Source organism: Mercurialis annua, linkage group LG5, assembly GCF_937616625.2.
Source record: "Mercurialis annua linkage group LG5, ddMerAnnu1.2, whole genome shotgun sequence".
NCBI lineage: Eukaryota > Viridiplantae > Streptophyta > Magnoliopsida > Malpighiales > Euphorbiaceae > Mercurialis > Mercurialis annua.
In genome coordinates, this window is record NC_065574.1 from 51,355,736 (window position 1) to 51,427,824 (window position 72,089).

The 72,089-nt window shown below is 31.9% G+C and overlaps 2 protein-coding genes and 3 long non-coding RNA genes across 5 annotated transcripts; 4 read left to right on the plus strand and 1 right to left on the minus strand.

Moving 5' to 3' along the window:
* The first annotated feature begins 15,021 nt into the window (after positions 1-15,021).
* Positions 15,022-18,957, plus strand: LOC130015460 (uncharacterized). The gene is made up of 3 exons (XR_008790659.1): positions 15,022-15,279; positions 17,060-17,159; positions 18,740-18,957. It is a non-coding gene; the product is annotated as an uncharacterized LOC130015460 (long non-coding RNA).
* A 3,188-nt stretch (positions 18,958-22,145) lies between these two features.
* On the plus strand, positions 22,146-26,086 carry LOC130015471 (uncharacterized). The gene is made up of 3 exons (XR_008790687.1): positions 22,146-22,404; positions 24,185-24,284; positions 25,869-26,086. It is a non-coding gene; the product is annotated as an uncharacterized LOC130015471 (long non-coding RNA).
* Positions 26,087-48,196: 22,110 nt separating this feature from the next.
* On the plus strand, positions 48,197-50,485 carry LOC126680950 (DELLA protein GAI-like). Its single transcript, XM_050376266.2, has one exon. The coding sequence runs from the start codon at positions 48,337-48,339 to the stop codon at positions 50,179-50,181; it is 1,845 nt and encodes a 614-aa protein (XP_050232223.1). The 5' UTR covers positions 48,197-48,336; the 3' UTR covers positions 50,182-50,485.
* Positions 50,486-60,748: 10,263 nt separating this feature from the next.
* LOC126682032 (uncharacterized) lies at positions 60,749-61,645 on the plus strand. The gene is made up of 2 exons (XM_050377589.2): positions 60,749-61,451; positions 61,545-61,645. The coding sequence occupies exons 1-2, from the start codon at positions 60,765-60,767 to the stop codon at positions 61,587-61,589; spliced, it is 732 nt and encodes a 243-aa protein (XP_050233546.1). The 5' UTR covers positions 60,749-60,764; the 3' UTR covers positions 61,590-61,645.
* A 3,897-nt stretch (positions 61,646-65,542) lies between these two features.
* Positions 65,543-67,807, minus strand: LOC126680726 (uncharacterized). Its single transcript, XR_007641273.2, has 3 exons — positions 67,669-67,807; positions 66,524-66,611; positions 65,543-65,799 (listed from the first exon to the last, which is right to left on the minus strand). It is a non-coding gene; the product is annotated as an uncharacterized LOC126680726 (long non-coding RNA).
* Positions 67,808-72,089: the final 4,282 nt, after the last annotated feature.

The following is a 72,089-nucleotide window of genomic DNA, read 5'->3' on the forward strand; positions in this document are numbered from 1 at the left end:
TGTTCATGGGGAAGGTAAAGGAAAACTTATACGCCGATGCGGACGAGGAAAAGGTCTGATGATTCGAGAGGCACTACCGCCTCGACAATCATCATCAGGTAACATTTAGATATGTGTCTTATGTTTAAGTTAAGTACGTTTATGTGTTTTAGTATGAGATACTAAAACTTGGAAACATAAAGTACAGATAGAGAATATCCTTAAACAAGAACACACATAACTAATGAATAATAACTGTTAATAAACAAGCTGATAATGAATAATAACATAAAATGTTGAATAAAGAATGATAAATCCTAATGTGAGGATTAGGAAACCTTGAAATGATACAGAGAAGTAGTTTGAAAAGAAACTTGTTAAAGTTTTGTTTAACAGTTGAACGTATAATTGTGCTCAGATGCATTAAAGATGCATGTTGCGAAAACCACTATAGAAGAAGCATACCTGAATTTTATATATATGATATATATTACATAAAATGATTTTGATTAGGGCATGCATCATATATATTGATATATCAGTATATCAATGAAAAGTGAATTGAGATAGCAACTCTTTGGGGATGAGAGATGTCATCACCCTGAAGCACAATTGTATGAAAAATGTTTTGAACCGTGAATTTGAGAATTCACAATTTGTTTGAAAAGTGAGATTTAAAAAGGCCTGCAGGCATGACAAATTGTAATTGTCTCAGATGAGATAAATTATATTTGTCTATCAAATTGATTTGAAATTGTTGAGCGTCAGTGTATGCGAGACAAAACTGTATTTGTTCAAACGAAAACTCTGTGATAGTGACAAGGTAGATGGGAAAAAGGGATAAAAGAATAACGGTTTTTATTATAAGAATAAATAATAAAGACCTAAATTCTAGTGTTTCATACCGAGAAATTAGAGATTAATGAAAGTACGGGAAGAGTAGAGTGAGTGAGAATTTATATTCTTACTCAGGAATAGACTGATATAAGTCCAGTAATGAACTTTTATAGTAAGTAAAAGTTCGAGAGTAGACGATAGAAATTGTCGCGATTAAGATAAGAGAGAGTAGGATCTAATTAAACACGACTCGGTTAGTTTGACTTGAAGTAACTATATGTGAACAAAGTCATACGCATGTGTTTAATTAAACGGATTGGAGATTAGTCTTACAGACAGAGCAGATGTCAGTAATGGACATATCTCTTGAATCCATACGAGTGGTAGATAAACCATAATTCATAAGTCTGAGAGGAGTAAACCTCAGCACTTAAACTATAAACAACAACGGAACATCTAAGAGAAAGATTATGAAAGGAAGTATGAGTATTCTCAGAACCAAGTAGATACACTACTAGTTCTGATATAAGCGAAGAGGATTAATGAATATGTTAACGACTGACGGAGTTGGTTAAGTCGTGTTAACAGATATTCATTAAAAAAATGATTAACAAATCTTAAAACGAATAAATAATATACTTAAAAAGTATATCAAACCTTGAACCAACATTAGATAAAAAAAAATGAAATCAAGGTGTAATGGAAATGGAGACAGTGAATTGGACGAGTGAGTTTCAGATGTAGTTTGGAAACTAGTAGGGCATAGTAAAACCCTAATAACTTATGATTGAACCGTTAGATCGGTTTGATATTGGGATATGATGGTCCCATGACGGTTATCTAAGTTTTAACCGTTGCGATCGTCGAACGGAGAGGTAGACGATGCACGGTGATGAAGATATTGTCGTGGAACTTGCGTGAAATTTTGGCGGTAAGCCAAAAGTGCAAGTGACAACGATAAGAAGTATAAACTTTAATTAACTTGGAATTATCAACATAAGCTCCATATATGTATATAAATGAGTTTGAAAACTGTAATGAGACAGTAATTTCAAAAGATGAAAATTCCAAGAACCGAGCCTTATGACTGTGAGGTCTAGGCTGGCTGGTAACGGAATATACATGTAGTGTACATGTATTTTGAATGTCAGGCCAGAAATATGTATAGTATGGCCGACTAAAAGTAGAAAAATGTTAATAAACATTTTGTTTTCAAAGTGAAATGTTTGAAAACGGAGCTAAAGTTGATAGTTAGTTAATTAAATGCGATAGTAACAGCTATAGTACAGTTATAATAACTGTTAGCTGTGAACAAGGAGAATACGAAAACTAGTAACAGGGGTATAGTTTTGCGGTCACGATGAAGTAAGTTGGACGGTGTTGTATGGTGAGATAATTAAGTTATAACTTACACCTACACCTAGATAACCACATCATTAGTGTAAGAGGAACCCAGTAATTCAATCTGTAACAGGTAGTTACTATAGATTGATAAAGAGTTAGAACACATTCTATACAAGATATAGAATTCATAAGGAAGTGTAAAGGATGTTAAGATTGAGTAGTCTGTTAGTGAACTAGAAGTTCAAACAGATGAAGAGGGTAAGGTTAAAGATTAAAATACTTAACCAACATTACCCTAAAGTGATTAAAAGATATGAAAAATTTATAATAAGATTAAAAATCTTAGTTATAAGAGGTACAATCAATAATAAAAATGAACTAGAGAGTTCAAGAGAGTAAAAAGGAAAAGTGAATTCAAAAGGTGATATCATAAGACTTAATAATAAGTTGATATCCCAGAAGTGAGTTTAAAGTTTGTACTGTCTGTAAAGAAGTACAACGAATAGGAAAGGTAATAAGATGTATTAAAAAAATACAAGCTTGGCTAATAGCCAACTTCAAGGACGATTTCGGAAACCGAAAAGAGGTCGGATTAAGTTCGACTCTTCACAGAAGTTGTAGATTGGATGTCAAAATATGGGAATTTGAAATAATATTTAGAAAAAGACTGGTTTAAATGCTTGGTTCATTGGCTTCAATAACAGCCATGACATCAGTTTTGCAGTCTTTCAAAATTAGCTCAAAGAGACAACTTTGAGGTCAATTTCCGATTCCTTCGAGAAAGAATCTCAACTCGAAGTCTAAACGGAAGTTGTAGAACTCATTTACGACTATAAGAATACCAAATTTATTTGGTAAACGGACGCTTCATGATAAGCGATCCGGGTAGCCAAAGTAGGCCCAAAAAGAAGTAACATAAGGAAATAACTCGAGATTAATGAATACCAAGATTTCTGATAACAGAAGTCGAGGATTTAGGCTGAGAACCTATAAATGAAAATCTAGAGAGGTGATATAATTGTGATTGAGAGATATAAGACGCAGTTAGAGGAGAACTGCAAGAGGCTAATGTAAGCTTTCGTATACTAGTAAAGAAACGTATACTGTCTATTAGAACAAGTAAATACGAGATGAAAAGTTAAAATACAAGAAGATAGTGCACTGCTGTGCAATTGTGTCATAGACGACATCAATTATGCAATAGACAACGGCGGTAATGTTTATGCTATGAAAGCATAGAGCATGATTTAGAAAAAGTATTTTTGGCTGTATAAGTAAAAGAAAAAGTGTATGTAAATTCGAGAACGAATTTATATAAGGGGGAGAGAATGTAATACCCCGTATTTTATAAGCCACGTGTAAAGCTTTTAATAGCCGGGAATACGTAAATTAAATTTAAGCGTAAATTTAATTTATAAGTATCCCTAAAAGTATATCGTAATAATAAGAGTTTAAAATTCAAATCGAGGATTTAAATTTTAATAAAGGGATATAAACTGGATTAATAGAACATAAAATACGACTGGAGTCGTAAGATAAAAATATATTGATAATTAATATATCAATATACCACTCTAATTGGAGAGTTTAATATTTCAGAATAAACCCCGAAATTAAAATGTTGAAATTCGGAGGTTTTGACGTGTAATTAACGAATATAAGTTAAGATATATATAAATATATATTATATATACATTAAAGAAAAGAAAAAAAAAATAAAGAGATAAGAAGATGAGAGCGGTGAGAAGTGGAGTGCAAGGTTAGGAAAAAGGGTAACTTTAATCCCTAAACTTTTATTTCAATTAGTTTTAATTATAAACTAATTAAGTATTATTCGTTAGTCCAAATTAAAATAAAATAATTTATAAGTCCCGAGCGAATAATTTTGGTATCATTATTCGCGAAATAATTTGACGAAGCTATCGTCAAAGTTTCATAGAATTTGGACGTAGAAAGTTTAATTAAGTGGGACTGATTTGGACCTAATAAATCTTCAGAGATTTATTAAGAATAAAATATAAGTCGGATGAGAATAAAAATTATATTTTTATTCTTATTAGATTTTATTAGATTTTTCGATAAAATTTTACGAAATTTAGAACTCGTTTCCGTTTAAACTACAGACGACTAATTAAGAATTTGAGTTGAAGTGATAAATTAACCAAATCTTATATATATAACATTTCAAAAGAAATGTTAGTAGCAGGATTTCATTCTTTCATTTTGAAAGAATAGGCAGAGCTGCTTGTGCTCTCCAGAGAAGCGCGAGAGTTAGGGTTTCGGGCCGTTCGTCCGTTTCTCGATTCTAACTCCGTTTCTTCGACGATTACTCAAGTAATCGAGGTATTAATCTAGTATTAAACGTTTATTTTAATATATTTCGATATATTTCGAATATATATTCGTTTATAAACGGTTACCGTATCGAATCGAACGTATACCTATTATTTTTACGTTCTGAATGCGAATATGGATATATTGGATTGTGTATACGTGTTAGGAGCGGAAAAATGAGGATGAATCACGTCGGAATGCCCCGGGAATTGAGTTTCCCCGGGGCTGTGCACGTTGGTGCACGGACGTGCACATATGGTGCACGAACGTGCACCAATCTGGAGGTGCACGAACGTGCACCAAGGTGCACGAACGTGCACCATCCAGGGTGCACGACCGTGCACAATGGTGCACGATCGTGCACTAGCAAGGGGTGCACGAACATGCACCCAAGGTGCACGGACGTGCACCAGGCCGACGCCGAAGGGGGGGAATTCTTTTGGGGCCTTTTGCCCTATCCGTTTGACGTAATTTCGTCGAACTAAAACGTTTAAAAACGATAACTTCTTTTGAAAGAAAGTGAAAAGAGTTTTTAAACCTAAGCTAAAGACTTTTAAAATATGATTTTAAAAGTAAAGTTAAACGTTTAAAAAGGACTTTAAAAGAGTTAAAGTCGACGTTTAACCGGTTTAAAAGATTTAGCAAACGATGTTGCTAAATAATTAGTAGTCGACTGTGAATGGCTTTGGCAATCAAGTCGATGCTAGTAAATGATTTTAATTAGGTATTGTTATACCTAAAATGACTTCTAGAGTGAAGTCTAAACGTTTTCTCGAGGTGAAAACGGTTTATATGGTTTTTAAAAATAAAGAGACCATAAGTGTTATATGTTTGTGTGATTTGTCTGGACCTAGGTTTCAGGACCTAGATGTTTATACCAGAAATAGATATTGATGTGTTGTCTTGTGTGTTTTGTATGTTTGATCCGACTAGCTGTCCAGCAGTCAGACCAGGACTCAGGGGAGTCTGTCACACCTACGACGGTGCTAAGTAGTAACTTAGCAGAACTGTGAGTTTACGTGTTTACTTTTGAATATCAGTATTCAACTGTTTTAAATCCATAATCGCAATAGTATAAACTAGCCAAGAGAGGTCCATTGGAACGAGCTACCTATTGGGCGGCAATAGGGTTGCGTGATCACCAACACTGATTTTTAGATGTACTTCTGTCGAGGTATAGAGGTATGCATGTCGTGTAAGTCATTGGGAAAGTAGATGCCCTGACTTCACGGGTAAACCCTGAGACGGCAGTAATACAGTTACGGTCGCGGAATAAGCCGCGAAGGCAGTTTCTGATTACGGTCCAGGTACCAGAGATACAGAATTGGACGGCAGTGATTCAGTTCACGGTCTTTATTCTGTTGTCCATAAGCTCGTAAGATGAGTGTGTCTGTTAGGACAATTGTGGACTAGGGTTTCATATGGATCGACATATTGGTAATATTTTTATATATAACTATTTTATATATATTATGCGATTTTGGTATTTATCTGTAAACTGTTTACTCACTCAGAAATATTTATATTTCTGACCCCGTTGTTGTTTCCCAATATTTCAGGAAACGAGATTTGAGGTCAGTCGAGCTTCCACATCCCTTCTTCAGGAAAGCTCTTCCTTGGTAATGTACATAGGATTTTGTACTCTTAGTATGCTGCAATAGTATAAGTGTAATGTGCTAGCAGCCGTGCCACTAGTCCTTTGTTTAGTTACTCTGATAGGATCTAGTGCACGCGTGTATACCTTCTAGGTGGCTGCTTAGTGGCATATTGTATCTAGTTACCGAGTCGGCCTCGTGTGTTTTTGTGAGGGTCAAAAACAGTATGATTTATATACGCCGGCTATGTGTAACCGGTCCGCTGTGTATTTTAATGTGTTTAATACCACCGTTGCGAGACGCAGAGGTGTCCGCATTATTTTATTAAATATATTAACGGTGGCGTGTGGTTTGGAACGGGGCTGCCAATGTGTTAAGGCAAGCGAAAGATAAGTCCCTGGTTTCCAGTAATCACCACGCCAGGTTTTCAGAAGGAAGCGAGGGTTGAGATAACGAGGTTATCCAACCAGTACTTCTGAAAATCAGATTTCACCTATATGTGTGTTTTCAGAAATGTGTTTTGTTAAAAGAGAAAAGTTTTAACGGTATTTTCTGAAAACGGATCGTACGCGAGGTGCGATCTTTTAATAATATTTGCGAAAAATTTCTAGAGGTTCTAGGCTTGCTACGGGTTTCGGAACAACCATTCCCATTCCCTAGCGCCGGTCGTGACTTGGATTAGGGTGGAATTCGGGTCGTGACATAAGGGGTCTGATGAGTTACCTTATCAGCTTCCTTTATGCTCTCTGATAGTAAGTCATCCTCTAAAAATTAGATTATATCTTTCATCCAGTAGCCGAATGGCAGTGTGAGGAAGATGGTTTATAGGTCCTCCATGTTGTAACAACTTTGTATTGAGAAAGAAATGTGGAGAAATGCTTCTCCAACTTTCGCTGCTTTGGCTAGTATGTCGGCTTTATTGTTCCCAGTTTTGGGTATTCGTTCTAGCTCCAATTTGCCTCCATTCTCTTCTATCCGGGATAAGAAGTACTTTCCATGTCCACGTATTTTCTCATTTCCACATCGCAAGCTTCAAAGATGCTTAGCATCTTGTTGACTACTAATTCAGAATCTCTTCTGATCGGTAAGTATTTTTCTTTTGGTACACTTGTCATCGGTCAATAAAGCTTTGTATTCTGTTGCATTGTTTGAAGCTTTAAAGTAAAGCTTGACCGAGCTTTAAGTGTGATTTCCTATGAATCTAGCATTATAATTCCAGCTCATGACCCTCCTAGGACGAATTATTTTAAGGAGGGGAGAATGTAATAACCCGGAATTTTGAATTATTAAATTAAGATATATGTCGTAATTTGGACGATCGGGATTATAAGAAGTGATATTTAAATTCAAATGGAGAATTTAAATACGTAGGGAAGCCCATAAAAATATTGGAATCATAAGAAATTATTTTGAAATTTTTTGGATAAGTATAATTATATGACAATTTTGGAATGACGAATTTCCAAAATTCATATCTTCCTATTCCGACATCAGAATTCGATGATCTATATGTCAAATCGAAGCTATCGACGTCCTCTTCAATTTTATAATCAGGACTAAGGAAACGTATTATTTAAGTTCAAATTGAGAATTTAAATAATCGAGGAAGCTTATTAATATATTTGGAGTCCAAGGAATAAATTTGAGAATTTTTGGACGAAAAAGTATATTTTAGCCGGACTGCAATTGGACTGCAGAATTAATAAAGAAAATTTATTATAAAATAAAATAGACATCCCGAGATGATAATTTGGAGGTTAATATTCATGAAATACTATTCGGAAATTAATGAGAAAGTTTAATTTCGAATATTGCAAAAGTTACTTTTATTTACGAAATTGCCACAAGGGCAAACTTGTAATTTTGCCTAGACTAATAAATATCCTAAGTCTTCTTCCCCACTTCATTTCCAGCAAATTTCTTTTACCTCCATTGTTGAATGCTCTCAACTCACCATTTACCCTTAGCTATATTATTCATTTGTTATTTCTCAATATTTCCTTAACGAAAAACGTTGGAAATCACCCGCTAATTACAAATCTACAATTGCATGTAGGATCAAGGTATAATCGCTAGCTCAAAACTTTGTGTTTATTTTCTGATGTTTAATAAGCTTATATTATGTGTTTTAGTTGTTGAAATTTGTGGTTTAATTGTGTTTAATTCGGTTTTTGTGTATAGTTTTGATATATTCGGTTTGAATTAATTTTTATATATGGGAAATTAAATTAATTTTAATTTATGGGCTGATGTTAAATACTATTTTTATATATGTTTAAAAATGTGATATTCATGGATTAAAAGTGTTAAAAATAGTGGGTAATTAGTTTAAAGAGATGGGTTTCGGTTTTGAATTAATTTTTCCGTGAAATTAAATTATTATTTTTAATTTCTGGGCTGATCTACTTCATGAGGTTAAAATATGCTTTAAAGTGTGATTTTTGTGAATTAAAAATGTTAAACATTTCGGGTATTAATTTAATGGTTTGGAGTTCGATTTTTAATAGTTTTAAAGGCTTAAAAATCGCTTAAAAATGATAAATAAATGGATTTTAAATTTCTGGAAATAAATTGGTTTATGTTTGAGTTAGATGTTGGGTTGATGGTGAATAAATGTTTAATGGTGAATTTTTAATGGTTTGTTAATCGGGTTTAATTTTTATAATAGTTTAATCGGTAAAAAAATGTTTAAAAAGGGTATTTTTGTCATTTTAATTTCTGGAACGAAATTATTCATGAAAAATGTATGAAATATATATGTTGATTATTTATGGAATTTAATTGATTTAGTTGAGGTGTTTTGACGGATTAATAATCGGTTTTGATTATTAATTGTTTATACGGTTTTAAATTGTTAAAATTGTTAAAATTATGAAAAATAATTTATTTTAATTTTGGGGCTGCTGTTTTAGTATGATAATTAAAATAAATATGTTTTGGTTAATTTGATTGGATTATCCATAATTGATGAATACTTAAGAAATTAAAAGTTTCGATTTTAATCTAAATTGTGTTGCATGTCTATGAATTAAATGTGAGATCATAAAATTGAGTTGATGAGTAAGCTTAGACTATTTAAAGGATTGATTGATGTGATTTTCAATTGATTTGGACTTGATTGTCAAAATTTAAAGTTTTAGGTTTAAAATGTATTTTTTTTAAAAAAAAATAAAGGACCAATCAGTATTTTAACCATATTTCCAGATTATTGATGTGTATAATCTGATGTGAAATGATTTTGAGAATTTTAAAGAATCTTGATGATTTTTGAAAGAATTGGATATGTTTGCCGAAAACTAGAGTTTTTGAGTTAAATCGTATTTTTCCAAAGTTGAAAGGCTACATGGTATGTTAGCCAAAGTTTCCAGATTATATTTGTTAATAATCTGAGGTAAAATGATTTTGGATATTTTAAGTAATTTTGTCGATATTAAAATCGATTGAATTACGAAAGGACCTAAATGGTCAATTTTGAAAAGTTTGAGGGTATTTTGGTATTTTAACCAAAAGTGGAATTTAAGATAATACGGGGATGTTTTAATAAATTTAAATAATTAACCTTGAAGTGGAAAGTATTATTGATATAAGGAAATATATTTTATATAATAAAGTATATTTATGAAAAATGAAATATTTAAATGAATATTTCTGAATAATGGTTTTATGTGTAAAAAGAGATAAGTAAAGAAAAAATTACATGAATAAAATAAGTTATGAACTTATTAAATAAGAAATTATTTGGGGATTAGAATTAATTAATTAAATTAAATTAATATTGTATAGAGTTAATTCTAGAGTTAGGATTTTATTAATTAAGAGAATTAATATTTTGATCCTAACTAGATTCGACAAGTTGTCGAGCTATCGAGTCGGAGGACCAAGGGAATTAACGGAGTTGTTTAAAGGAGCATTGACGGAGTAATACCGTAGTTAAACGGTTTCTGTGAGTACATGTTTTTACATTTCGGTATTCGTAAAGTCTCATATTTTAACATACTGTGTGATATATGTGTTGCGGTGTTATATGTTTACATGCCTTGTATCGATGTATGTTTTATGTATATACTATATGTATATATTATTTTGATATAGAAAGGTACACACATAGTTTTGAAAATTATTATGCAATTGTTTATGCTCGAATGTGTGTGTGTGTGTGTTACATCGGTTGGCTGTGCTATCGATGTCAGGATTGTGTGTGTGTGTTACATCGGTTGGCTGTGCTATCGATGTCAGGATTGTGTGTGTGTGTGTGTTACATCGGTTGGCTGTGCTATCGATGTCAGGATTGTGTGTGTGTGTTACATCGGTTGGCTGTGCTATCGATGTCAGGATTGTGTGTGTGTGTTACATCGGTTGGTTGTGCTATCGATGTCAGGAATGTGTGTGTGTGTTACATCGGTTGGCTGTGCTATCGATGTCAGGATTGTGTGTGTGTGTTACATCGGTTGGCTGTGCTATCGATGTCAGGAATGTGTGTGTGTGTTACATCGGTTGGCTGTGCTATCGATGTCAGGATTGTGTGTGTGTGTTACATCGGTTGGCTGTGCTATCGATGTCAGGATTGTGTGTGTGTGTGTGTTACATCGGTTGGCTGTGCTATCGATGTCAGGATTGTGTGTGTGTGTTACATCGGTTGGCTGTGCTATCGATGTCAGGATTGTGTGTGTGTGTTACATCGGTTGGCTGTGCTATCGATGTCAGGAATGTGTGTGTGTGTTACATCGGTTGGCTGTGCTATCGATGTCAGGATTGTGTGTGTGTTACATCGGTTGGCTGTGCTATCGATGTCAGGAATGTGTGTGTGTGTTACATCGGTTGGCTGTGCTATCGATGTCAGGATTGTGTGTGTGTGTTACATCGGTTGGCTGTGCTATCGATGTCAGGATTGTGTGTGTGTGTTCATTAGATCGGTTGGCTGTGCTATCGGTCTCAGGTGAATATGGTTGATCGGTTGGCTGTGCTATCGGTCCCATAATATTTTGTGTGTGTGTGTGTGTGTATTAGATCGGTTGGCTGTGCTATCGGTCTCAGGTGAATATGGTTGATCGGTTGGCTGTGCTATCGGTCCCATAATATTGTGTGTGTGTGTGTGTATTAGATCGGTTGGCTGTGCTATCGGTCTCAGGTGAATAAGGTTGATCGGTTGGCTGTGCTATCGGTCCCTTAAGATTTATGTATGTTGTGGATATGGTTGATCGGTTGGCTGTGCTATCGGTCCCATAAGATTATGCATGTATGATGTGTTGATAAGTTTCGCCATCAATGTAGATGGACGAATTTAAGAAATGTGGTTTAATTTAAAGGTCAACGTATATGGTTGACATTCTTTGATATTGAAGTCTTGATTGAAATATGTTATGTGTGAGCTCAGGCTTCAATTGTTTTAAAGATGTTTTCAAAGGATTTCGAAAATACATAAAGTTATTTTAAATATAAAACGGTTTTTAACTTTATGAAATATTTATTTGTAACGGCATGAACTCACCAGTATATCTGACCCACGTTGTGGAATTATTTTTCAGGAAAGCTGGTCCGATTTTGATGAAGGCTTCCGAACGTTTATTTCTCGGAAGTCTACTTTGATAAAAGACTGTAAAGAAGGTTTTAAGTTCTAGTTGTCCGCAGTAGACTAGTATAGTCTTATTGTATTTAAATGTTTTAAAGCACATTTGAAACTCTGATGTTTTATCTCATCAGTTATTTAATAAATGTGTCATACTTCTCTTTTAAAAGCGAAAAATTTATAGTGTTTTTCAGGCTTGCTACGGGTTTCGGAGCAACCACTCCCATTCCCTAGCGCCGGTCTCGACTCGAGATTTCGGGTCGTGACAAAGGTGGTATCAGAGCAGTTGGTCCAGTTACCTCTGCTAATATGGGAATTGAGTGCAGTTGGTTAGAGATACCACTGCTAGTCTGTGTAGATGTTGTGTTACCTAGGAGCAATATACAATGTCACTAGGCTAAGTTAGGAATTACTGCGGATTATAGGATTTCCAGTCATGTCTTTTAAACGTTTTCATCGGTTTTTCAAATGTTTTTCAAAACGTCCTGTCCTATGTGTGGTGTCAGGATATGTGTTAGATATGTGTGTTAGCACAATATATGTTTATGGTTACTCGAGTAAGCATTACGCTTTCGAGTATATAGTCTGCGAGGAGTTGTATACTCTCGAGACTCATATTATCTATGAAATGTGTGTTTATTATGAGTATGATTGATTAATTGATGTGGTATGTTTATAGCGTAATCACTGAAAGGAGTGATATGCTTTCGAATGTGATAAAGTCTGCGTAGAGAGATATACTCACGAGACTTGCGTTATGTGCTTTAGCCGAGAATTTCTAAATGAGTTGATTATCATTAGGATATGGCTTATATGTATGATATATGTTGACATGTGTGTTGAGAATTGTTTACTTGAATGATTATATGTTTTGAGTATTGTTTAGTCTACGTAGAGTAGTATACTCTCAAGACTTATGGAATGTGTTATGATTGAGTAAATCATGAATGAATTGGGTTTTTTTTTGAACCTAATTTTTATGTATTGGTGATGGCTATGATTTGATTATGTGCATGTTATGTGATTGATTGTTATGTGCATGCAATGGAATAGTGTGTATGAAACGTATAGAACACGTGAAATATAGCCATATATGACATAGACGAATGAAAATTTTATTAGAGCTTAATTCGTAAAGTAAGAATGAGACGCGACTACGTATACGATAAAGACTTTGCGAACATGATACGTATATCATGTTATTAAGAACGCGTTTAGATTTCTTTGTGCTTTAGAATGGCTGAGCAAAGAAATATGCGAGTGCGTGCAAGCGCACGGCGATTAAACGAGACTTTAGGAAAAGCCTTAGATAATGAACGTGTACCAGTTCAACCGGCGGATAGAGGCCGTGGACAAGGTAGAGGTCGAGAAGGACCTGTAACATATCAAGCTGGGAATGTGCAGGCACCAGGAATGCCGCAACAACCCAATGTTGATATACATCAGTTAGTAACAGAAGTTACGGATTGGTGGAGTTGTGTGTTAATAATAGGACAGTAGATGCAACACCAGCATGAGAAGAGAGAAATTTTGATAGAGATCTGGTGTTAGCATACGTAAAACTGAACCCAAAGGATTTTGATGGATCAAGTGATGCGTTAGACTTTTTGGAAGAAGTCGAGCAAAATGCTCATAGACTTCAAGCTAACGAAAGACAGACAATGTTGTTAATGGAGATGTCGATGAAAGGTCCAGCCAAGGATTGGTTTCGACAAGTAATTGGACCAATAATGGGTCATATAACATGGGCAGAGTTTGTGACCAGATATAAGGATTTCTTCTTACCGTTTGCGGTAATCGAAGGTAACCGGGACAAACTGTTATCGTTAACTCGAGGTAACAGATCTGTTCAGGAATATGTTACCGAGTTTAATCGATTGAGCAGATTTGCTCCAGACTTGATGACAGATCGAGTCGGAGTAAACCCCATGTTTGTGAAGGGATTATGACCTCAGTTTATAGGACTGTTGAGTCAGAGAGACAGGAGTTTTGTGCAAGTTGTCGACGGTGTAAGACAACTGGAAAGCGCATTAATCCAATTTGGTAAAATTCCTAACCCCTCACAACTGAACGAAGTCAGAGATGAATGTTTTGGCTATGGAAACCAAACTTCAAGGCAAATAAGAGAAGAGAAGATAAAAATCTTTTGGAATAAGTGATTTCGCAGAGCCCTATGTCTATAGAAACTTACGATGGCGCCATTTTTATAAAAACAAATGTGTTTAATGAAAAAGGAATGTTTTATAAACACATGATTGTGCCCGGAGACGATTTATGCCGGCATTGCATTGGCACGAATAGAATTGCATCACTACATTCATATTATGTTCACTATTAGGACATGCATCATGTACATTTTGTATGTTGAAAAAAAAAAGAGTAATGTCATTGCAACTCTTGGTGATGAGAGAAGTCATCACACCGGTGCACAATTATGGCATGATTTTATAAGTGGAAAAACAAAGTGATTTTAAATAGATAAGTTTCTAACGTAAGTACGCTGAGACATTGGCTCTGTAATGTAAAGAAAGGAATAAGACAAGGAAAATATACCTTGTAAGGCCTAAATAAGGAGATATGTTTATAGAGTAATGAACAACATGGTTTGAAATATTCTGAGACTTAAATGGAAAAGTCTCCAAAGAAGTATTGATGATGTAGAAAAGAAAATGTTGGAGTGTAAGTGATATTATAATTCGAGGACGAATTATTTTAAGGAGGGGAGAATGTAATAACCCGGAATTTTGAATTATTAAATTAAGATATATGTCGTAATTTGGACGATCGGGATTATAAGAAGTGATATTTAAATTCAAATGGAGAATTTAAATACGTAGGGAAGCCCATAAAAATATTGGAATCATAAGAAATTATTTTGAAATTTTTTGGATAAGTATAATAATATGACAATTTTGGAATGACGAATTTCCAAAATTCATATCTTCCTATTCCGACATCAGAATTCGATGATCTATATGTCAAATCGAAGCTATCGACGTCCTCTTCAATTTTATGAATTTTATTTCATAAAATTTGAATGAAAAACAGTGCAGAAATTTAAAGAACAATGCAGCTCAAATCGAACCGCTGGGTTCGTCAGGATTTAAGTAATCAGGACTAAGGAAACGTATTATTTAAGTTCAAATTGAGAATTTAAATAATCGAGGAAGCTTATTAATATATTTGGAGTCCAAGGAATAAATTTGAGAATTTTTGGACGAAAAAGTATATTTTAGCCGGACTGCAATTGGACTGCAGAATTAATAAAGAAAATTTATTATAAAATAAAATAGACATCCCGAGATGATAATTTGGAGGTTAATATTCATGAAATACTATTCGGAAATTAATGAGAAAGTTTAATTTCGAATATTGCAAAAGTTACTTTTATTTACGAAATTGCCACAAGGGCAAACTTGTAATTTTGCCTAGACTAATAAATATCCTAAGTCTTCTTCCCCACTTCATTTCCAGCAAATTTCTTTTACCTCCATTGTTGAATGCTCTCAACTCACCATTTACCCTTAGCTATATTATTCATTTGTTATTTCTCAATAATTCCTTAACGAAAAACGTTGGAAATCACCCGCTAATTACTAATCTACAATTGCATGTAGGATCAAGGTATAATCGCTAGCTCAAAACTTTGTGTTTATTTTCTGATGTTTAATAAGCTTATATTATGTGTTTTAGTTGTTGAAATTTGTGGTTTAATTGTGTTTAATTCGGTTTTTGTGTATAGTTTTGATATATTCGGTTTGAATTAATTTTTATATATGGGAAATTAAATTAATTTTAATTTATGGGCTGATGTTAAATACTATTTTTATATATGTTTAAAAATGTGATATTCATGGATTAAAAGTGTTAAAAATCGTGGGTAATTAGTTTAAAGAGATGGGTTTCGGTTTTGAATTAATTTTTCCGTGAAATTAAATTATTATTTTTAATTTCTGGGCTGATCTACTTCATGAGGTTAAAATATGCTTTAAAGTGTGATTTTTGTGGATTAAAAATGTTAAACATTTCGGGTATTAATTTAATGGTTTGGAGTTCGATTTTTAATAGTTTTAAAGGCTTAAAAATCGCTTAAAAATGATAAATAAATGGATTTTAAATTTCTGGAAATAAATTGGTTTATGTTTGAGTTAGATGTTGGGTTGATGGTGAATAAATGTTTAATGGTGAATTTTTAATGGTTTGTTAATCGGGTTTAATTTTTATAATAGTTTAATCGGTAAAAAAATGTTTAAAAAGGGTATTTTTGTCATTTTAATTTCTGGACAGAAATTATTCATGAAAAATTTATGAAATATATATGTTGATTATTTATGGAATTTAATTGATTTAGTTGAGGTGTTTTGACGGATTAATAATCGGTTTTGATTATTAATTGTTTATACGGTTTTAAATTGTTAAAATTGTTAAAATTATGAAAAATAATTTATTTTAATTTTGGGGCTGCTGTTTTAGTATGATAATTAAAATAAATATGTTTTGGTTAATTTGATTGGATTATCCATAATTGATGAATACTTAAGAAATTAAAAGTTTCGATTTTAATCTAAATTGTGTTGCATGTCTATGAATTAAATGTGAGATCATAAAATTGAGTTGATGAGTAAGCTTAGACTATTTAAAGGATTGATTGATGTGATTTTCAATTGATTTGGACTTGATTGTCAAAATTTAAAGTTTTAGGTTTAAAATGTATTTTTTTTTAAAAAAAATAAAGGACCAATCAGTATTTTAACCATATTTCCAGATTATTGATGTGTATAATCTGATGTGAAATGATTTTGAGAATTTTAAAGAATCTTGATGATTTTTGAAAGAATTGGATATGTTTGCCGAAAACTAGAGTTTTTGAGTTAAATCGTATTTTTCCAAAGTTGAAAGGCTACATGGTATGTTAGCCAAAGTTTCCAGATTATATTTGTTAATAATCTGAGGTAAAATGATTTTGGATATTTTAAGTAATTTTGTCGATATTAAAATCGATTGAATTACGAAAGGACCTAAATGGTCAATTTTGAAAAGTTTGAGGGTATTTTGGTATTTTAACCAAAAGTGGAATTTAAGATAATACGGGGATGTTTTAATAAATTTAAATAATTAACCTTGAAGTGGAAAGTATTATTGATATAAGGAAATATATTTTATATAATAAAGTATATTTATGAAAAATGAAATATTTAAATGAATATTTCTGAATAATGGTTTTATGTGTAAAAAGAGATAAGTAAAGAAAAAATTACATGAATAAAATAAGTTACGAACTTATTAAATAAGAAATTATTTGGGGATTAGAATTAATTAATTAAATTAAATTAATATTGTATAGAGTTAATTCTAGAGTTAGGATTTTATTAATTAAGAGAATTAATATTTTGATCCTAACTAGATTCGACAAGTTGTCGAGCTATCGAGTCGGAGGACCAAGGGAATTAACGGAGTTGTTTAAAGGAGCATTGACGGAGTAATACCGTAGTTAAACGGTTTCTGTGAGTACATGTTTTTACATTTCGGTATTCGTAAAGTCTCATATTTTAACATACTGTGTGATATATGTGTTGCGGTGTTATATGTTTACATGCCTTGTATCGATGTATGTTTTATGTATATACTATATCTATATATTATTTTGATATAGAAAGGTACACACATAGTTTTGAAAATTATTATGCAATTGTTTATGCTCGAATGTGTGTGTGTGTGTTACATCGGTTGGCTGTGCTATCGATGTCAGGATTGTGTGTGTGTGTTACATCGGTTGGCTGTGCTATCGATGTCAGGATTGTGTGTGTGTGTGTGTTACATCGGTTGGCTGTGCTATCGATGTCAGGATTGTGTGTGTGTTACATCGGTTGGCTGTGCTATCGATGTCAGGATTGTGTGTGTGTGTTACATCGGTTGGCTGTGCTATCGATGTCAGGAATGTGTGTGTGTGTTACATCGGTTGGCTGTGCTATCGATGTCAGGATTGTGTGTGTGTGTTACATCGGTTGGCTGTGCTATCGATGTCAGGAATGTGTGTGTGTGTTACATCGGTTGGCTGTGCTATCGATGTCAGGATTGTGTGTGTGTGTTACATCGGTTGGCTGTGCTATCGATGTCAGGATTGTGTGTGTGTGTGTGTTACATCGGTTGGCTGTGCTATCGATGTCAGGATTGTGTGTGTGTGTTACATCGGTTGGCTGTGCTATCGATGTCAGGATTGTGTGTGTGTGTTACATCGGTTGGCTGTGCTATCGATGTCAGGAATGTGTGTGTGTGTTACATCGGTTGGCTGTGCTATCGATGTCAGGATTGTGTGTGTGTGTTACATCGGTTGGCTGTGCTATCGATGTCAGGAATGTGTGTGTGTGTTACATCGGTTGGCTGTGCTATCGATGTCAGGATTGTGTGTGTGTGTTACATCGGTTGTCTGTGCTATCGATGTCAGGATTGTGTGTGTGTGTATGTATTAGATCGGTTGGCTGTGCTATCGGTCTCAGGTGAATATGGTTGATCGGTTGGCTGTGCTATCGGTCCCATAATATTTTGTGTGTGTGTGTGTGTATTAGATCGGTTGGCTGTGCTATCGGTCTCAGGTGAATATGGTTGATCGGTTGGCTGTGCTATCGGTCCCATAATATTGTGTGTGTGTGTGTGTATTAGATCGGTTGGCTGTGCTATCGGTCTCAGGTGAATAAGGTTGATCGGTTGGCTGTGCTATCGGTCCCTTATGATTTATGTATGTTGTGGATATGGTTGATCGGTTGGCTGTGCTATCGGTCCCATAAGATTATGCATGTATGATGTGTTGATAAGTTTCGCCATCAATGTAGATGGACGAATTTAAGAAATGTGGTTTAATTTAAAGGTCAACGTATATGGTTGACATTCTTTGATATTGAAGTCTTGATTGAAATATGTTATGTGTGAGCTCAGGCTTCAATTGTTTTAAAGATGTTTTCAAAGGATTTCGAAAATACATAAAGTTATTTTAAATATAAAACGGTTTTTAACTTTATGAAATATTTATTTGTAACGGCATGAACTCACCAGTATATCTGACCCACGTTGTGGAATTATTTTTCAGGAAAGCTGGTCCGATTTTGATGAAGGCTTCCGAACGTTTATTTCTCGGAAGTCTACTTTGATAAAAGACTGTAAAGAAGGTTTTAAGTTCTAGTTGTCCGCAGTAGACTAGTATAGTCTTATTGTATTTAAATGTTTTAAAGCACATTTAAAACTCTGATGTTTTATCTCATCAGTTATTTAATAAATGTGTCATACGTCTCTTTTAAAAGCGAAAAATTTATAGTGTTTTTCAGGCTTGCTACGGGTTTCGGAGCAACCACTCCCATTCCCTAGCGCCGGTCTCGACTCGAGATTTCGGGTCGTGACAAAGGTGGTATCAGAGCAGTTGGTCCAGTTACCTCTGCTAATATGGGAATTGAGTGCAGTTGGTTAGAGATACCACTGCTAGTCTGTGTAGATGTTGTGTTACCTAGGAGCAATATACAATGTCACTAGGCTAAGTTAGGAATTACTGCGGATTATAGGATTTCCAGTCATGTCTTTTAAACGTTTTCATCGGTTTTTCAAATGTTTTTCAAAACGTCCTGTCCTATGTGTGGTGTCAGGATATGTGTTAGATATGTGTGTTAGCACAATATATGTTTATGGTTACTCGAGTAAGCATTACGCTTTCGAGTATATAGTCTGCGAGGAGTTGTATACTCTCGAGACTCATATTATCTATGAAATGTGTGTTTATTATGAGTATGATTGATTAATTGATGTGGTATGTTTATAGCGTAATCACTGAAAGGAGTGATATGCTTTCGAATGTGATAAAGTCTGCGTAGAGAGATATACTCACGAGACTTGCGTTATGTGCTTTAGCCGAGAATTTCTAAATGAGTTGATTATCATTAGGATATGGCTTATATGTATGATATATGTTGACATGTGTGTTGAGAATTGTTTACTTGAATGATTATATGTTTTGAGTATTGTTTAGTCTACGTAGAGTAGTATACTCTCGAGACTTATGGAATGTGTTATGATTGAGTAAATCATGAATGAATTGGGTTTTTTTTTGAACCTAATTTTTATGTATTAGTGATGGCTATGATTTGATTATGTGCATGTTATGTGATTGATTGTTATGTGCATGCAATGGAATAGTGTGTATGAAACGTATAGAACACGTGAAATATAGCCATATATGACATAGACGAATGAAAATTTTATTAGAGCTTAATTCGTAAAGTAAGAATGAGACGCGACTACGTATACGATAAAGACTTTGCGAACATGATACGTATATCATGTTATTAAGAACGCGTTTAGATTTCTTTGTGCTTTAGAATGGCTGAGCAAAGAAATATGCGAGTGCGTGCAAGCGCACGGCGATTAAACGAGACTTTAGGAAAAGCCTTAGATAATGAACGTGTACCAGTTCAACCGGCGGATAGAGGCCGTGGACAAGGTAGAGGTCGAGAAGGACCTGTAATATATCAAGCTGGGAATGTGCAGGCACCAGGAATGCCGCAACAACCCAATGTTGATATACATCAGTTAGTAACAGAAGTTACGGATTGGTGGAGTTGTGTGTTAATAATAGGACAGTAGATGCAACACCAGCATGAGAAGAGAGAAATTTTGATAGAGATCTGGTGTTAGCATACGTAAAACTGAACCCAAAGGATTTTGATGGATCAAGTGATGCGTTAGACTTTTTGGAAGAAGTCGAGCAAAATGCTCATAGACTTCAAGCTAACGAAAGACAGACAATGTTGTTAATGGAGATGTCGATGAAAGGTCCAGCCAAGGATTGGTTTCGACAAGTAATTGGACCAATAATGGGTCATATAACATGGGCAGAGTTTGTGACCAGATATAAGGATTTCTTCTTACCGTTTGCGGTAATCGAAGGTAACCGGGACAAACTGTTATCGTTAACTCGAGGTAACAGATCTGTTCAGGAATATGTTACCGAGTTTAATCGATTGAGCAGATTTGCTCCAGACTTGATGACAGATCGAGTCGGAGTAAACCCCATGTTTGTGAAGGGATTATGACCTCAGTTTATAGGACTGTTGAGTCAGAGAGACAGGAGTTTTGTGCAAGTTGTCGACGGTGTAAGACAACTGGAAAGCGCATTAATCCAATTTGGTAAAATTCCTAACCCCTCACAACTGAACGAAGTCAGAGATGAATGTTTTGGCTATGGAAACCAAACTTCAAGGCAAATAAGAGAAGAGACGATAAAAATCTTTTGGAATAAGTGATTTCGCAGAGCCCTATGTCTATAGAAACTTACGATGGCGCCATTTTTATAAAAACAAATGTGTTTAATGAAAAAGGAATGTTTTATAAACACATGATTGTGCCCGGAGACGATTTATGCCGGCATTGCATTGGCACGAATAGAATTGCATCACTACATTCATATTATGTTCACTATTAGGACATGCATCATGTACATTTTGTATGTTGAAAAAAAAAAGAGTAATGTCATTGCAACTCTTGGTGATGAGAGAAGTCATCACACCGGTGCACAATTATGGCATGATTTTATAAGTGGAAAAACAAAGTGATTTTAAATAGATAAGTTTCTAACGTAAGTACGCTGAGACATTGGCTCTGTAATGTAAAGAAAGGAATAAGACAAGGAAAATATACCTTGTAAGGCCTAAATAAGGAGATATGTTTATAGAGTAATGAACAACATGGTTTGAAATATTCTGAGACTTAAATGGAAAAGTCTCCAAAGAAGTATTGATGATGTAGAAAAGAAAATGTTGGAGTGTAAGTGATATTATAATTCGAGGACGAATTATTTTAAGGAGGGGAGAATGTAATAACCCGGAATTTTGAATTATTAAATTAAGATATATGTCGTAATTTGGACGATCGGGATTATAAGAAGTGATATTTAAATTCAAATGGAGAATTTAAATACGTAGGGAAGCCCATAAAAATATTGGAATCATAAGAAATTATTTTGAAATTTTTTGGATAAGTATAATAATATGACAATTTTGGAATGACGAATTTCCAAAATTCATATCTTCCTATTCCGACATCAGAATTCGATGATCTATATGTCAAATCGAAGCTATCGACGTCCTCTTCAATTTTATGAATTTTATTTCATAAAATTTGAATGAAAAACAGTGCAGAAATTTAAAGAACAATGCAGCTCAAATCGAACCGCTGGGTTCGTCAGGATTTAAGTAATCAGGACTAAGAAAACGTATTATTTAAGTTCAAATTGAGAATTTAAATAATCGAGGAAGCTTATTAATATATTTGGAGTCCAAGGAATAAATTTGAGAATTTTTGGACGAAAAAGTATATTTTAGCCGGACTGCAATTGGACTGCAGAATTAATAAAGAAAATTTATTATAAAATAAAATAGACATCCCGAGATGATAATTTGGAGGTTAATATTCATGAAATACTATTCGGAAATTAATGAGAAAGTTTAATTTCGAATATTGCAAAAGTTACTTTTATTTACGAAATTGCCACAAGGGCAAACTTGTAATTTTGCCTAGACTAATAAATATCCTAAGTCTTCTTCCCCACTTCATTTCCAGCAAATTTCTTTTACCTCCATTGTTGAATGCTCTCAACTCACCATTTACCCTTAGCTATATTATTCATTTGTTATTTCTCAATAATTCCTTAACGAAAAACGTTGGAAATCACCCGCTAATTACTAATCTACAATTGCATGTAGGATCAAGGTATAATCGCTAGCTCAAAACTTTGTGTTTATTTTCTGATGTTTAATAAGCTTATATTATGTGTTTTAGTTGTTGAAATTTGTGGTTTAATTGTGTTTAATTCGGTTTTTGTGTATAGTTTTGATATATTCGGTTTGAATTAATTTTTATATATGGGAAATTAAATTAATTTTAATTTATGGGCTGATGTTAAATACTATTTTTATATATGTTTAAAAATGTGATATTCATGGATTAAAAGTGTTAAAAATCGTGGGTAATTAGTTTAAAGAGATGGGTTTCGGTTTTGAATTAATTTTTCCGTGAAATTAAATTATTATTTTTAATTTCTGGGCTGATCTACTTCATGAGGTTAAAATATGCTTTAAAGTGTGATTTTTGTGGATTAAAAATGTTAAACATTTCGGGTATTAATTTAATGGTTTGGAGTTCGATTTTTAATAGTTTTAAAGGCTTAAAAATCGCTTAAAAATGATAAATAAATGGATTTTAAATTTCTGGAAATAAATTGGTTTATGTTTAAGTTAGATGTTGGGTTGATGGTGAATAAATGTTTAATGGTGAATTTTTAATGGTTTGTTAATCGGGTTTAATTTTTATAATAGTTTAATCGGTAAAAAAATGTTTAAAAAGGGTATTTTTGTCATTTTAATTTCTGGACAGAAATTATTCATGAAAAATGTATGAAATATATATGTTGATTATTTATGGAATTTAATTGATTTAGTTGAGGTGTTTTGACGGATTAATAATCGGTTTTGATTATTAATTGTTTATACGGTTTTAAATTGTTAAAATTGTTAAAATTATGAAAAATAATTTATTTTAATTTTGGGGCTGCTGTTTTAGTATGATAATTAAAATAAATATGTTTTGGTTAATTTGATTGGATTATCCATAATTGATGAATACTTAAGAAATTAAAAGTTTCGATTTTAATCTAAATTGTGTTGCATGTCTATGAATTAAATGTGAGATCATAAAATTGAGTTGATGAGTAAGCTTAGACTATTTAAAGGATTGATTGATGTGATTTTCAATTGATTTGGACTTGATTGTCAAAATTTAAAGTTTTAGGTTTAAAATGTATTTTTTTTTAAAAAAAATAAAGGACCAATCAGTATTTTAACCATATTTCCAGATTATTGATGTGTATAATCTGATGTGAAATGATTTTGAGAATTTTAAAGAATCTTGATGATTTTTGAAAGAATTGGATATGTTTGCCGAAAACTAGAGTTTTTGAGTTAAATCGTATTTTTCCAAAGTTGAAAGGCTACATGGTATGTTAGCCAAAGTTTCCAGATTATATTTGTTAATAATCTGAGGTAAAATGATTTTGGATATTTTAAGTAATTTTGTCGATATTAAAATCGATTGAATTACGAAAGGACCTAAATAGTCAATTTTGAAAAGTTTGAGGGTATTTTGGTATTTTAACCAAAAGTGGAATTTAAGATAATACGGGGATGTTTTAATAAATTTAAATAATTAACCTTGAAGTGGAAAGTATTATTGATATAAGGAAATATATTTTATATAATAAAGTATATTTATGAAAAATGAAATATTTAAATGAATATTTCTGAATAATGGTTTTATGTGTAAAAAGAGATAAGTAAAGAAAAAATTACATGAATAAAATAAGTTATGAACTTATTAAATAAGAAATTATTTGGGGATTAGAATTAATTAATTAAATTAAATTAATATTGTATAGAGTTAATTCTAGAGTTAGGATTTTATTAATTAAGAGAATTAATATTTTGATCCTAACTAGATTCGACAAGTTGTCGAGCTATCGAGTCGGAGGACCAAGGGAATTAACGGAGTTGTTTAAAGGAGCATTGACGGAGTAATACCGTAGTTAAACGGTTTCTGTGAGTACATGTTTTTACATTTCGGTATTCGTAAAGTCTCATATTTTAACATACTGTGTGATATATGTGTTGCGGTGTTATATGTTCACATGCCTTGTATCGATGTATGTTTTATGTATATACTATATCTATATATTATTTTGATATAGAAAGGTACACACATAGTTTTGAAAATTATTATGCAATTGTTTATGCTCGAATGTGTGTGTGTGTGTGTTACATCGGTTGGCTGTGCTATCGATGTCAGGATTGTGTGTGTGTGTTACATCGGTTGGCTGTGCTATCGATGTCAGGATTGTGTGTGTGTGTGTGTTACATCGGTTGGCTGTGCTATCGATGTCAGGATTGTGTGTGTGTGTTACATCGGTTGGCTGTGCTATCGATGTCAGGATTGTGTGTGTGTGTTACATCGGTTGGCTGTGCTATCGATGTCAAGAATGTGTGTGTGTGTTACATCGGTTGGCTGTGCTATCGATGTCAGGATTGTGTGTGTGTGTTACATCGGTTGGCTGTGCTATCGATGTCAGGAATGTGTGTGTGTGTTACATCGGTTGGCTGTGCTATCGATGTCAGGATTGTGTGTGTGTGTTACATCGGTTGGCTGTGCTATCGATGTCAGGATTGTGTGTGTGTGTGTGTGTGTTACATCGGTTGGCTGTGCTATCGATGTCAGGATTGTGTGTGTGTGTTACATCGGTTGGCTGTGCTATCGATGTCAGGATTGTGTGTGTGTGTTACATCGGTTGGCTGTGCTATCGATGTCAGGAATGTGTGTGTGTGTTACATCGGTTGGCTGTGCTATCGATGTCAGGATTGTGTGTGTGTGTTACATCGGTTGGTTGTGCTATCGATGTCAGGAATGTGTGTGTGTGTTACATCGGTTGGCTGTGCTATCGATGTCAGGATTGTGTGTGTGTGTTACATCGGTTGTCTGTGCTATCGATGTCAGGATTGTGTGTGTGTGTGTATTAGATCGGTTGGCTGTGCTATCGGTCTCAGGTGAATATGGTTGATCGGTTGGCTGTGCTATCGGTCCCATAATATTTTGTGTGTGTGTGTGTGTATTAGATCGGTTGGCTGTGCTATCGGTCTCAGGTGAATATGGTTGATCGGTTGGCTGTGCTATCGGTCCCATAATATTGTGTGTGTGTGTGTATTAGATCGGTTGGCTGTGCTATCGGTCTCAGGTGAATAAGGTTGATCGGTTGGCTGTGCTATCGGTCCCTTAAGATTTATGTATGTTGTGGATATGGTTGATCGGTTGGCTGTGCTATCGGTCCCATAAGATTATGCATGTATGATGTGTTGATAAGTTTCGCCATCAATGTAGATGGACGAATTTAAGAAATGTGGTTTAATTTAAAGGTCAATGTATATGGTTGACATTCTTTGATATTGAAGTCTTGATTGAAATATGTTATGTGTGAGCTCAGGCTTCAATTGTTTTAAAGATGTTTTCAAAGGATTTCGAAAATACATAAAGTTATTTTAAATATAAAACGGTTTTTAACTTTATGAAATATTTATTTGTAACGGCATGAACTCACCAGTATATCTGACCCACGTTGTGGAATTATTTTTCAGGAAAGCTGGTCCGATTTTGATGAAGGCTTCCGAACGTTTATTTCTCGGAAGTCTACTTTGATAAAAGACTGTAAAGAAGGTTTTAAGTTCTAGTTGTCCGCAGTAGACTAGTATAGTCTTATTGTATTTAAATGTTTTAAAGCACATTTAAAACTCTGATGTTTTATCTCATCAGTTATTTAATAAATGTGTCATACGTCTCTTTTAAAAGCGAAAAATTTATAGTGTTTTTCAGGCTTGCTACGGGTTTCGGAGCAACCACTCCCATTCCCTAGCGCCGGTCTCGACTCGAGATTTCGGGTCGTGACAATTTTCTACCTCTTCTGCCTGCTCATGAGACGTTATTTCTGCTACAAAATTGGCTAGAAATCCAGCCTTATGATGGCCGAGGTTCATACTAATCAAACGCTTCGAGTTCTATTGACCAAGAAATTAGTCGACATGACATCTCTTGCCTCTACATTGATTTTCAAAGTAGTTGGTTAGTTCTGACCACTATTTCATGAGCCTCAAAACATCTTTTAAATTTTTCTGATGCTACATTCAACATTAATGCAAACTTCTTAATGTTTGGGTATTAAACTTCCAAGCCTTTCCATACTTACGTTGGTGTTTTTTTTGCTCTTACTTACTTTATCAAGGCAATAATAATGATTTCTTTAGTGGTGGCCAAGTATAGATGGATTCTCGTCGGGTTTTGGTCTTTCTAAAAGAAGAGGTGAGGTCAAGAATACTTTTAATCTTTGAAGGTTGTTTGGTATTTTTCAGTCCATTTAAATTTTTTGGTGTTCTTCAAAGAGTATATTTTTGACCGAACAAGACATAAACAAGACATAAAACGCTCCAATTAGGGGTGAGCATGTTTCGGTTCGGTTCGGTTTGGCTTAGTAAACTCCAAAACCAAACCATATTTTAAGGAAAAATATAAAAACCAAACCACACCAAATATTTATGTAAAATTTCGGTTCGGTTAACCAAATTTTAGCATCGGCTTCGGTTAGGTTTGGTTAATATAGATTTAGATAAAAATTATATATAATTATACGTAATAATTAAAATTATGCATAATAATTTTTACTTATATGTGTGTATTAGTTTATATGTTTTATTTTCATATATGTATCTATATACACATAGTATATTTTTATATAAATATTTCAATAAATAAATTTTATATTTATTTAAACATATATAAATATTAAAAAAATAATATTATTATAAACTTCGGTTTTTCGGTCGGTTCGGTTAACACTAGTTAAAACCAAACCAAAACCAAAAACCATACTTTTTTATAATTTGAAACCAAACCAATCCACTTTAACCATTTTAACCAAACCAAAATTAATTTCGGGTTGTTTTGGATCGGATTAATGGTTTGGTTCGGTTTTTGCTCACCCCTAGCTCCAATGCAATGACTCTTTCGATCAGCTACCGTACTTCTCTTAATAACCTTATAAAACTTAAAATAATTAATTAATAATAAATTATATTATGTTACAGATAATTTATATTATGTTATAGATAATTAATATACTGTATTTACTAAACTTTTTAATTTTTACGATTATGTCTGATTTAAAATCTTTTTTTTTACAATTATAACCAAAACTTTTGAGTTTTATTTTCTAAATCAAAACCTTTGAATTTTTATCAATAACGACTAAATTTTAAAAAATTATCTAACTTATAAAAAGAGTTAATAGAAACATTTGATCGCAATTGATAAAAAATTGAAAGGTTTGGATTTAAAATATAAAATTTAAAGTTTTGTTCTTAATTATTAAAAAAATTTAAATTGGACATAATTATAAAAATTTAAAAGTTTGTTCGTAATTGATAAAATCGTAAGAACATGAATTTAAAAAATGATAGGCCTTAAAATAATTTATACAAAAAGTTCGGATTGAATAATAATAAGTATTAAAAACGCCCAAATTAGCAAAACAAGATCACTTTTACCCTGAACTTATTAAATTGGATACAAAAAAACCCTCCCTACTCTCAACTAAGAGAGTGAGATACACTCTCCCGGTTTTGATAGTGGTTTTGGTTTACAAGGTGGTTTTTTAATGGTAAAAAGTTTAAAATGGCCCTAATATTTATTTCATAATTTAAATTAATACCTAATAATTTAAAAAAAATATAATTTTATCCTTTTAATTTTAGTACTCTATATAAAAAATTAACCCCAAATTAATATATATGACAAATTAACTCAAATTAATTTTTTAGCAAAAATATTAGAACTTCTAATTTTTCAACACAAAAATTTAAATTTTTTTATTTTTTTTAAACCCTAAACAGACCTATGTATGGATCTTTATGAACAGACCCATGTGAGTGTGTTGAACATATTTGTTCATCAAAAGATGAACAGACCCAGACAGAAACGGATCTGGAATTGCCCTCTAGCGAATCCAGACAGAAACGGATTCGCCTGAGGCGAACCCAGATGCACACGGGTTCGTCTCAGGCGAACCCAGATCCGGCGAGGAGGAGATAAAAAAAAATTCAAAAAATTCAAAAAGAATCCTAAATTAATTTAAATTAATTAAGAGTTTAATTTTGGTTAATTGGAGTTTAATTAATATAAATTATGATATTTATAAAACTCACTTTCCGATTAAAGTGCCACATCAGCATATGTGGTTTTTTGAGCCGGTTTTGACAAATTCAGAATAATTTTTTTAATTTGGCCAATTTGAACGTTTTTGATATTTTGTATCAACTTCAGGGAGTAAAGTGATCCTTTGTTCAATAATAAAATGATTGTAAGATAAGATAGCGCGTGAATGTGCATGATCATTAGCGCGTTGCATTAGGATTGCATGACAAAGAATGGGAGCCTTACAGTTACAGCCCAGAATCCTGCTGTCTATCAAGTATTGCACCAACTTCACAATTGAGCGCTGATTAAGCTGAGTACATCTGCACATTGTATACACGGATACACCAATTTGTAACCATTCGATTAAAATGTTCAGTCTCATCAACGGCTGTAAATGCGTACGGGTAAAATTGCTTTTATTTAATCATTTTATGTTAATCTTTTTTAAGAAAAAAAAGGATAGTTTCTTTATTTCTAATAGAGTTCTTTTCATTTTAAAGTAAAATAAAGAGCAAACTCCTCACGTTTATTATAATTTACAGTTTAATACGAGTACCTTAATTTTAATTTTACAAACACTTACAATCTTTTATTAAATATAAGTATCAAATCGTTAACAAAATGAAATTTGAAATACCAAATCGTTGAAAATAAAGTGTCGAATCATTAATATAACTGAAAATGAGTTACCAAATCATTAATATGATTAAAAATGCAGTAACAAATCGTTAAAGTTATTATTATTCGGGATTAGATTTGTATAGAAATTTGGATAGTATTTTTCTTTCTTAGCTTGTATCTTCCTCCCTCGGAGTCGTAGTTTTAAGTGGCGTAAGCTCTTTGAGTAGTGGAGTTTTTGCCATTTATTGTGGCTTTTATAAAAGCTTTTATTCATAAAAAAAACTGAGGTACTAAATCATTTGATTTTCAAATAAGGGTTATCAAATTATGAATTACGATAAACGTGAGGGATCTTAAAGTAATATCCTCTAAAATAAATGCATTGTAATAATTTAAATTTTATATTTAAATTTTTAATTTTTAATTTAAAAAGTATGTGTTACATTGTAATGTTTTTTTAAAGAGCACATAATATATTATAGGATTAATGTCATAAAAATTCACCAACTTTACACGTTTTCTCATTTTAATCATGTATTTTAAATTTTCTCATTTTCATGCACGAACTACCACTTTTTCTCAAATTCGTGCACGGTGCTGAGGTTTCACGATTCTATTGGTGTAATTCGCTGAGGTGGAGGTCATTTTACACCAATGAATGAGTGCCACCTCAGCGCCATGCATGAATTTGGGAAAAAATGGTAATTCGTGCATGAAAATGAAAAAATTTAAACTGCGTGATTAAAATGAGAAAACGTGTAAAGTTCGTGATTTTTTTTGCCGTTAACCCTATATTATATAGTCATAAATTTTAAAACTCTTTTGTTTATACCAGTATAGCTGATCATGAACACTGAAATTGATTATTTTTCAAAGTGAGAAAGAATTAAAGTAATTTAAAATGGATATTGAATCTGATTAATCGATTTTTTGATACATATCAAGTAGAGCAATTGACCAAAAAATGCCACTTTTTATGAAAATTTTGCAAAAGTTCATATTTTGTAATTTTATCCAATTTATCCTCAAACACATAATTTCGTTTCAATAATATCCAACTATATTTGCTCATGTGGCGCCGACGTGGCGCTGATGTGGCATTTGCCACATATCAACACCATATAAGTAAATTTGTGTAGTTTGACAAAATTGAAACATAATTATGTGTTTTAAAACAAATAGGATAATATTTAAAAGGTTTAGAATTTTATAAAAGTTTTATAAAAAATTGGCTTTTTTAGCCATTTGGCCTATTAAATATGTTAGAATATAAAGTTGCTCAATGTCACGACCCAAATTATTAAGCCGCGACCGGTGCTAGGGAACGGGAGTGGTAGCTCCGGAACCCGTAGCAAGCCTAAAATCAATATAAATTTTTCGCGATTAAAACGTTTTATTATATATAATACATTATTAGAAATCTTCTTTAAGTAATATAATTCAATTATAAAAATATCATATTCCTTTTCTGAAAACATTCGCGAAACAATTCCTAGAAACCAGGGTTTTACCGAGCGATATCTCATATCCAGCACCGCCCTGTTTCTGATCACAAACATCACCAATTCCATTCACGGTAATTGGTATCAAATTCAAACGGATAAACGCTATCTTTCTAAACAATTCATTTATAAAATTATATCAGAGTTTACTTTTCAAATACCGTTTGAAATTGAATCGTAAACCTAATACTGACACCTACTGACTACTGCAGCTCTATCAAACTCGTACTTTGTGTAAGCCAAAAGGCTGCCGACACAAAGGAGATGGTCTGTCTGATCCGACTCCGGTCACCTGAAAGGAAACACTGTGAGGGGGTCAGTATTTTGGGAAATACTGAGTGAGCTTGCAAGTTACTAACGGTATTAATATAAAAATATAACATCGCATCTCAAGAAAACAATAATATAAAACATATAAACAGGTATTTGATCCGTACAAAACTAATGTCCTAGCATGCGACACATCTCTCGAATAATCATGTATCATTCAACCCAATCGTAAATATCAATTGCGAGTCCAACTCGCTGGTGGCCCAGCCACTAGATACGGGGACTCCAGACTACACCGTAGCCGAGTGCTCACTCGTATCAAAATCATATACCCAATCGTAAATTTCATAATCATCATCAGCTCCCAGCTGTGTCATATCATTTCTCAAATGCAAACACACTAGACTGACTCAATACTGGTGATCACACAGCCTATTGACACCCAATAGGTAGCTATTTTCTTCGGATCGCATACTAGTTCTCGTATATAGAAATTAAGTAAACATATAACATTTCAATCAATTATATGTAATGCGATGCGTATAAACAGTGTATATATCTATATAAAATAACTTTAATATATAATACACGAAAGTAAAGTGCAACTCACTGTGACCGCTATCCAAGACCGCATTATTATAATCCTGTAAACGTAAGCTCCATGCGTCGTTCTCGTAGCTATTCCAGCTCGTTAGCCTGGTAGCTCGTCGGTACGTCACTCGCCTATTCATGTTACTCGTACGTTTAATTCATAAACGTAAACTGAATACTAAAATCCTAAGTTATAAACTTAGGTTAACACGATCTTATTCTAATTATGTCTTTTAACTTTGATTGTGTTCTAATACTTAGGCGAGATATTTGTTATATCTCTTATTCATCGATTTCTAATCATAGGTTTCTTATATCTCGAAACCCTAATCGAATACGTCATGTTCGACATCTAAATTTATCGTTTTCGGGGTCTGTATTTCCTTTTTAATGTCCGACGTACTTAAAGTCGGAAATCTAGGTTGAAACAGGTCGGAAATGCTCAAACTGTTGGGCGCGCGCACAATCTGGTGTGCGCCCGCACACTTTTGTGTGCGCCCGCACACATTAGTGTGCGCCCGCACACAATTGTGTGCCCCCGCACACTTTTGTGTGCGCCCGCACACAATTGTGTGCCCCCGCACACAATTGTGTGCCCCCGCACACTTTTGTGTGCGGTCTTTCGCACACACCCCGGAATTCAATTCCGGGCATTCCGACGTGGTAAAACGCAATTCCGCCATGCTCCTATCTCAATTTAACACACACTCAACTCCAAATTCATCAAAACGATAATAGAAATGTGATTTCAATCCGTTTAATTCGTTTAAAACGAAATAACCTTATTTACTAATTCTCGTAACAAAAACGTCAAGCTTACCTCGATTTGAAGCTTAACGATGATAGAGAATCGAATTATGAACAATTCGATATAAAGAACGCTCGATTTGGACGAGAAACGACGAAACGGCGACGGATCGTAATCGTTCGTCATTTCCTTCTGTTACCTTCTGCGCATCCTCTCCTTTCCTTATTCTTAAGGATAGCTTATTATATATCTTGGCTAATTGACAACTTTGATCCTTCATTTCTTTAACTTAAACCAATTCTCTATTAAACTAACTTATCGATTAATTATTTACTTTAACTCAATTACGTACGTATTATTTATACCCAAATAAATAATACGACTCCAAAATTATTATTTTCCATTAATAATCTTTTAATTGCTATTCTCGAGACTTTGTTAGCTAATTTACACTTTAGCCCATAAACTTCTCAAAAGTTGCAATTTAGCCCAAAACGCAACCGCGTCCAAATTTTAAAAGGTCTCCGATTGACCCGAAACTTTTACCACATATACTATAAAACATTTCGTGGACCTTGGCGAAATAATTTTCACTTCGGAATCTATATGGCTAAATTACCATTTTAGTCACTGTATTTTATTTTGCGACTTTCTTAACATTTTTCTTTTCAATTCCAATTCTGTCTTTAGAATTGAAATATATTATTAAATTTCTCGCATATAATCCTTTACAAAACCGACTTACTAAAACTTATTTATCGGATAACTTTCTGATTTTGCCACTCTAGCAAATCCAGACTGGACACGTGGTCCAATTAGATAATTTAATATTTTGGGGTATTACATTCTTCCCCCCTTATAAAAATTCGTCCTCGAATTTTCATATAACTCCTTGACTTAACTTAAACCCTTAACCTTTTGAACTTCATTCATCACTCCATTTCTGTACTCCTTGTAGATTAATGTTAATCGTCATTGACGACCTTTCATATCGTCTCCGTCTTTCATAGTGTTTTTAGTCATTTTCTTATGTACTATAACTTCTTACCTTTGATTGCTTCTCTTAATTTTACAACACAATCGTTGTGTTTGTCCTTTGTTTGACATTCAATACTATGAGCTTTTATCTTTGTAATTGAATTTTCAGTTTAATACTGATATTCAATACTAGTTTGTCCTAATAATGTCTGATTATTACTAACGATAATCTCCACTCTTAAGCTTGATCATTCGTATTCGAATGATGTAAAGTATCCATTAGTTCGTACTCTTAGATTCTTTTGCTTTGTTTAATCGTGGTTACGACTTGATCTTGATCTCCAAGTCTTCTTTCTATAACGATGTTAGTCGTACCCACATGCATTTTCATTCTCGATTTGCCGATCGTAATGGTTAACACTTAGGTCACCGTCTTAGGGACATCGTGTTCCAGTGACAACTTGATCCAACGGTTCAATAAAGAGTTGTCATGATCTTATTAAACCTGACGACTTTCTAATATTACGCAATATTCACATTATCCTTTCATAAGGGTAATCTTCTATCTTCAAGGTGTAAACTGTGAGTCGATTTCTATGCTCGACTATCCTCTTTCTTACTTCTATGGTGTGGTAACATGATGCTCTAATCACTTCGTTTAAAGATAGGAACATCCCAGTTCATCGTTCGATTAGTTACATTTTGCTACTCACATACATCTTACCATTCGCTTCTCGTATATAAACTTCATTCTTCTTATATACTTCTTTCCTTATATCGTAGTTTAATATTTTTGACGTCCTGTCAAAAAGATACTTACTTTCTAGCTTACCACTAATCTGGTACGCGTCACTTTCCAATACATCTGCGATTTTTAGCTATATTCTAGCTCGTTAACTCGAAACTAAGTTCATATCCTAAAAGCATAACTCCTATGTTCTCGCAATTATACGTATTCGATCTTCTCGTGGCCTTGATCGCAGCTTGCTCGCGAGCACTTCACTTTTGTCACAGAGTTCTGGTCTAGGTATACTTACTTAAAAACAAAACTCCTTGAAAACTCTTTCAAATAAAACATCTCGTTTCGAAATATAAATCGAAATTTCATTTAAATCTTAGCAAAATTGTGCACTAGGGTGATGACGTCTCTCATCCCCAAAGAGTTGCCACATCTCACCTTTTCGTCTGTGCATAATGCATATGATGCATGTACTATTAATGCATGTATTCATTTATTGTTCTTTTCATTAGCAATGTATGTAATGATGCACTTCTATCAATGTCGTGGCATTTATCAATGACTATCTCGGGTCTAGGCACAATTATGCTTTCAAAATCGTTTAAACAAAACAACTTGTAAAAGTTATAAACTTTGAGTTTTGTAAGTTCTCTAAACCTTTGAACTCTGTATCCAGCAAGTTCTTCAACTTCTGTAACTTTGCATTTCTTCTTCATTCTCTTTTTGACACTTTGATCGATCGAATTCGACAGCATATTGGCGTTATTCAATGCCAACCACATGCGTGTTACTATCGAGTCATAGTAACATCGATTATATTCTGGTCATAGGGGGCATTGCATCTCCCCGAGATTCCATCTGGATATGCATGTCGCATAAGCATATCCTATCAAAAACAAAATATGCATATGCATCTCATATATGCATGTCACATAAACAAACAAGTATTTCACAAACCAACCTATCACACTTATCGCAAAACAAGCAATGCAAACTACTTGGATCAGACAGAACTCAACTCTATTGCTGCAGTAGTTCCTAGGTCACTTAACTAACAAACACATATTAGCAGAGGTAACTGGACCAACTGCTCTGATACCACAATTGTCACGACCCAAATTATTAAGCCGCGACCGGCGCTAGGGAACGGGAGTGGTAGCTCCGGAACCCGTAGCAAGCCTAAAATCAATATAAATTTTTCGCGATTAAAACGTTTTATTATATATAATACATTATTAGAAATCTTCATTAAGTAATATAATTCAATTATAAAAATATCATATTCCTTTTCTGAAAACATTCGCGAAACAATTCCTAGAAACCAGGGTCTTACCGAGCGATATCTCATATCCATCACCGCCCTGTTTCTGATCACAAACATCACCAATTCCATTCACGGTAATTGGTATCAAATTCAAACGGATAAACGCTATCTTTCTAAACAATTCATTTATAAAATTATATCAGAGTTTACTTTTCAAATACCGTTTGAAATTGAATCGTAAACCTAATACTGACACCTACTGACTACTGCAGCTCTATCAAACTCGTACTTTGTGTAAGCCAAAAGGCTGCCGACACAAAGGAGATGGTCTGTCTGATCCGACTCCGGTCACCTGAAAGAAACACTGTGAGGGGGTCAGTATTTTGGGAAATACTGAGTGAGCTTGCAAGTTACTAACGGTATTAATATAAAAATATAACATCGCATCTCAAGAAAACAATAATATAAAACATATAAACAGGTATTTGATCCATACGAAACTAATGTCCTAGCATGCGACACATCCCTCGAATAATCATGTATCATTCAACCCAATCGTAAATATCAATTGAGAGTCCAACTCGCTGGTGGCCCAGCCACTAGATACGGGGACTCCAGACTACACCGTAGCCGAGTGCTCACTCGTATCAAAATTATATACCCAATCGTAAATTTCATAATCATCATCAGCTCACAGCTGTGTCATATCATTTCTCAAATGCAAACACACTAGACTGACTCAATACTGGTGATCACACAGCCTATTGACACCCAATAGGTAGCTATTTTCTTCGGATCGCATACTAGTTCTCGTATATAGAAATTAAGTAAACATATAACATTTCAATCAATTATATGTAATGCGATGCGTATAAACAGTGTATATATCTATATAAAATAACTTTAATATATAATACACGAAAGTAAAGTGCAACTCACTGTGACCGCTATCCAAGACCGCATTATTATAATCCTGTAAACGTAAGCTCCATGCGTCGTTCTCGTAGCTATTCCAGCTCGTTAGCCTGGTAGCTCGTCGGTACGTCACTCGCCTATTCATGTTACTCGTACGTTTAATTCATAAACGTAAACTGAATACTAAAATCCTAAGTTATAAACTTAGGTTAACACGATCTTATTCTAATTATGTCTTTTAACTTTGATTGTGTTCTAATACTTAGGCGAGATACTTGTTATATCTCTTATTCATCGATTTCTAATCATAGGTTTCTTATATCTCGAAACCCTAATCGAATACGTCATGTTCGACATCTAAATTTATCGTTTTCGGGGTCTGTATTTCCTTTTTAATGTCCGACGTACTTAAAGTCGGAAATCTAGGTTGAAACAGGTCGGAAATGCTCAAACTGTTGGGCGCGCGCACAATCTGGTGTGCGCCCGCACACAATTGTGTGCGCCCGCACACAATTGTGTGCGCCCGCACACAATTGTGTGCGCCCGCACACAATTGTGTGCCCCCGCACACAATTGTGTGCCCCCGCACACTTTTGTGTGCGCCCGCACACAATTGTGTGCCCCCGCACACTTTTGTGTGCGCCCGCACACAATTGTGTGCGCCCGCACACAATTGTGTGCCCCCGCACACTTTTGTGTGCGTTCTTTCGCACACACCCCGGAATTCAATTCCGGGCATTCCGACGTGGTAAAACGCAATTCCGCCATGCTCCTATCTCAATTTAACACACACTCAACTCCAAATTCATCAAAACGATAATAGAAATGCGATTTCAATCCGTTTAATTCGTTTAAAACGAAATAACCTTATTTACTAATTCTCGTAACAAAAACGTCAAGCTTACCTCGATTTGAAGCTTAACGATGATAGAGAATCGAATTATGAACAATTCGATATAAAGAACGCTCGATTTGGACGAGAAACGACGAAACGGCGACGGATCGTAATCGTTCGTCATTTCCTTCTGTTACCTTCTGCGCATCCTCTCCTTTCCTTATTCTTAAGGAAAGCTTATTATATATCTTGGATAATTGACAACTTTGATCCTTCATTTCTTTAACTTAAACCAATTTTCTATTAAACTAACTTATCGATTAATTATTTACTTTAACTCAATTACGTACGTATTATTTATACCCAAATAAATAATACGACTCCAAAATTATTATTTTCCATTTATAATCTTTTAATTGCTATTCTCGAGACTTTGTTAGCTAATTTACACTTTAGCCCATAAACTTCTCAAAAGTTGCAATTTAGCCCAAAACGCAACCGCGTCCAAATTTTAAAAGGTCTCCGATTGACCCGAAACTTTTACCACATATACTATAAAACATTTCGTGGACCTTGGCGAAATAATTTTCACTTCGGAATCTATATGGCTAAATTACCATTTTAGTCCCTGTATTTTATTTTGCGACTTTCTTAACATCTTTCTTTTCAATTCCAATTCTGTCTTTAGAATTGAAATATATTATTAAATTTCTCGCATATAATCCTTTCCAAAACCGACCTACTAAAACTTATTTATCGGATAACTTTCTGATTTTGCCACTCTAGCAAATCCAGACTGGACACGTGGTCCAATTAGATAATTTAATATTTTGGGGTATTACACTCAAATACTGGAATAAGCGCCCCACCCTATTCCGTTTAAATCTGGATTTGATAAATAAATTTAGAACAAAGGGTCAACGCGCCCCCTAGTGCAGGGGGTCAGCTAACCCAATTTATACTTTTTTAAGCAACGAACCCCAAAACTCTTCAATTTTGGATCAAATAACTCCATAATTATATTTTTTAAATGTGTAAAATATAAATCGGAGGCGATGGATGCAAAAAAGTAATTAGATATTTCCCTAATTGTTGCGATATAATTATTCTAAATCTATTTTTTAAAATAAAAATATAAATTATCGGGTTATTTGGCCCAAAAATGAAGAGTTTTGAGGTTAGTTGCTCAAAAAAGTATAAATTAGATTAAATGACTCTGTGTCACAAATTCAGAGGGCGCGTTGACTCTTTTTTCAATAAATTTAATAGTTAGATAAAATATATGGAAAATAAGTATTTTGCTGCATCTTATTGGTGGGTGTTAGGATGATTTGAATATTTATCAAAACATAATTACATGCTCTTAGTTACGTGCTCTGCTTTCTCCCTACACCTGGAGAAAACAATTCATGCGAGCGATAGTTTGATTTTTTCCAATTTCGAACGTAGGAAACGGTGGTTTTCGGCTTTTAGCCAGAAATCATCGTCTCTTAACTTGTTTCTATCTATGTTTGTTTTATTTTTTTAATAAATTGTACCGTTTATGGAAGATTTGTGTGTTTTCTCGGATGTTTTTGTTTGTTTTGCATTTTGTTATTATAGATTTTTGACTCGTTTAAAACTTTTCATCGTTTGTTCAAACTTCAGCTTCACGTTCTAGAAATTCAAAAAAATTTCATTCGAAGTATATTAGCAACAGAACCGGTGGTTAATAGAAGTTACGAGGGTGCCAGTAAATTTTTAACGGTTGAACTCATCATGTTTTTAGTCATGTGTCAAATTTATATCTTTAAATTTGTTTTGTTTTTTGTCATAAATTAATTATAGATTTCAGTTGTTTTTATTTTCGTAATTTTGATCTACAATATACTTCAATTTCGAGTGTAATCAATTAATTCTATCAATATATCTTCTCTTTGAGAAAAAAAATTTATTAAAAAGGAAAAGGTCTGTCGATTAAAAATCAAAGAAGTCCTTTGCAAGTAAAAGGGGTGAAAAGGATGTTTTTTGCCAATTTAAGACAAGTGATTTGACAAAAAAATTCCACATTATGACCAATTATAGACACAGTTTTAGCACTCAATCGCAATGTAGGAAAACAAAGTGTGGGGCCTATTGAAGTTTTAATTTGGGTTTAGAAAATTGTTTTGAAATTTTTAGAACTATTTTTTTACTTAATTTAAATATCTAATTTTTTAATTAATAAGATTCAAAACTAAAGCGACCAAACTTAATAATAATATTTCAAATTATAGTGTGGTTTATTATCGTTTTTTCTTAATTTTTTAAATATTATTTTTAATTAAGAAAGAAAAACATTTGTGGGAGGAAGCGAACTTACGATTTAACAAATTGATACCCAACATTTATACTATTTAAATTATAATTTATTGATATTTTTTTATATTATAGTAAAAAGATATGAATTCTTAAAAAAAAGGATATGGTAGATAAATTAAATATTCTAAGCAAAATGTCTTATTATATTCTATATTTAATTTATACTAAATGAAAATCTAAATTTATAATTTTTTTAACTACAAAATTATAACCAATATATCTATATTATATATAAAAATATGGATGAGGAAAAAAAATTAATTTACCAAATATCTCGTTCAATTTTATTACTACTTAATTAAGTATTTTATAATCACTTACTAATTAAATTATAAAAATTAATATTTAATTGTTAAAGTAAAATATAACTGAATTAAGAAAAAAATTAAATTAAATAATTAATTAACTATTTTTATGAATTAACAATGGGTTAAATGCAAATTCATACACCAACTTTGACCTAATTTGCAATTACAACACAAACTTTGAAACTTGGCAATGTCAATAACCAACTTTACACTTTTGGCAAATCGATACACCAAACTCAAAAAACACTAACGTGGACATTGTAATAAACCGTCATTTGTCGTTTTATGATTGGTCGGTGTACCAATTTGCCAAGAAATAAAAGTTGGTTACCGACATTGCCAAGTTTAAAAGTTTATGTTGTAATTGCAAATTAGGTCAAAGTTGGTGTATGAATTTATATTTAACCCATTAAAAATTGATTATAGAATTAAAATATTTAATTATTTATTAAAATTTGAATCTTCATGTTACATAAAAATTGATGACAACGAGAGCAAAACAATAAATATTAATTAAATATGGTGTCAACAACAGTATATAACTGCAGGATTGAGATTTCCTCAAGTTCAAAATGAACTTGAGAGGGTCATGTTCACGATGTAGACCGTTCATTGTAAAATGAACGGTGTAGATTAAAAAAGCATAATTTTAATTAAATTAATTTATACCGTTCACTTTATAATGAACGGTGTACATCGTGAACATGAATTCCTCAAATTCATTTGAACTTGAGAGAATTCCAATCCATAACTGCAACTCTGTTTTATTTGCCTATAAGAGTAGTATACACATACATTCATGAAAACACAATGGTGCTTAGAAATTGTAGTTGATGAAATCAAAGAGTTATTTAAAAAAGTTAAATGACCTCATAACCTAATAGGTTAATTAGCAGGGAGGTTCAAGATCTTTAAGTCTTGTGTTCTATTTTTGGTGGAGGCGAAAATATTTGAATTATTGTGAAAAACAAAATGTTTAGACATAAAATTGGAAAAAAATATTAGAAGCGTCAATAAATGTCTACTGCAACATCGCCACGTTATGATGATGAGATTTGTACATAATTTATACAACATAAATAGCATGAATAATGTGAAGTTTGTAAATATTATATACGTTAAAAATTAGGGTTAATTACATATAAAATCACCACCTTTACACGAATTTTTAAAAATAACTCGACCTTTAAAACGTGTCAATTCAGGGCATCACCTTTCATTTCTTTTCAAAAATAACATGGGCACGTTTTTTGATAAAATTTTGCTGATTTGGACACCCGATGAGAGTGCCACGTGTCACGCCACGTCAGCAAGAACACCACTAAAAATGTGCCCGTGTTATTTTTGAAAAGAAATGAAAGGTGGTGCCCTGAATTGCCACGTTTTAAAGGTCGTGTTATTTTTGCAATTTCGTGTAAAGGTGGTGATTTTATATGTAATTAACCCTAAAAATTATTGCGCGAATTCGAGTAACGGCTACAAGGGATAAATCGAAAAGAAACTGTACATAAATATAAAAATAGTTTTTATCTTGTATATCTCTAATGAAAAAGCATAATAAAAAATCATATATAAATATGTGTGTGTTTAAACTTATAAATAATAATTTATTGATTGTATATAAAATTTAAATAATTATTAAATAAAATAAGTGATCAATTAATAAATATTATATTTTATTTAATCTGATTTGCTTATTCAATAGGTGCTAACTGAAATAGCATTAAAGAATTAAATTAAATATGAAAAATAATAAATTATTAAATTATTAAATTTCATAAAAGAATCTGATTTTTTTATTTTAAATTAAATTTTAAAATTTAGTTAAAATTTAGTTGTATGGATTAAATTCTTTTTTTTTTTTGCCAAATAAAATTCTTTTACTTAGCTCACTAACATAAAAATAGACGAAATAATCATAATGTATATAGAAATGAAAAAAGAGGACCATATTTATATCGTTTGAAAACTATAAATTATACTAAATATTATGAGTGATCACAAAGTAATTTGCTAGTTTAGTTTTAATAAAACTAAATTTATATAAAAATTTAATTTTTATATATTTCTTTCATAATTTGTATGTTTTTTCTTAACTTTTTTTTTCAATTTATAGAAGAAAAGGCAAATAATAGCATCCGGCTCGACACTGCCGGAACAACTATAAGATTTTGTCCAATTTCGGATAGTCAACAAAATACATTTTATTCATGTGAAATATAGAACCAAATACAATTGTATATTTATATCCTTTAAACCTTAAATTTACTGATAAACTATCATTTTATTCATGTGAAATATAGAACCAAATACAATTATTTTATTTAACCTTTTTAAATTATTTCTTTAACTTTTTTTAACGAGTCTTCAATTTATATAAATTTTATGATCTATACAAACTTCTGTTTAATTAAATTTTAATAAATTTAATTTATTTATTTTATGAATTTCATGAATTATACTTCTTCTTATGTTAACTTTCTACAAACTTCTTAATGTATTCTATAAACTTTATTTTAACTACAAAGTTAAAAAGAATAGTGTTATACTCCTTCGACTAATTGTTCATCAATCTCAGGTTCTTAGTATTATGATAAATGAAATATAAAGTTCTTACCATCCAATTAATTTTGCTGAAATGTTATCACATATTATTTATCATTTCTATCTAAGATCAATTATTTATTATCCCATTTATCCTAAATTAATAGCTTAATAATTTATACAAACTTTTCATTTTTTTAAGGGTCGTTGTTAATATATATCCCTCACTTTTAACCTTTTCTTATTTAATTACAATCTAAAAATCATCTCACCTCATATGCCAACCTTTTGAAATTTTTCATCTAATAACGTGGTTTGCGTTTTATGTATTATTTTCCGTAAAAGTTACGTCGTTTTTGGCAGTGTGAATAACCGAAAAATATCTATATATGCCATAGAATCAAAGATTGAGATATGGTGCCATGTTTTTTCTAGATGGTAAAAATTGAAAATAACATTAAAAGTGGAAATATTTAGTAGTAATTAATAACCCTAAATCTAATAATGCCATTTAAGATATGAAATATAGATAGTTTTTTTTTTGAAAGGATAAATTAGATAGTTCATTTTATTCTATCTAATTCATTTGAATTGATTCCTTGCTAATTAGTTAATTTCTAGGAGGTATCTTATTTTGTTGTTCATTATCTTTGTTGCCGGCGCAGGGTCTTCTTAACCTTCTACATAAATGTTTTTTTTTATCCAATGTCATTTTCTTTGATTTATATAATTATAACTATATTCCATTTATTTTTAATTAATCATTTGTCCACTGCGATTGACAATTTAGTTATAAATACATGCCACTTGATGAAAAGGTTAGACTATTTTTTTAGTATAATCTTACAATTTGATTCGGAGCTTAATAATTATTAATTAGCATTTTAATAATAACTAATTATAAGCTTACCAAATAAATTATTCTATATCTTGGTTATCACATCAAGCATGGGAGCCACCTTAAGAGATATCACGGATCAAACAAATGTAGTATACTACATTTGTGTTGAAATATTCAAGACTGTTTTCAAACACTATGAAGACTAGATGAATGTGTTTTTGCCGTTTAATTTATAATACATTTGTTCTTTAAAGATACAAAAATTACTACTTCATAAGAATAAATAAAATAAAATATTTTAATTAAATACCAATTATCAATATAATTTTAGCACACGAACACTAATTTTCATCTTAATTTTTTAACTATAAATTAATTGAGTCGTAGGTTAAACATAAATATTTATATATTATTTATTATGACATAAAAATAAAACTCTAATGATACAACAAAAAATATAATAATTAATAAGGTTATTGTCACCGTATATCACAATATTTCGCCTTTTTTCATTTTTAGTATAAATTACAATTTGCCTCATCTTTTAACACAACCTTATGCAAACTTTTCATTTGATAACTTGTTTTGTGTTTTCTGCTTTATTGCTTTTTTGTAAAAAATGACATCGTTTTTGTCTGTGTGCATGACCAAAACGACGCCGTTTTAAACATTTATGCTATATATAGTATACTATATAATGAAAGGTTATGTTAAAATATGAGACAAATTATAGTTTGTGGCTAGAAAAACACAAAAAATCTTGATATATGATAACATTGACCCTAATTTTAATTTTAATATATTAGTAATTAATAATAAGTTACTTTTAAAAACTAAAAACTTTTTATAAATGTTAAAAAAAATTAACTATAGTTTAATCAATTTGTCAGTTCTTATGAAATGTAATTTTTCATTATTAATGCATAGATAGACCTGGCTTATATAAAGTTAAATCTGCCAAAATCCTATTTGACTTATTTTTTAAGTTATATTTTCATAGATATAATGTATGGTTTTACTTTTACCGCAACAAAATGAAAAAATAAGCTTAAGTACTAGTATAAATTTTACTTCCTATGTATATTTGCTAATTTTTCACCGTTTATAGTTGATTTTAATCACGAACTTATTGTTCGAGCTCTACAAGTTTATTTTATATATTGATCGATTTTAATTTTGATAATTATCATATAATGAAACAAATATATAATGTTAGATATAAAAAGTGTAAATTATTATGAGGTCTTATATATGTCATAATTCACAATTTCTTTCCTCATATTTAAAAATTCAACGATATGATGTTTCATTTTTATTTTCGTCAATAATTTAGTCTTTACGTCCATTTTTAGTGTTAGTCAACCGAGTCCATTGACTAAATATTTAAAAAAATTATTTCAAAATCATTGTTCCCCTATTTTTATTTTTATTAAGGATTTAGTTCCTCATATTTGAATATTAATTCACCTTTAATTTTTTTAACTGATTTGACTACACTAAAAATGAACGGGAGACTAAATTGTTGACGAAAATAAAAATGAAAGATCATGTCATTTAATTTTTATATAGAAGAGATTAAAATATAAATTATGACATATATAGAGACTTTAGAGATTTACTCACATAAAAAAGTTAAATTAAACCGAATATTAAATTACATTAAATATGATCACTATACAAATTAGAATTTAATTACTGCATAACTAATAGTTTTGAGAAATATCTAAAATCAAATGAAAATAAAAATGTCAATAGATTTACAAGGGACTCGCAATATTATATGAGTGGTCATTTATTTGAAAATACATAAAAGGGCTAAATCATCATGAGACTTTTATACTTTATTATTTTTATTTATAAAATCTATTTTTTATTTATTTATTTAATTTTTAACTTTAATGTCCTTATTTGTAAAAAAACCGGAAAAAAAATTACGATTTTTTTTTTTAGAATAATAGTGGTAAAAATATAGGGACCTCTAAATATTTTTTTTGCCTATATAAAAGGATAGATATGATCTGATGATGGTGAAAACATAGTAATGGCCCAGATTGGAAGGGGTGGGCCCTATGTGAACTGGAAACTGATATCGTGTAATAATCACATGGGTTGACGGACCCACCTTATAGCGTACGATAAGCAGAGATGCCATTGCCACCCTTCAAGGTGGTACGAGACGGGCCCGCCGCCTCGGTAACGTGTGGTTACCCACGTGAAACTATGGTGCTAATAACCATGCCCTCATGTGATCATTCCTACTATTTTACTCTAAAAAAAGTTATCTAAAAATTTAGAGCAAGTAAATTGAGATTTTTAATTATAATTTTTAGTTTTTAGATATTTATTCTTATTTTCTACGGTAAATTCTAACTTTGTCCATTTTCCATTCACTTTAAATGCTAAATTAATCTAATGAAATATTTGTTTTCTTTTGCTGTAAAAAGAAATCATAATTTGCCATTTTTAAAAATTGGGGCGAGCAGTAATTCGATCAAAATCGAAATGACGGACAAATCAAACCAGATGAATTAAACTGAATTAGTAGAATAATGTACGGTTTACTTTCTATTTAAAGGTTGGAAATTTCGATTTTAATTGAGCAGTTCAAAATAATATATTTGCATAAATTATAGTATGATATTTCGATCAATTTCACGTGTATTATATTTATGTGGTTTGGTAGTCTGATTGGAATACTATCATCTCTAATTATAGTATTTTTTTAATAATAACAAAATATAACAACTAAAAAAACAATCTAAAATTCAAATTCAAATGACACGCAATATTTAGTAGCCTTACCACGTTAATGCGGCAGAATTTTTTGATTAAAAAAATATAGTTAATTATTATATAACCTATCAATTTTACTTAAATCGAACCAATATTTTTAATTCGGTTTTATTTAATTTTTTTTTAAAAAAAATTTGATTATGAATAAGAGAGCGGGTTAGTAACCGAACTAACCGCTACTCATTCTTATTAGAAATGCGAGTGGACGTGCTTATAAATACTATGCTATGTACCAAGTGAAAATAGAAGAAATGACTTACCAAATGGCTATTTGTAAGATGTAATTTAGTTGAAATTAAATTTCTAACTAGAGAAAATAATTAAAAAATAATCTGAAATATACCTTCGGTTTAGTTTTTCCGATTTGAATATCCCTTACTAATATTATGAAAGTTGAAATGTGTATAATTAATAATTATATGATTATAAGAAGTTGGAATTCGCTTTAAAAATACAAAATTGGATGATTAAATCCATAATTCTTGATATATTAACATAATAAAACTGATTCCAATTTCATTTCAATACGGAGTAGTAGTTTGTTTGATAGAAATTGAACCACACGTGACTCATAATTAAATAGGGAAATTGGAAAATGAGGGAGTTGGTTGTATGGATAATGAATGAATGGCAGAATTAATTGAACATGAATCAATTTCTATTCTCATAACATGACAGTGAACCTCGTAACTAAACAAGGGTATGAACTTATTTCAGCTCTAAATCTAATTAAACCCTGAAAAAGTTTCTTACCATAAATAGTGACCGATAGGATTTAATGAAACTTTTGTTCTTTGAATTTTATCATTACTTCCTAGTACCAATTTTAAAAGTCTCACAAATTAGAAACTCCTATCAATTTTGATAGTCTTGCTTCATTTTATATGAAAAATATTTTTTTATAATGAATAAAGTAAAAGTACAAAATCTGATATAAATTTTTTCTAAAAAAATTATGTTTTAAAATATAACATCTAAAATTAAAAAATAAATTTTTTAAAATAGGACGAATGAAATTTAATTTCAACGATAATTATTAATTACTCATGAGTTTAGATCTGAAATACAACTATCACATGTCGTTTAAAATGTTAATTGTTTCACCCTCACGTTTGATCAAACTCATCATTTTCTTCTTTCGCTAGTTAAATCCGTTAGTTAACTTCATTAAACAGTCTTATATTAAAAGTTGAGTTCAATTTAACCCTCGACCTTATTTTTGTTTTAAAAAAATTGCATAAAATTATTAAAAATGTCTATACATATTAAAAATAGTTTACAATTGTTATTATTATACTATGATATATTTATGACTATTTAAAAAAAAGTTTAATGATATTTTTTCAAAAAAATAAATTATAAAAAATAAATTTATTAAAAATAAAAAAATAGAGCAAATTATGCTAAGATCCTTGAGGTATACCATAATTAATATTTTGGTACCCCTTATTTCAAAAATCTGCTTAATGGTCTCTCAGTTTCAATTATGTTAACTGTTAGACCCCTCCGTTAATTTTGACACTTACTTTCAAACAATTTGGCACTCTACATTTAATTTTATGAATGATTTAGTCCCTCATTTTTAATTTTATTAAACGATTTGATACCTCATTTTTAAACGATTTGTACCTGAATTTTAATTTTTTTAAACGATTTGATAGTTCATTTTTAAACGATTTGGTCCCCCAATTAACAGAAGGGTCTCTCAATTAACGAAATTAAAATTGACTGATATAGTATAATTTGCTAAAAAAAATATGATATAAATTGATTCAGTGAAAAGAAATTTAATATGTTTATAATTATTTTAAGTTATTTTTAGTCAAATGAAAGCATACCACATGATATTTAGTTTTCTAATTTTAGGATTGAACTAAAGTAAAATATATTAAGTATAATTATTTTTTGAATTTAATTTCAAATTTTTTGATCTAATTTGAAAGAAAGAATATATAATAGTAATTATATCAATGTTTAATAAATATTATTTATCTTTTTAAAAAATATTATTTAATTTTTTATAGTGATTTTATGGATTTAAAAAATAAAATTAAAGGTTAACTTGATATTATTTAATTAGTATAAATATTGTCAAAAACAAATTAATAAATAGACGCTTTGATCAAGTCAACTAACAAAAGAAAAAATAATAAATTTGATCAAATATTAGGAGAAAAACCGTTGTAAAATGTGTCACTTTTAAAGAATTTAATATATATATATATATATATATATATATATATATATATATACTTAAAATGTAAATTTATATATTATTTTATTTGTTAATTATTAGCTTATGTACAATTTAATTTACTATTAATTCATTTAAAAAAATGAAAATAATTTATTAAAAAACTTTTAAATTAAGCCGGCAGTTCATGGGAGCTTGCGCCCATCACAAGCTGTATTTATTCTAATATTGGTATTTTTATTTTAATATTATACGATTCTAAAAATTGTGTTTACTTGGTTATTGAAGTGGTGAAAATCCAAGCACAAACCCCCCAATCCCCAATGCCCAGATTCCTCTCTTAGTCCCATCCTTTTGTTCTTCACAACAATCACAAAATGAAACGAGAACACCCAAATTTCCATAACCCATCAGCTGCAGCTTCCGCGTTCGGAAGCTCCTCCACCATGCCAAATAACAGTAACACTACTGACATGAATAACTGCAAGCCCAAGCTTTGGGAGGAGGCTGAAGACGGCGGCGCCGGCGGTGGCATGGATGAGTTACTGGCGGTTCTGGGTTACAAAGTTAGATCATCGGACATGGCAGAAGTAGCTCAAAAACTTGAGCAACTTGAAGAAGTTATGTGTAGTGTTCAAGAAGATGGACTGTCTCAGTTAGCTTCTGAAACTGTTCATTACAATCCTTCTGATCTCTCTTCTTGGTTGGAAACTATGCTGTCTGAACTTAACCCTAATCCCAATACTTTTGACCCAATTGCTCAGTTCGGTTCTCAATCTCTTGATAACTCCTTTTTCGCCCCTTCAAACCCCGAATCTTCTACAATTACATCCCTTGATTTCGAACAGAATCAAATTCGTCGTCTTCCATCAGATTTCGATCTCAAAGCAATTCCTGGTAAGGCGATTTTTGATTCTTCAGCCTCCTCGTCATCCTCATCATCTCGAGATCCCAAGCGTTTGAAACCCACATACCCATCACCGCCACCGCCTCCACAAGCGGCGTCATCTTCCTCCTCTTCCGGCGGTTCTTTCAATATTTCAACAACTGAGTCAACAACAGCAACTCGTCCAGTAGTCCTGGTTGACTCACAAGAAAACGGCGTTCGACTCGTTCACTTACTCATGGCCTGCGCAGAAGCTGTTCAAGAAAATAATCTAACCCTAGCCGAAGCACTCGTTAAACAGATCGGTTTCTTGGCCGTGTCTCAGGCCGGAGCTATGCGTAAAGTCGCCACTTATTTCGCCGAGGCTTTAGCTCGGAGAATTTACGGACTGTTCCCTCAAAACCCTATTGATCTTAATCTGTCTGATATTCTTCAGATGCATTTTTATGAGACCTGCCCGTATCTAAAATTCGCTCACTTTACTGCAAATCAAGCAATTCTTGAAGCTTTTGAGGGGAAAAAACGAGTCCATGTGATTGATTTTTCTATAAATCAAGGCATGCAGTGGCCTGCTTTATTACAAGCTTTGGCTCTTAGACCCGGTGGTCCACCCGCTTTCCGGTTAACCGGAATTGGGCCGCCGTCGCATGATAATTCAGACCATTTACAAGAGGTGGGGTGGAAGTTGGCTCAGTTGGCGGAGACTATTCATGTTGAGTTTGAGTATAGAGGGTTTGTTGCTAATAGTTTAGCTGATCTTGATGCTTCTATGCTTGAACTCAGACCCAGTGAGTTCGAATCGGTTGCTGTTAACTCAGTTTTCGAGTTGCATAAATTGTTGGCTAGACCGGGTGCTCTTGACAAGGTTTTGTCTGTTGTTAAGCAAATGAAGCCTGAGATTTTCACTGTTGTTGAGCAAGAAGCGAATCATAATGGACCGGTGTTTTTAGACCGGTTTACTGAGTCGTTACATTATTACTCGACTCTGTTTGACTCGTTGGAGGGATCGGTTAGTACACAAGATAAGGTTATGTCAGAAGTGTACTTAGGGAAGCAGATTTGTAATGTGGTAGCATGTGAAGGAGCTGATCGAGTTGAGAGGCATGAGACGTTGACTCAGTGGCGAACTCGGTTTGGCTCGGTTGGGTTTAACCCGGCTCATCTTGGGTCTAACGCGTTTAAGCAAGCTAGCATGTTGTTGGCTTTGTTTGCCGGAGGAGATGGGTATAGAGTGGAGGAGAATAATGGGTGTTTGATGTTAGGGTGGCATACACGGCCGCTCATCGCCACCTCGGCGTGGCGGCTGGCTAACAAGCAAGTTGTTGTGGCTCAGTGAGTTGGAATCGGACGAGTTGTAGGTCAACTTAAATTCAACATCACCAAACCCTAGTGGAGAAGGATTGGTAATTGTAATATGCTGAGCTGGCCATGGGTGAAATTGAGACCCACCACTCTCATAGTCTCTTTCACTTTTTTGAGTTTCTTTTAATTTTTTTTTATTTCATCACTTTTGTAATATAGGTTTTCTTTCAGATTTTAATTTATGTGGGTGACTTTTCTTTTTGGGTATTTTGCAGGATGTGTATTTATAAATATGAATATATTTGGTGGTAATAATAAAATAGAGCAAATTATTTTAAGGCTTTTCATGTTTATCATAATTCATAATTTGATATCTCTTATTTGAAATAAAATAATTTAGTACTTTAATTTTAATTTTATAAACTATAAGATCTTTCTGTTAGTTTCGCTAGTAATTTAAAATTTATTTTCAAACTATTCGGTATCTCAGTTTCAATTATATAAATGATTTGCTACCTCAGTTTTAATTATATAAACGATTTGATACCTCATTTTCAAACGACTTAATACCTCATATTTCATTCCGTTAACGATTTAGTACCTATATTTAACAAAAGAGTTTTATAGTTTACAAAATCAAAACTAAAGTACCAAGTCGTTTGATTTTTAAACAAGAGGTACCAACAGTGAATTATGACAAATATGTAGGGGTAATTTTGGACCTCTTTTATACATGAACGAATGATTTAACAACCTGAGTTAGACGATCATTTTAGATGGTTCGATAGCAAATCAATGATCAAGTTGGTTTGGCTTTTTTTATAAAAGAGTTTCAACATGTCGCAATTGCAATATAAATTTTATAATTTGACAAAATTATTTTTTTTCCTTAGCAAATCAGAATACCGAATAATTTTTATTGAGAAAATATTAATATGGTTGTTGGAACGATATTTTTTTTAAATCCGTAAAAGCGACTGAAAATAGTTTAGTGTTCTAAATTGCTAAAATATGAAATTGATGTCAATGCACTATAACTTAAATAGTATGTATAAGGTTTTTTTATAGATACTAAAAAAATTTCTTTCTAATAATCAAAATATTAATTATTAAATGTAAAAATTGATGACTGATTTTGTTAAATTTTAAATTTTATTTATAAGTCACGCTAAAATTTATAATTTAATTTCTAATGAAAGGATATAAAAACAAAAAATTATTGAATTGTTTGAAATCATACAAATACTCGGTTAGAGCTTATTTTTTTATTGATTTTTTTATTTAAGTTTTATGTATATTTTTAAATTAAATATATATATATATTCTAATATATAGTATTTAACTAGTTGAACCACGATCAAATATCGGTTCAGTCATGATTCTATTTTAAGAATATTGGCCTCAACAATATGGATGATATAATAGCATGTGAATTACAATTTTAATTTATTGGCACTTGACTATGATTCTACTGCCAAGTGAAGCCAACTTGATAGAATGAGGAGAAATATAAGAACTGAAATCGTAACACTTATTAGGGGAATGTGCTTCTTTTCAAATTTGGTATAAGATTTCTTATTAGCATATACACATGACATGTGATTTTGAAGAAAATAAAAGGTGTAATAATGATGGGTTGGCTGTTCTTTGGTATAAGAACCGTTCGATGTCCGGAGACTGAAGTTACTATCTCGAATAATTTGGATCGAGTCAAATATGACAAAACTCTTTTGAAAAGTTTTTATAGTTGTTCGAACTCCAAACTAGAATTAAGAAAAAAATGGTTTTAATCCCTCCATCCCAACTACTAAAGGTAATGACGGTAGGGATGAATAAAATATCCGACCGACCAATTTAATCGATTAAACTGATGATTTTTGGTCAATTTGGTGAAAAATATGAATTCAGTCGGTTTGTTATTGAGATATAATAAATTTGGCTTTTGGTTTTTGTTTCTAATCAAACCGACCGAATTAGGGACCTATTCGATCGGTTCGGTTTTGATTTTTTTTCAAAAGAAATCCATTCAATTCAGTTGTGATTAGAGTTTCATATTAGATCAGTTTGGTTTTAAATCTTTGGTCGATTGATTAAATCGATTTTAAATTTTTTTGTTTAGTTATAATCAAACCGACCGAATGCTCATTCCTATCGGTAGGGGGTGACCTTTAACCGAAGGTGGAAACCATAACTATTAGTGGTGCTTCTTATGCTATACTAAATTCAGAAAAACTTACTCCTTTTTATTTTATGTCAGCAAAGCACAATCATCAATTTGTTAAAAGTCTCAATTTTGCCTTCCAGCAAGTCTTTCCCCTTCTATAGAATAATCAATCTTTTATATCTTCAACTTCTTGAAACGTTTCATTTTAATCTATTGCACATTAATTATTATCATCTCACTTTTATATGAACCCTAATTAATCATCATCATATTCATGGACCATACCTACTTGGCTTTAAGAAGCTTAATGTTTTATAATTATATGTTACTTAGTCACTTTCGATATGATTAAAGACTTGATTCATATTCAATATGAAGTTTTAATACATTTGAATATCCAAAATTCGAACTCAAAAATTTAATTAAGCAAGAATAATCTCTTAATTGTTATTTTTTAAAATAAAGATCTAGGACTTGCTTGCTTTAAATTTAGGTATTTTTAAGTGTTTATTTTTATTTTTTTGTAAAGTAGCAATTTTAAAAAGTGATTGTAATGTTTTATTTTTATGAATCTTGGAAAAAGTTTGAATTATAACATTCTTCCAAAAGTTGGATTCTAAAAGCAGATTCTGAAAAAAAAATTAAAAATGATAAAAATAATTGCTAACTGAGCATAAAACGTGAACATAAATTAATCATAGGGGATCCATATTTAGGGTAATACTTACTACTAACCTTCCATATATTTCATATCGAACCTTTAAGGTTGATGCTAGCTTCCACTTTTGTAATTTATTTTACTATTTAAATATACACCAAATCGAATTATATTTTATGAAAATTTTAAATCTTTTTATTTGGTCAAAAGCAAAAAGTAATCCTTATAGAACTGTTAATTAATAATGTCAAGGAACATATATTCTTGAGTATAATCTTTTCTAATGTAACAAAATTCTTCATGGTCCCCCTTCAAATAATTTCCAAGTTCATAAGTCATAATCAATTATTTCCAGTTCATAACTTATTCATAATTGAATTAGGTATTAGTTATATAATGCGTAAAAAGTACTTATTTGATAATCTGATTGGCTGAGTGGTCCAAGAACAATTCTTAATGTCTATACTTATGTTTAGTAGTTGTCAATTATATTGTAATTTTTTTATTAAATTTTACATTTGAGCATTTATTTTATTTTCAAAAATATTTTAAGAATTTATATTGTTATAATATATTATTTATATTTTCCATTTTTGTTTTTGTATTTAATGTAATATAGATTGTATATCCACTTAAATGGAAATTACACGTGGTATTTAGGGGTGTGTAACAAAACGTCCAGATGAAAAAAGCGCAACAAACCAAATTAAAAATAGTAATTTCAGTTAATATATAATATTTTATATTCCAGGTTGATTTGATTTTGAATTTTACAAACAAAAAAATTAAATTACATATATCAAATGTGTTTTTTTTTTCAAATAACAATATTTTTAATGTATCTAAATTGTTAAAATGTACGATTTATAAAAAAAATTTCCTAGATTTGAATTCTAAATTTAATATCTCCTAATTTTGTATTTTTATAACATTTTAAAAGAAAATTACTCTTATTTTGATTAAATAAAAACCAAATCAAATTTTACACTTTAAATTTTTTAATTTTAAAAAGGCTTAATCTTGACCTTTCATCTTCTTTTTGCATTTTTTTCATTTCAATTGTACCCTAAAGTATAAAATTGACGTTTTTTTATTTGGCAAAAATTCTCTAAATTGACCATTTTTGCATTATATTAATTTTTTTATATTAAATTGACCATTTTAAAAAAAATTACTGAACTTTTGTAAAATAAATAAAGGTCAATTTTATACTTCAGGGTACAATTGAAATGAAAAAAATGTAAAATGGGGTAGAATTGACAATTTTTCAACGTCAGGGTAGGATTGAAAAAGGGATGAAAGGTCGGGTTTTTTTTAAGGCATTAAACCTTTTAAAAATGATTATTTTTAACATTTTTACTACCAAACCGGACTGCAGACCCCAACACATACATACCCAATTGGCTTTAATTATTGATGATATGGGTACTAACTATAAACCATGAAACTCTATCGTAGAGATGTGGCCATGTCCTCATATCACATTACTTATGAAAATTATAAAAACATGTAAATCAAAACAAAAGAGATTTCTGAAGATTTGTCAACACAGAAGGAAGCATTTATTTAGTGAATTCAGGCCAGTAAATGTCTATATGCATGGAGGGAATTCAAAGCACCGTGGCCATATGGATTGGACCTACCTTAGTTTTATACATAATTAAAACCATATGGTATAATTATAATATAAGATTTATTAAGATCATGATTTGTAATTGTTTTATTTTAACATAAACTTGACAACTAGCATGTGGGGCTTTGGAACTTGATCTCATTACTTTACTAATATTTGGAGATCACATAATGAATCAATTTCAAAAGCTCATGCTCTCTTGCTTTTAAATCTTTTGCCCTATTTTAAACTCTAGAAAGGGATTTTCAAAAGGAAATGAAAAAGCTTGAAAACGAAAATTAAAAGAGAAGTTGTTTTCTACTTTATTAATCAAAGATAGACCCCTCATTTTCTCAATGTGGTCCATATATTGTAGTTCTTACAACTTAATTTTTGTTAGTCTAACTTCAATTGTAAGTAACTTGTCCATAGAGATGGTAAAAAAATAGAGAAAATGTTGATTAAGGGTACAAAAGGAAATGACTAATTGCCATTTTAAAGCTTAATTTTGAGTGGAATCTACCATTATATAGTGTTAGATTTTGACGATTTTGAATTCTCTAGCGTGAGTAGATCAAAACTGTATAATTATATGTTCAAAGTAATTAAAATATGAATTGTGAATTAATGTTTAAAAGATCACTCATTTGGACAAAAATATTATCCATTTTTATATTGGTTAGAAGATGTAGTTTGAAGTGGTTTATAATAAATTATACATTTATTTAGTTACAAGCCCGTAAATATAAGGACTCATATACATTTAGGATGTATAAGTGGTTAAATTAATTACAATAAAATGATGAATCCGCTGTTAGGAGTTTCATCTCTAAAATGTCTCTTTTACATAATACACAAAAGTGCCCGGATATAAGTAGCCTAGGAGGGTTAAGAGTAACATAAATAAAATTAAAATTTCATCATTGATCAATTTAATTTTATTATTCAATTATAAATACAAAAAGATGAGCGTCCAATTATGAAACTCTTTTTTTTTTGATAATTAGATAGGGGAAAGCGCTTGTGGGAAAAATTGAACCCACGACCTTAACATTTTGTGTACAGCGCTTATACCATTTGAGCTATAACTTGTTGGTATTATGAAACTCTTAGAAAAAGAGAATGAATCAAAATATAGCTGTCAACCGATCGATTCCAAAAGAATATACGAGTGTGCCTATGTCCTCAAAATAAGTAATCTTATACAAGTTCCATTTTGTGTTTTTAAATTTTATAAGACCCTATTGAATTCTAAAACATCTTTATCTCTCTAATTGTGGAAAAAATATATGGCTATAAAATCACACACAAAACTCCATAGATTTTCTAAATCTCTTTCTCTCTTATTATTTTATTCTTGATAGTTGATAGAGTTCATATATTAATTTTGGTTCATCGATAATAATTATTTAGTATAATTGTGATTTATTATATCTTAGGAGATAATTGCATGTCGCACATGGTGAGGAAAAATATGTTTTAAAAACAATGTATGATATACAAGATTCAATTAAAATTCAATTTGCATTTTTCTGTTTCAATTCAATTTACAGTTTAAGTTTATTATTTTTCGTTTATCAAATTATTTTTGTTATTCCGTGTGTATCATTTTGCCTGGCAACTGCAAAGATCCCTCCCTGGTTAGATATCTCCTTGAGGTAGCTCCATTTTATAGATCACTTCTAGAGAGATCAGCTGCTTTATTTTTATCTTATTCTCCCGCGATTGTTAAGTTTTTTATTATATAATTTGTTTTTAAAAAAAAATTAAAAACTGAGCCAAAAAACATATGTTATTTAATTAAATTATTAGAAAATATCTTATAATTTAAAAATATCTTATAATTTAAAAATATCTTTTATATTGATTCATGTTGTTCCGATTTGTCTTTTTATATCGAAAATTTCAAATATGAAAGTTATAGACAGACATTTTTTCACCTTTATTCAGACATGTAATTATAAATAAAATTGAAAATTAAAAACGAGCTAAAATTAACAATTTTAAAAGTTTGATTTATAAATATAAAAGAGAAATTTGCAGAAAATACTCTGTTTTTCAAAATATTTGTAAAAATACTCCGTTTTTTGAAAAATTATTTGTCTACCTTTTTTTCGAAAAATTTATTTTTTTACTCTGAAAAAATTTGTAAAAATACTCTGTTTTTTTTAAACTGTTTGAAACTGTATTATAAACGGTTTCAAAGATGTCAATTTTTTTTTAAAATACTCTATTATAAACCATTTGAAACTCTATTAGAAACTGTATTTGAAACCGTTTGAAACTCTATTTTTATGAAACCGTTGTAAACCGTTTGAAACTCTATTAGAAACTCTATTTGAAACCGTTTGAAACTCTATTAGAAACTCTATTTGAAACGTTTTTATAAAATAGTTTCAAATTGTGTTTTTTGAAACTGTATTTGAAACCGTTAGAAACTCTATTTTTATGAAACCCTTATAAACCGTTTGAAACTCTATTATAAACTGTATTTGAAACCGTTTGAAACTGCGGAGTAAAAAAATAAATTGCGGAGTAAAAAAATAAATATTTTTTTTTTAGGTACGCTTATAAACTTTCAGTTTTTGAGGTAAATTTACAAATATTTTAATTTTTTAAGTATTCTCCTAATTAGCCCATAAAAAATTAAAAAGGTGAGATACTTTTCGGTAATTAAGCCTTTAATTTTAAAAGAAAAGTATAAAAACTACACTGTCTTGAATAAGAATTCCAACTCAAAAAGGAGACGAACACAATATGAGTCAAATTGAAGTCTTGAAATACATATATACATGAATTTTGATTATAGAAGTTAAATTTAGAAGGTGTGTGCAAACAGTAGAGCCGTAGAAGTAATAGTAGATGTGGTGGTGATGGTGGCCGCATATATATCACAAATTTTCTTGTGGAAAATGAGAGGGTCGGTGAGTGTTACTCGTGAGTTTGATACAGTTTTTGATGTCGGGTGCTGCTCTACTGGGACATGATGTTTTTTTTTCACGCTCATCCGGTTTTCTAGATTTCGCCATGACTAATCCGGATCCAACCCGCGTCGCGCACCTGGCATGATGGGTGAATCTACAAGACTCAAATCCGAGACCTTGCTTAAACGATACCAAACCGTTAATCACTTGGACCAAATCCATTGATTACTGGGACATGATGTCTTAACTTCTACTTTCTGATTTTACTCCTTTTGACTTTTATTGAATTTCTCTCTTACCACACAATTTTCCAGCACTATATGATAGGGAAAAGAAAATCTTAATTGATGTTGTTGTTGGATGAATTGAATTAAGTGTTTGTCATGCAAATCTTAATTGATCTTATTGCTGCATGAATCGAAGTGTTTATCATGCAAATCTTTCAACATATGGTCTCTCAGAACATAGCACAATAAAAATAATTAACTGCAAAGCCGATATAGAGCATGCACTATATATGATGAATGACTGAGATCGATAGAGCTATCTAAATCAAAAAATAAATATCACTCTTGAGTTAGGTTGATAATCCGAGATAGAACTACATAGACGTACATAAAGTAAAACTCACTTCCGATCTAGATCAATAACCGGGATAGAACTAGTTAAGCATAAAGTAAAACTCGCTTTCGAGTTGGATTAATAATCGAGATAGAGTTATCTAAACATAATGTAAGGTCACTTTCGAGTAAGGTCAATAATTAAGATAGAGCTACTTAAGCATAAAATAAAGCTCGTAACCAAGTCAGGGACAATCAATCATACACCGTTCTAAAATCTAGATAAAGCCTTTAGAACATAAAGTATAGAATTTTATGGTGTACTTATCGTATATTTTAACTGTTTAAAAAGATTAAAAGAGTATATAAAACTTTAATGACACATGAGAAACATTTCGACTATACATGTCTCACACATTTTTAAAAAATATAATTAAATTGTACAATCTAATAATCGATGAAAGGATTGGTGAAAAGAATCATACAAATCAAACACCTTCTATATACATATACACTTCGATGTAAACTCAATACATTTATTTTCTATATTGATTTTCTTACTATTATCTACTGATTCAAATATCGAAAGGAACACCGAAAATTCCAATTTCTTGATCGCTTGGTGATTTATTAGTCCCAATCACTAAATATATCATAACAAAAAGAAAAATCAATCATGTTGTTTTTTTTTAATTAGAAGAAAGTAAGAAAATGCCGCCAACAATTGTACTTTGCATTGAATGTTATCATATCAGTTCTTTTTATACCACGTAAAACTACTAGGATTACTGGAATTTGTAGAAATTGTGGGCCACAATAAAATTAATTAATTTTAATAGAAATTATTTAATTAATTGATTTTTTTGGAGAAATGCAATTTTTTATAGTCGATTTATTTCATTTAATAAAAAATTTCTTTCTACGAAAAAATAATACTAATAATTTTGAACATTTAACGGAGCCATGCAACAGCGATAAGCACATAACATCAGCCCTGTTACTGATAGCAATGCATTAATGTTGGCAGACCGAAGAGGATGAGGATGAGGATGAGGATGAGCAGAGTGAGGCTCTGTCCTTTCAAAAATGCTGTCATCTCAACTCCCCACTCACTCCGCCATTTTTCCATTTCCGCTATTTTCCAAATATCACAATATGCCATTTTTATGCTTCTTTTGTCTCTTTCTAATTTATAGAAAATAATTTTTAGATAAGTATAGGTATTATATTCATGTTAATTTTGCTTTTCTAGACGCAGTATTGAGTTATTATAATTATTAAGTATTAATATAGACTCGGAAAATCTCAACTCGAATCTGTATAAATTTAAAATATCGGACATACTTGAATAGTAAATGATAAATATTAGTAGATCCTAATCATATGCAATTATGCATATCAAAACTGAATCTACATTAAAAACGAGATAGTTCCGATTAGACTCGGCCCCAATTCATCTAAATTCGGCTCATGAACGGACGAAAGGAAATAAAAATAGCTTGTTTTAATGTGAAAGATGACTACTATAAATGTAAAATTACAATGAAATAGTACAGCCAAGTTCTGCCCATTTATATTGCATCATTAATTGTCGTGAAACAGTAATTAAGATGGACAATTCAAACAAGAATTATTATTGATTACATAGAATTATCACAAAATTTAAGTTTTATAAATTTATGAACGTTTGATTTAAATCCATTTTTTTTATTTTGACAGATTGGGTCAGATTCGACCAAGCTTGACTGTTTATTGTAAGCCCGAGCCGATAGGCTTTTTATTTAGAGCTTTTTATGTGAAATACGGTATTTGGAGGCTCATTTACTTTTGCACCATGCGGTCCATATCTTTATTTTGGGCACCTGATTTTATTAATATTATATCTTATTTTTTTGAAATCTTTTTTTTTTACGGATATTTTCTATTTTCCTTATTCTTGGCGGTTTCTTCCCTCTTCTTCCTCAAGACTTTTGCTCCACGTTCTTGCGGTTACTCCATTATTCCTTTTTCTTCTCGTTTTGTTTAGAATCATCTCCACGACTGCTCCCTATTTACATTGAGATGTGCAGTTCTTCAATCTGTAAGTTTTTTTTGATAAAAATTAATTATCGTCGTTTTTCTTAGTTATAGGTACATGCAATTTGATTTTATCATCTGAAATTTGATTCTCTATATGATTTTGTATCAATTTTAATTGTTTTTTTGTTTATTTAGGGTAATTTATTTTCTAGGGTTTGTAATTTATGTAATTGAATTTTTTTTAGGTTTTGTTCTTCATTCGTTTTTAAATAGTTATGTATAATGTTATTCAGTGCTTATTTTTGATGTAGATCTTGTTTTTATGTTGCATTTTTAAGTTTTATTTGTATATAGATCGTAAACTATTTTTATATTTTTGAATTTTACTAGTTTCAGTTTAAAATTATTAGATCTTACTACTTTATTGTTATTTGTTTATATATGATTATTAAGTTTTTTTTGATTTTTTATCTGTTTTGTGTTTAGTTGTTCAATCTAGTTAGATTTCTGTTTTTTTTGTTGATTTATCATGTTTGTTTGTTGATTTTTTTTTAAATTTACATCTGTTTCTTTCATTGATCATGTTTGTTTGTTGCTCTTTTTATTTGTTGATTTATTTATGTTATGTAATTTTTTTTTTTGTGTTTTGCATTCACAGGTTCTGTATATTTTAATTGTTAATGAGGAAGAAATCTTTTGGTCATAAACCGGATAGAAATCAATCTTCCGTCGATACACGCTCCGATATGTCAAACACAGATATTGTCGGTGATGAGACTACATCCAGGCAGATTGATGACTCACCTGCTGTTGAGACTACTGATGTCATGGAGTCTTCCGAGTTGCATGAAACCGCTTTAAATAAGGGAGATGACGCTGCACAACAAAATATTCCCGTTGAACAAGAGGACTCTATCTTGCAGCCTGTTATCCCAGAAACGCGAGATGAAGCATTGGATGTTGCTGCTAAACCGCCACGAGCAAAATATACAAAATTGACGATTATTCAAAATCGGTTCAAAAATGTATCTCCCGCTGTTGATCAGGACATAATAGCACCAGAAACTGTTGTAACTGAATCACAACAGTCGGATCAAGAATTATCCAAACCAGCTTCTCGATATTCGAAGCGTTTGAAGAATACTGGAACTCCTTCTTTTCTTTCGGATATGGCGAAACTAAAGGCATCATACACTGCCAAAAAACAAGCCAAGCAAGTTTCTGACGAAACTAATGCGAAAGACAGTGTTGTTGATGAACTTGTTGTACCGGAAATCGAAATACAGAAGAAAGTTCGAATTAATGTGAAGAGGAAAGTGACATTTGAGTCGACTGATGATGATAGTGGTGCGGATAAAACTGATAAGGTATTAAACTATGTTTATGTTAATTTTATGTTAATTTTTTTGTTTTTGTCCTCTTATTTTTATCATAAAGTTATGCATATGTTTCTTCTGCAGCAATCGCCAATAAAAAAAAAATTATCAAGTCTGTTTCTGGATTGAAGAGAAAACCTTCAACTGAAATTTGTGATGATGAAAATGTGGTAGTTGAGAAATTTACAAAGGTATGTTATTTTTTATTTTATTTATTTGCTTTCGTATTTATATTTTTTTAGTTGAATGTTTTTTGTGATTTATTATTGTATCTGTGTGTGTTTGATATACTTATTTTTGGATTGATTTCTTTAATAAGGCTTGCATTTTGGTTGTTGATTTATTGTTGACTTTGTGTTGTTTTGATGTTAATTTTATCAGTCTGTCAAGACTAGGATACGTTCTGGTGCCTTAAAGAACAAAACTTCTATTGAAGTATCTTATGCTAAAGAGCTTTTGGATGGTTCTCCCCTTAAGGTATGATATTTGTTATTTTTTACTTGTCTTCTTAATTATGTTTGTTTTAATTTATTGATCTTTTGCTATTTATTTTTGGGTATATTTTTTTTGTAATGTTTGCATTTTGGTTTTTGATATTTTGTTGATTTTTATTATTTTGTTGTTTGTTATATCAGTTTGTAAAGAGTAGGTCAAGTTCTGGTGCATCTAAGAAAAAAATTTCTATTGAAGTTTTTGAAGCTGAAAAAGTGTTGGATAATGCTTCTCTTAAGGTATTTTTTTTTATATTTATTGTTAATTTAATGTTTCATCTTTCTATGTTAATACTATTAAACAATTTTCTTTTTATTGATTATACTTTTTATTATATTATAATTTTTGTACTTAATTTTGATTTATTTATATTTAGATACTTTATTTTCTGACTGTGGTTGTTGATATTTTGTTGATTTTGTGTTTACATGTTGTTGATTTATAAAATAATTCATAATTTTTTAACAGTTTAAATATGTGTTTATTGTTTTTATATTAACCTGTTTTTTGTTTTCATGTTTTGTAATAGATGTGGTCTCCTTGTTGGATACTTAAAGATATTCCTACGACAAGGGTCGATCATTGTATGAAGCAGCCAGTTATTGACAATTTGAAAAGCAAACTGTTGGCACATCAACAACAATTATTTAAGGATACTTGCTTTGGGTTTTTGCTGGATATGCCAAGTTTTTCTTTTTAAGGACAAGTTATTCATTCGATGTTGGCAAGGAAGTTGATTCATCCGGAGCAAAACGAGATGTGGTTTGGTGTTGGTGATTTAAGAATCAGGTTCAGTATAGAGGAATTTGCTGTTCTAACTGGATTGAATTGTATCGGTGAAATTCAAAAGCTTGGCTTTGAGAAAAGAAGTGGATCACTCTCCGATAAGTATTTTGCTGGTTTGCCGAAGGTTAATAGACAGTCTGTGACAGAGTGTTTTTTGTCTAAGAGATGAGATTGTGATGAAGACGCTGTAAAGATTGCTTTTTTGTATGTCTTGGAGCTTTACTTTTTATCCGCTCTTGATTTGAATTTTGTTGAGAAGCACCATTTGGACGTTATTGATTCAGGGGACTTTAATTCTTACCCGTGGGGTAAAGAAATTTTTTTAAATACTCTTAAGTGTTTTCAGCGTAAGAATCTGTACAGTAAGTCAAAAAATGGTTTTGGCTTTTACAGATTAATTGGTTTTCCTATTATCTTACAGTATTTGTTTTACGAGTCTTTTCCTACCTCGGATGGTAATATATGTATGCTAGAAGGTAATAAGGTGCCAAGAATGCTGAATTGGAGTTCGAGCACACCTCCTTATTTGACTGATTTGGAGAGCGACTTTTTTAATTTTGGTTCAAAGGTATTTATTTTTATTTTATTTTTATTTTATTATTTTTCTAGTTTTGTCTTAATCATTTTTTGATTATTGTTTATGTCTTAAAATATAGCTTATGTTTACAAGAATTGCTCCTACTGCTGATGAGAAGAGTATTTTAATGTTGGGAGGTTTTTTTGGTTCTGGGAAGAAGAAGGTTGGGACCCAAAGAAGTCGAAGTGTAGACGAAGAAGATCTTTCTGCTTTTAATGATGACACTGTTTGTGGGTCAACAATGGGTAAACAACAAATCGACAGCTTATCAAAGAGGGTTGGAAACCTGGAAAAGCAGCTTAGAACTGTAATATCAGATCAGTCTGCTATCAAGAATGATTTGAAATGTTATCATGATGATCTGAAGAAGGATATTTCAGAAGTTGGAGCTGTTTTGAATGGTTTTTGTTATCAAAATAAACCGTTTTTTTGAGAAGTCGGAAGATATTGTGGTTCAATTTTAAACTTATCTTATTATTTTTATATATTTTGTCATAATTGTGAAAAGTTAGAATATTCTATTCTTACATTTTTCTATTTTGTAGCATGGTGATGATGAAGGCAATGAAGGCGGTCAGTTATATGATTTATCTACAAGTAAAGATGGTAATAAAGAATGTGATGCGAAGAACGAGAAACTTGAACATGATTCTGCTACGGAGAATGAGCATGACAAAAAAATAGACGACGTGCAAGCTGAAAAACTTGAACATGATTCTGCTCCAGAGAATCAAAATGACAAAGAACTAGACAAAGTGCCAGCTGAAAATGATTTACTTGATGGTCAACAATGTGACATCAATATTATTGAGGTATCTGTTTTTTCTTATTTAAAGTTTACTAGCATTTTTTGTTACTAATAATTATTTTTAATTTTTTCATGAAGGCACAAATTGATTCAGATATAGTATTCACTGATTCTGAGATTGCTAGGCTAGACGAGACAATTGCTAATCATTTTAAGAGCTTTGATTCTGATCTTGGAAGTAAAGATGTAAGTTTGTTGCTTTTTTTTATATTTGTTTTTTCTTTTGTTATTTTATTCATTATCTGTTTTTGATACAGGAATTGAAATCAAGCGAAGGAGTCCTTCAATCTAGTAATGTTTCTATATTTTTATTTGTTGATGAATTGAAAAGTTTATTTGCTATTAAATTTTTCTTGTTAAATTTGTTATTTTTATTGTCTATCAACACAAAATCAACATCTTGTCAACCTATATTATATTTAGTATTCTCAGTATCCATGTCAATGTAATTTTGTAATTAAACTATTATTATTTATATATAGAATTTATAACTTTTAACTTATTTATATTTTATAGTTATATTCTATATGTTTTTTAAACAATAAATTTTTAATTTTTGTTGACTTTTTTTAATTAGATGCAGTTGGAACTGAAATGTCGTTCGATAATGTTCCTTGTCCCTTCATCAATACTGTTTATACTAAGGTTGATGCCTATAGAGATGCTGACATTTTTTCATGGATTGATCGAGGGTGGAATGCTGTCAATCGGTAATTTAATGTTATTATTGTTTATTTATGTTTTATTTATGCATCTCTATTTTTTAATTTTTATATGTTTTTTTTAGTTGTTTTGCTGGTAGATCAGGTGTTGTCAATCCTCCGCTTGATCTTGGGTGTGATTTACTGTCAAAAAAGAGTTTTTTCATACTTTGAATTATGTTGGTGGCGAACTTTCTACCAATGTAAGTCTAGCATACTTTTGTCTTTATTTTATTTTATATTTGTTTAGCTTTTATCTTCCTTTGTAGTTTGTTGATTTTTTTTTTCTTTTTTGCAACAGCATATCGACATCATCTTTTATTACTTGAGAAAGAAGCGTCAATTGCTGAATATTACTAAGCCAAACTTCTCAACCACTGTGTCACGACCCGATTCTCGGCATTGAGACCGGCGCTAGGGAATGGGAGTGGTTGCTCCGAAACCCGTAGCAAGCCTTAAAAATACATTAAAAATCACTTAAAAATTTTCGCGGAATTCAAATCATTTTCGAACATTTTAAAATCGCAGTTTAAAATGTTCTTATAAAAATTACCATTTAAAACATGCATATAATTTTCTCTTTAATTATCGCTTTTTAGTTTCAAAACCATTTCTCTATGGTTTATCATGCATCTCATTATGCATACCATCTTACTATGGTAATTACTGCATTTCACTATGCAGGCCATTTCTCTAATGGACTTAACTGCATTACTCTATGCAGATGCGTTCATCGCATTTTATACAAGTGCAGTCGCTCGGACTTTCGCACAGCATTCCCACATTACATAATATCAGAGTTTAAGCGTTATAATAAAATATAAAGCATAAATAAGTCCAACGACTACTACGGTATCACCGTTCATTATTCTAGCTACTGCAACTCTAGACACATAAAGGAAAGTCATTGTCACTTTATTCAAGCCAGGGATTTCCGGAACAAGAAATTGGAAATCCACACGTCAAACTACTCGCCTGTAAAAATATTAAATTCAACGGGGCCAGTTATAAAAACTGGTGAATGCGTACAACATGTACTAATAAACATTAATATGAAAGCAATGCATTCCAGATTACCGATTCATATGAAACCCTAAACCATGATTCATGTTCCTATATGCTTTCAACACAGGAAATATAAATATTCCATTTTTTTTTCATTCCATTCGGGTTAACCTTTTATTTTTCTTTGGCCGTATTTATTTTCTCTTTTTGTACTTTTAGCCAGTCAAATCCGATTACTCTTATTTTACGTATTTGAAAGTCCCAGACTCTTCTTACAATACAACGGATTTCGGCAGTACATAAATATTGTCGCCAATTTCACTTTTTTTAATAAAAGGTTCAACCTCTAAGATCTCGGCAGTTTGCTGACTGCTTTTGATCGTCTATATTCCGTTGCCTCTGAAGATCTGTTTCCATATGTCTAGGCCGTCGCCTGACTTCCAGACCGTCGTCCAGATTTCCACATACCATTTTCACATGCAAACACAATCTAAATGCAATACCGGTGATCACACAGCACTATTGCCGCCCAATAGTAAGCATGTTTCAATGAATCTAAATCGGTTTCAAAACTATGTATAATAGTTCATGCGATTTAAATTCAAAATAAAATAAAGCATTTGCAAATCATGTAAAGCAGTTCGCAATATTTTTAATACTAATATTTAGCAGTATAAGTTGTAAACACACTCACAGTACTCGCTTATTCCAAATATAAAAATATCACCCGTCGAATATTCAAAACCTTTGCTCGCCGGTTTCCGCGACAAAACTCGCTGGATCTAATTTAGAGATTAAAACATTAATAAATGTATTAACTCTAAATTCTAGGATATACTCTAGACCGACTCAACCACATAAACCACATAATCACATAACCAAATTTGATTCCGACTATCTATTCCCGCGTCATCGTATTTCTATACGATACACCACGTAGTTTATTTATTTCATAAATAAACATAGAATTATAATTCCATATAATTCTAACACACATTCAATTCACATAATTTTCTAAAATACACTTTTAGAAAATCTCAACAAACATATCACAATTCAAAAATATCCAAAAATATTTTTCCGTAAAATATTTTTGACCCGGGACTCGGCCCCCCCCTTATTTTCTGCCAAAAACATTTCGGCACTAACTGCTGCCAACTGAGTTTAGGACTGAGCCAACATGCTCTATCCCCTCTACTCACATCCCGGTCACCGTATTCCGGTGGTTTTGGCCGAAAAACTCAAAAACGCTAAAAACGCTTAAAAATCCATTTTAAGCCATTTTAACACCGAAATTCACCAAAATCATTTTCAAATACATTTTTAATTTTTATCTTGTAAAAACAGCAGCCCAAAATTTTAAAATAATATTTTTCATTATTTTAGCCATTAAAACTGAAATATCAATTAATAATCAAAACCGATTATTAATCCGTCAAAACACTTCGATTAAATCACTTAAATTCCATAAATAATTATCATATGTATTTCCAGAAATTAAAAATCCCTTTATTTACCATTTTAAGCGATTTTTAAGCTTTAAAACTATTAAAAATCGAAACCCAACTAATTAAATTAACACCCGAATTAATTAACATTTTTAATCCACAAAAATTTCACTTTAAAGCATATATAAACCTCAACATATAGATCAGCCCAGAAATTTAAATAAATAATTTAATTTTCACGGAAAAATTATTTAAAACCGAAACCCATATAAACAATTACTAAAACTAATTAACTAACCATCAAACAACAATTTTAAACCATCCTAAGCATGTTTCTAACACTTAACCAACATCAGCAACTAAAAGTAAGGTTTTGAGCTTGAAATTATACCTCAAACGAACATGCAAATAGAGATTAACGTTCTACGCAATATCCCCGACGATTTTCGTTAACAAAATTTTGAGAGAAAAACAAAGAGTAAATTTTTGTGTTTTGATCTTGAATGGTTCGGCACCCACACTCAAATGGAGAAGAAGATTAATGACTTGGGCACCAAGTTTGTGTAGGGAAAATATCTAAATATTTATTTGAAGTTTCAATTATTTACAAGTTTGCCATTATGGCATTCTTGTAAATAATTCGAACTCTAGGGGCAAAATAAACTCAACTTTACCAAATATTCAAAACATTAAATCATATCATATGGGCTGAGTTAAAATATTTTTGGGCCTTTAAAAATATTTAAAATAATTATTTTTACGGTTTTTAATGAAAAAAATTGCAAAATTCACTTTTAACACGTAAAATTGCCAAAAATCACATTTAAGGCAAACACATAACAAATCACATTTTCGCACGTATAAATTCGTCACGTGAATTTATTCACTATTTTCGAGGTCCTAATCAATTAAATTGGACACTAGCGAAAATAAACACTAATAATTCTACGGGGTATTACATTCACCCCTCCTTATAAGAAATTCGTCCTCGAATTTCAAAACAAACTATTACCTTGAGCAAACAAGTGGGGATATCGTTTCCGCATATCCGCCTCTGTTTCCCACGTACATTCCTCAATTGTACGGCTCCTCTAGAGCACTTTCACCATAGGTATCTCCTTACTACGGAGTTTCCTAATCTGGGTATCCACAATTTCTACAGGTTCCTCCTCATAAGATAGTTCCTCGTCTATCTCAACCTCCTGAGGTTGAATAAGTCTATGAGGGTCAGGAATATACTTCCTAAGCATCGACACGTGAAACACTGGATGTACTTGCGACATCTCAGAGGGTAATTGATAGGAGTAGAAATACTCCTATTTTCTAGATACTTTCAGGTCTTTTTAATGTGTATTTAATGTCGAATTCATGTTATTTGTGGTTCTTATTGTAATGTCCAAGCTTTTCAGGTATATGCATGAAAACGGATGATTTCGGAGCTTATTAGAGTGATTTGGACTTGCGGAGGACTCGGAAAGCATTTGAAGCAAAAATCGAATGTTTGAAGCCTAAATCAGTGAGTGCACGTCGTGCACCTACAGTGCACGTTGAGAGCACGTCAGCCAAGGGAGTCCAGGCTTTTTGGCAAGCCATTGCACGGCATAGGGCACGACGTGCCTAGAAAAAAATGGAACCGCACGACGTGCGGTCTTGCTGTGCACGTCGTGCGGTGTGGAATGAAGAAGGGCACGACGTGCCCTTGGCTCCTGCACGTCGTGCCCCCTTCGATAGCAGCTGGCGAACGTTTTAGCCCGTATTTGACTATTAAAGACCTGGGTATTTTGGGAATTTCACATAACTCGAAGATTACAAGAAGACATAGTATAAATACCATTCTTAATCATTGTATTAGGGTTCGCGACTTTGTTTTTGAGAATATACCTTAGTTTATTACAATCTTAGTTTCGTTCTTCATTATTATCGCTGGATTTTCATTGTTCATTATTAGTTTACTTCAACCAAGGTACGATTGATATTAATTTCATAATTCAGTATTTATTTAATCGCGGAATGAATTCGTTAATTATTGCTTTTAGTTATTTCATTGTTATGTCTAGCTAAACCCTTCGTTGGGGATTATTAATCGTAATTATGCTTGTCTAATTGAATTGAATTTATGGGTTTTTGTTCTTGATGGGTTTTAATTATTGTGCTTAACGCTTAGCCTAAACTGATCACTTAGTCTACGCCTTTTGTTTTAGTTTTAGCTCGAGAGAGTAAAATTGGAATAGAACAATATAATTAAGAACGCAGGAGTTAATTGTGCGAGAGTGAATTAACGAGTGCGGGTTCCTTGAATTTGCTTAACAACCATTAAATTGATTTATACATAGGTTAATCATTGCGCGAGAGTGAATAGTTAATCTAGTATTAGTGAGTTTAATGCTTTTGCCCGTAATTGCTCGAGAGAGAATTTTAGGTGCTTTAGATTAGTTTGAACCTCATCAGAACAATACAATCCATAACCCAAATCAAGTAAACAGCATAACCAAGATTAATAATCCCTGCCTTTCCCATTATTGTTAAAACACCGTTTGAATTACAGCTTTAGTTACTTTAAATTACAATTGCTAATTTCTGTCGTTTAATTACACAACAAACAAAACTATCTTTTCGGCTATTCGAATCGAGTTCCTTAACTGGTTGTCTTTAGAGCTTTCTCTGTGGGTACGATATCCGGACTTCATAGTCTGTATTACAAGTTGGCATACGTACGCTTGCGTATTTTTACCAACAAGTTTTTGGCGCCGTTGCCGGGGAAAGTTTTTCTTTAACAACTAAGTTGAGATTGCTTGGCTTGTTTTAGTCTTTATTTTTCTTGTTTTACGCATGTGGTTTGTTGATTTTGTTGTTTCAGGTACCCTTCTCTTAGTGTATGCATAATACACGACGCAAAGGACTACCGTTAGAACCGTTTCAACAAGACCTCACTACCTTTGAGCGCAGTGTCAGAAAAGCAACACACTCAACTCAAAGGAATCTCAACATGGAGAACGAAAACGATGCTCCTCCTGGATTCAACAATGCGGGTGATAATCGAGTGATCCCGCAGAATCAAAATCAGCAGAATCCGCAGAATGCTTAAGGACAGAACAATGAAGGGCCTCGAGTGAAGACACTGATGGAGATATTTCAGCCGAATGTGGGAAACAACACCCATGGCTATTTTGCACATCCTGTGCCGACTACCCATTATGAGATCAAAACGAGTGTCATTCAGTTGTTGAAGGATAACTGCCAGTTCTATGGGTTGCCCAGGGAAGATCCTAACGCACAACTTGCAAACTTCTTGGAAGTATGTAGCACATTCAAGATGAACAACATGACTGACGACGAGGTATGGCTTCGCCTGTTCCCATTTTCTCTGAGGGATAAGGCGAAACAATGGCTTCACGCTCTACCTAGCGCAGGCATTAACACTTGGTCTGATTTGGCGAAAGCGTTCTTGCACAAGTATTTCTCCATGGCAAAGACTGCAAAGCTGACCAGGGATATTATGCTCTATCAGCAACTTGATGGGGAATCAGTTCATGAAGCGTGGGAGCGCTATAAGGAGATGCAGAGGCAAGTTCCGCATCATAACATCACTCGGGAGAATCTGATCCAAACCTTTTATAATGGAGCAACTGAACTGGGGAGAAGCACGATTGACGCAGGTGCAGGAGGGTCTCTGATGAGAAAAACGGCGGATGAAGCATTCGATCTGTTAGATGAGATGGCAGTAAATGGCTGTTTTTGGCCATCTGAAAGGGCGAAGGCACCTGCGCAGAGAGGAGTTATGTCAGTTACTGCTGATTCTGCAATGAAGGCTTTAAAATCAAAGACTGCAGCATTGCAAAATCAAGTGGATTTTCTTACACGGCAGGTTGCAGGAGTTAATATTAACAGTGTAGCTGCCATTCAGAGTAACTACGAGGTATGTGGGGAGCATGGTCATATGTCGAATGAATGTTCTGTATGGGGTCAGCCTAACAATGAACAAGTTAATTTTGTGGGAGGGCAAAGACAGGGCAATGATCCATACGCTTCCACTTACAACCCAGGATGGAGGAATCACCCAAATTTCTCATGGAAGGACAATGGGGGTAATGCCAACAATCAGGCAGGTCCGAGCTTTCAGGGCGGACAGAGGCCACAACACAATCAGGGCAACTACCAGAATCAAGGGAACTTTCAGAATCAAGGGAATTTCCAACATCAGAACAACCGACCGCAGCATCCTCCTGGCTTCCAACAAAGAGAGCAAGGCGAGTCTCTCCACAGCAAGTTTGATAAATTGATGGAGATGATGATGAAGAAGGATGCCGAGACGCAGCAAACATTTAAAAATCATGCTGCTACAATTCATAACCTTGAGGTGCAGAATCAGCAGATGGCTAAAGCACTGCTAAGCAGAAGTCAGGGGGGTTTACCATCCACTACTGAGGAAAACCCCAGAGAGCATCTCAAGGCTATTGAGTTGAGAAGTGGGAAAGCACTAGATGATCCATATGCAGGACGTGCTACAGTTGGGGCGAAAAAGGAACAGTGTGAGGGTGGTGAGCCTGAAAAGGTAGTTGCTAAACCACCTCCACCACCTCCTTTTGTGCCAAAGGTGTCATTCCCACACAGAGTGAAGAAGCCGCAGGACACTTGGAAGTTTCACAAATTTCTTGAAACTTTCAAGAAGCTACAAATTAACATCAGTCTGGCAGACGCATTGAGAGAGATGCCGCACTATGCAAAGTTTCTCAAGGAGATCATCACCAACAAGCGGAGTTGGGATGCAGAGGGACCAGTACCGATGACAGAAAACTGCAGCTCAATCATATT

Coding starts and splice junctions, on each gene's coding strand:
- LOC126680950 (XM_050376266.2), top strand. CDS start 48,337: ATGAAACGAGAACACCCAAATTTCCATAACCCATCAGCTGCAGCTTCC.
- LOC126682032 (XM_050377589.2), top strand. CDS start 60,765: ATGAGGAAGAAATCTTTTGGTCATAAACCGGATAGAAATCAATCTTCC. Junction 61,452..61,544: donor GTGCGGATAAAACTGATAAG/GTATTAAACTAT, acceptor TTTCTTCTGCAG/CAATCGCCAATAAAAAAAAA.